The following is a 66297-nucleotide window of genomic DNA, read 5'->3' as shown; positions in this document are numbered from 1 at the left end:
GGGAGAGTACCTGCATTTACAGTAGATATAGCATTTTCCTTCAGCTCAGCCATATATTCCTAATAAAAATCTGTTTGAATGTCCGCTGCGATTGAACTTTTAACAGTTAAGGGGTTTCCCGTGCCCCGACACGCTAGTCATTTGCATCTTGGTTATTCCGTGTTCACTACTGACAGACTGTCTCATAAAGACAGTCTTTGCCGCCATCTAATGGCGAAATAATGTAAATATAGTTTTGCCTACCTTTGATGTCGCGCGATGCAGCAGATTCACTTTTCTACACTGCTTTCACTCATCGAACTCATGTGTGCTTATGACGTCACAACGGCGCCGTCACAGCGCCAGAATTCCTGACGATGGAAATAGTTATCTATCTATAAATTACAGAAACGTCTGTCTTTTATTCGCATATCTCTCGAACCGTTAGTCCGATGGATTTCAAACTTGACAGGTGTCTCGCTACGGGCACGAGTAAGTGCAGTGCCAAGTTTGACATTGTTTGGATGAGAAATGCAAAAGATATCGTTAAAAATACCAGTAAAAGAAGCCCCAAGAAGGTTGTGGTTTAAAAATAAACATTCTGATAATATACACTGTTTATTATATTTTATTCACAGCCATCACGGGCACCAAATCAACAATTACTAAAAAAACACACACAAAAACTGATTTTGCACGGGCATTTTGCACTAGTTTATTTAAAGTCGCGAATTTATGTTCTAGTTGTTGCTTCAAACAATTAGATTAACCTTTTTTTTTAATCAGGTGTGAATGTTTTAAATTACTTTTATATAGAGATTTTGATTTACCCTGCCAGCTCTAGACTTTCAATCTAAAACTATGAAAATTCATTGTAAAACTATGATAAACTGAAAATAAATAAACATATAATATTTGAATAGCCTATTTATCAAGTGAAAATGATTTCTTCAAAAGTTTTTGTTTCCAGTTACCAAAGAGCCAAAAAAATGAAATGAGGTGAACAAAAAAAGCAGGTCAATTTCACATATACAATATTTTTATTCTGCTGTTTTTTATCTATGATGCAATTTTTGTCAAATTATGCACAAATAAAAAGATAATTTGTTAGTAGTTAATATAAAATATTATTTGTTTGTATTCATTCATCATTGTCAATTCCAACACTGAATATATTCTCAAAAATAATACATAGCCTATTTCATCTTAACTCCGCCATTGCCGGTCCCAAGCCCGGATGAAAAAGGAGGAGGGTTGGGCGTGGGGTTAGCAACCCCACCCCGGAAAAACTCCAACTGCTACAGAAACGCCAAATAGAAAAACAGAGTAGGGCTGTCACTTTTGTGAAAAAATCCTGTTCGATTTTTGAGACATAAGTGTTCATTGAATTGATTGTAAAATCGATTTTCCATGTCTAAAGACGTTTCCATTTTAAACGCCAAATATGGGCAAATCCACCAACAACTAACAGGCATTAGGACGAACCTTAAGAGGGCGCTTGAGACGCGCACAAGTCAGCAATATTCCTGATGATTTATTGGCGTGAAGTTTCGTGCACAATGACAAACAGGAGTGCAACATTCTCGAAAAACAATAAGCAGAGTGGACTGCCATAACATCAATGAAAAATATTACTGCAGGCTTCAACATAGCTGTGTTTACGATTAGAAATGTCAAACAAATTTCGCCTACATAGGCGATTGTAGACTGTAGCCCGAATCTGTATCTGTATGCATGAGACTGTCTGCATACCGGCAGAATTCACAGTTTTGTTGTAAAAAGAGACACATTATGCAGAAGTATAATTTGCTGTTATGCGTGTTTGTCAGAGCCTGCAGTTGCTGTGTGACGCACGTTCGCTGCGGGCGTATCGTGACGAGCTGGACGCGCTCCGAGAAAAGACCGTTAAAATCGATTCCCTATTTTCATTTTCGAAACTTGCGTTGGTTGGTCCGATCGACTGTGCAATCAATTTTCGAACGTAAAGTGACAGCCCTAAAACAGAGACTAATTTCCTGGAAGCGGGAAGATCTCCGACAATCCGGGGATGCTTGACGCTAGGTGGTGAAAGCCATAAGGATTCTTCTTTCGACCAGAAGACCCCACATCGGCACATGGAATGTCAGGACCATGTACGAGACAGGCAAAACAAAGCAGGTAGCTGCCGAAATGAAGAACAACGGTTTGATCTTACTGGGCATCAGTGAAACCAGATGGACGCAAGCTGGACAAAGGAGACTGATGACAGGAGAGCTATTGCTGTACTCCGGGCATGGAGAGAGTGACGCACCTCACACGAAAGGAGTAGGCTTTATGCTATCCAGGCAAGCACAGAGGGCACTGATAGGATGGAAAGCGCATGGCCCCAGAATCATCACAGCATCGTTCATAACCAAACAGAAGAAGGTCAACCTCAATGTCATCCAGTGTTACGCTCCAACCAACGACTCCTATGAAAAAGACAAGGATGAGTTTTATCACAGACTGCAGAAAGTCGTGGAAACATTCCGAGCCAGAGACATCGTCATTCTTATGGGAGATTTCAACGCCAAGGTTGGACCTAACAACACAGGATATGAACAGGTTATGGGGATACACGGGCTGGGGGTGATGAACGATAATGGAGAGAGATTTGCAGAGCTGTGTGCGCTCAACAACCTGGTCATCGGAGGTAGCGTCTTTCCTCATAAGCGGATCCACAAATGCACCTGGGCATCACCGGACGGTATGACAGAGAACCAGATTGACCACATCTACATTAGCAAGAAGTTCAGAAGATCCCTTCAGGACGTTAGAGTTAGAAGAGGAGCAGATGTGGGGTCCGACCACCACCTAGTAGTAGCCAGCATGCAGCTGAAGTTAAAAAAGAACTGGATGGAAACAACACCGTCTAGAGTGAAGTATGATGTCAGCCGCCTAAAGATCACCAGTGTCAGGGACGAGTTTGAACTTTAGTTAAAGAATAAGTTTGAGGTGCTACATGAGCTGCACGAGGGAGTGGAAAGGAGCAGTGTACAGGCCAACTGGCAAATTATAAAAGAGGCACTGAGAACAGTCTGTCAAGAAGTGGTCGGAACACAAAAACATCATCACAAAGAGTGGATCACAGCCGAGACCTTGGGCAAGATAGAAGAGAGAAAACAGAAAAAGGTGTCAATAAACAACAGCAGGACTAGGACAGCAAAGGCCAAGGCCCAAGTTGAATACACAGAAGCCCACAGAGCAGTTAAGAAAAGCATTAGGAAGGACAAGAAAGATTACATAGATGGACTGGCAGCTGAAGCGGAGCAGGCAGCATACAGTGGCAACATGAAACAGCTGTACGATACGACAAAGAAACTGTCTGGGAAGTATAGCAAGCCAGAACAGGAAGGCCATCACCTTGCTGAAGAACGGGAAGGCAGCTGGACCTGATGATATACCAGCAGAGGCCCTGAAAGCAGACCTGAACTCGTCAGTGGAGATGCTGTACCCACTCTTTGAAAAGATCTGGGAGAACGAAGAGATACTGGATGACTGGAAGGAGGGTTATCTAATCAAGCTTCCAAAGAAAGGCGACCTCAGCAATTGTAACAACTACAGAGGTATCACACTCCTGTCAGTGCCAGGCAAGGTCTTCAATCGGATCCTCCTAGAGCGAATGAAAGACTCTGTCGATCCTCAACTACGAGATGAGCAAGCTGGTTTCCGTCAGAACCGATCATGTATAGACCAGATCGCAACGTTACGCATCATAGTGGAGCAGTCTTTGGAGTGGAAATCACCACTGTATATCAACTTCGTCGACTACGAGAAGGCTTTTGACAGTGTGGATCGAGAGGTCCTATGGAAGCTCCTCCGGTACTGCGGCATACCATCCAAGTTGGTAAACCTGATAAAGAGCTCATACGAAGGTATGACCTGTCAAGTGATCCACGCAGGACAGCTCACCAACAGCTTCCGGGTGAACACTGGAGTTCAACAAGGATGCTTGTTATCCCCGTTCCTTTTCCTCATCGCCATCGACTGGATCATGAAGACTTCTACCAGCGAATGCAGAAATGGGATTCAGTGGACCTTATGGAATCAACTCGATGACTTAGACTTCGCCGACGACCTCGCACTTCTCTCCCACAGCCAGCAACAGATGCAAGAGAAGACCAGTGTGTTGGCAGCCACATCAGCACAAGTTGGACTCATTATCCACAAAGAGAAGACCAAGATCTTTAAAATCAACCCCAGCAACATCAACCCAATCACACTGAGCGGAAGTCCTCTGGAGGAAGTGCAGTCATTCACCTACCTGGGCAGCATCATCGACCAGCATGGTGGAACAGAAGCAGATGTCAAGCTCAAGAACATCTGGGCTTCCAGAGAGCTGACCTTGACCACCAAGATCCGACTGTTCAACTCCAACGTGAAATCAGTACTGCGGCGCCGAAACCTGGAGGACAACCAAGGCCACCAACAGTAAAATCCAAACCTTCATCAACACCTGTCTCAGAAGGATTCTCCATATTCGTTGGCCTGACACTATCAGTAACACCAATCTATGGGAAAGGACCTGCCAACTTCCAGTGGAGGTAGAAATCTGGAAGAGAAGATGGGGTTGGATAGGGCACACCCTTCGCAAACCGCCAACAAACATCACCAGGCAGGCTCTCAGGTGGAACCCTCAAGGCAAGCGGAAGCGAGGCCGCCCAAGAAGCACATGGCGACGCGAACTCGACGCAGACGTCACAAGGATGAGCTTCAACTGGAGTCGACTAGAAAAAATGGCCCAGGACAGAAATCTCTGGAGGTCTACCTTTGGCTGCCCATACCCCGGGAGGGGTGGAGGGCATAAGTAAGTAAGTAAGTATTACTTTTTAGTTGGCCCATTGACATTGAATATGTTTGCTCAACTAGTTTCATTGTTCATTCAACCGAGATGTTTTATTTAGTCCAACATTTAGAAATCTAGTGTGACAAATTACAAATTACAAAAAAAGGTTATTGTTTATTATTTTATTTGTTATATGATAATAGGAATAGTTGTGGAATTAGTTACTAAGCAATTTTATACTGACGCTGCTAACATAAAATACTTAACTGCCAAAAGATACATACAATTATTTGCATTTAAAAGCAGTCAATGAATGAGACATTTTTTCAACATTTACATCTCTTAAACCATCCAGAGCAAAGGATATATTTGGTATGAATGTAGTAATGCTTAAAGAGCTCAGTGAGTCACTAGTTAAAACGATCACCAAAATGATCAACTTTTCACTTTCTCAGGGGATGTTCTCATGTGCTTGGAAGTCATCATCTGCTGTAGTGCCTATATCTAAAAGTGGAGATTCACATGCTGTTAGTAATTACAGACCTATTAGTTTTTTACCAATAGTCTCAAAGGTTGCAGAGAAATTGATGGCTGTGCAAATCACTGATTATCTAAATACTAGTTCATTTCATACTAGTTCATCCAATGCAATTTGGAGTGCAATTTTTGAATGCAATGCTTCAGAGTAAACTATTCAACTGAGATGGCAAATTGTTATTTCACTGAAAAAGTGAAGTCTCTCTTAGACAAAGGTGGGGTTTTCGGGCAGTGTTTCTTGACCTCACGAAGGCTTTTGACACTGTAAACCACAGAAGTCTTATGTCTAAATTATTAGTATTTCTCTCCAAAGACTTTGAGGTGGATAGAATCATATTTGTCCGGTCGCACACAGTATGTCCGAGTTCAGAATTATAAATCAGCCAGTATGTATATCCACAGGTGTTCCCCAAGGATCTGTTCTGGGTCCATTGCCATTTACGTTGTATATCAATGATCTTCCATCCGTTTGTCCCGACACTAACATCCAAATGAATGCGGATGACACCATTATTTATATACATGGGAACAGAGTGTCACGAGTCCACAAGTAGCAAATGAAAAAAAATCCCTGGTTAATGTCACAGCTTGGTTAGAACAAAGCGGTTTACAGTTAAATATCTGTAAAACAGTGTGCATGTTTTTGTTTGTTTTTATAGCAAAACAAATAGTTCAAGTCAAGTCAGTTAATTTTCATTCTTGCTCAATACAAAAAAAAATCAATTTGCTAAATTGAGATAATCTGATGTATTGTTTGTCTTGCGTTTAAGACTATAGCCTGTCTTCCCCGTTAAAACTGTCCGTTAAAGCTAGAACAACTGCCCGTCGGTCCACAAGGGCTGGAGAAAGAGGGGACTGTATTATTCCTCTCAGAAAAAGTCAATTTAGTGAGTCTGTATTTTCAGTCAAAGCCACAAGGGAATATGGAACTCCATCCCATCAATAATTAGAAGACTGGATATACATATGGTTCTTTTAAGTTTCATCTAAAAAAAAAAAAGGTTACTTACTACTCAGCACTGTCAACATTAGTATCTTAATATTCTGATTTTAACTTCTTTGTAATAATTGCTATTAGTTATTTGCTTTCTCCTGTCACTATTTTTTTTTTAACTCTTATGTAGCACAATATATGTTTAGGCACAATTTTCTGTTAGTGTATTTTAGCATGATTTCCACGTGGAATCATGTACTTGTATTTTTTATTTGATAATGTGACACACACTTTTGTGTGTATATATGTCATTGGTCTCTTACTTTGTATACGCAGATGTCTTGTTAATAATAAAAGGTACAGAAATACAATAAAATAAAAGCAAATGTTTTTTTTTTAAAGTTAAGACAATCATGTCATACAGATTGTTTCAAAGCAGCTTTACAGTTATAAACTGGAAAATGATCAATGATGAAAAGATTCAGCTCTAAGACAGTAGTGTCATTATTCAGCTGCAGTCAGTTCATAGTTGATTCAGTTCAGTAATTGTGTAAAGTTCATCAATTATGTAATGAGTTCATTTCAGCTGTAAAGCAGCTCTGCAGAAAACAGTGATGTCATCATTCAGCTAAAAAAAATCTTGGCAAACATTTTAAGTGGATCTTAGTGAGATTATAAAAAAGTATGACATGATCCCTTTAAATAAATGCTTTCAAAGTATAGAAAAATGAGGTGCATGACAAGTTTATAAAAAAAATGTCAGCCTCTGTTTTCATTTCATCCAGTTTGACGTGAAAAGACAAAGGCCTATTTTTGTGCTTCCTGAAATAAAACTCTTTAAAGGGGAACTGAAACAAACAAAATATAATTCGAAAACATGTTGGTTATTAAAATTGTAAACAAATTAATTCAAAAATAATATTAAAAACAAAACATATACGAAGTTTTTCCCAATACTGAAATTTACATTTGTTGTTATCAGAGCGCACTGGCATGGTACCACTGTAGGCTAACGTTATGTCAGGCTACTCTACTGCTACTCTGACTGAACTGACTGATTTTGACTGTACACATTTTTTTTAACTGTACAAGTTAACACTAAAAACAGCATTTAAGTAAAAAATTAAATCATCAAATGAAATAATAAAACCGCATATTCTTCACTGTATGAATGAAACGTATACTGATTCTTATATAGACTGCTGTCACTTTAAGAACTAGGGATCTAGAATATACAGATACACATAGAACCATGTGTTTTTGACAATATATGATTTGTGTATTATCTTGAATCTAAGAAAAGTAAAAGGACAGGCATAATTGTACAGAATCAAAACAAATGATTAATGAATAAGATATTGTTGAATTTCACACATAGGGGAGAAGAGTGAAGGGGTTTGAAACTGAGAAACATGAATATAAAGAGTAGACTCGATCCATATAGCATATCAACATTTCAGTTAATACAATAGTGCTAAATAAATAAATAAATAAATAAATAAAAATCAACAAAAATGTCTGCACACTTCTGAAGCAAGTGATGAAGTTCGAAACGTGGATTATGATACCAATGTTGTATGTAACTTTAGAGACGGTCCCTAAATGTGCGAATGTGCGAATGTCCAACGTCAAGCCAACTTTATGGAAACGCTTAGCGTGAAAGTTTGCGCAATAAGTTCATATTCTACTGAGTGAGTCCATCTACTTGCCTGTAGCCATATAGCCTTCTCAATAAGGTGCGAGTTTGGTCTTTTATATCACTGTATTCGTTCATTAAGCTACGTTAAGCATTTTATATGTCCAGCAATCCTGAAGTATTGAGGGAAACCCCCAGTAGCCTACTGCAGCACATCGCCACAATATAAAGTTAAGGCAACTAAACAACCAAGATAAATATATGTCTACCTCAAATGAAATATTTGATCTGTACAGCATCGGGGGAATAACATTATAATCTCGCTCACGGTAGAGAAAGATGCATGTAGGCTACACAGGGACCGTGAAGACACTGAATTAAACAAAAACAGCCCTCATAATAATCACAAATACACTTACATTTCTATAAATCAGTTTTTATGAATGAATGGCTTGCTCTAACTGTTGCTCTGGTCTTCGTCGACAACACGTGCTAGCACCACATGCTGGTGAGGTCAACTAACATCAGATGGTAATTATGCTCGGTAATCTACTGCTTTTCCTGCAATTCCTGGATGTGATGTGGAATTTACTGTCGAATTTGAACCACTGAATTTGTGGAAGCGAATTTGTAAAGCGAAATAAAATGGACCAAAAATTGCCTGTTGAATATTATAGGTTGTATTTTTAAACAGTTTGAATATTTTTGAAGTGAAATATTAAAGGTGAATATGGATTATTGAATTTCTATTAATGAAAATGTGTTTGAAATGTTTTGAATTGAAATATTCACAGCTTAAATATTTAACCATGTTGAATTTCAGCCTATAAAAATGCAAGCCCTAAAAATATAATGCATTAAAATACAAGCATGGTTAATGCAATTCATATTTTTTTCCCAAGTAGTGCAATTCAACAGGCTTTTTTGTTTCAAAAACATTTGCCATTATTTTACTTCCATACTTAAACACAAAGATGTTGTGCAGTGATTACATAAAAACACAATGTGAGTCGGGATAATATGAAATAGAAATGCCTGTTTTTTTTTGTTGTTTTTTTAATAGGAGTGATGAATTTCAGCATGAGTAAGAAGCTGAGTGAAATCACTTCAAGAAACTTGCTTGTAATTTTGAAGTCTTCTAGAAAAAAATATATCTGTATAATCTGCATATTATCTTCAAATGTACAGTATCTTGTCTCTTCATGTAAGTGTAAGTCATATAATCCCATATACTTGTGAATGATTACCTGCCCTGTCCTTGAGAATCCAATTAATTAATATGAGTGTTATCAGTGTGTGGTATATGACTGATAATGCAGAGACTCAGGAAAGAGTGACCGTTGCCATAGGGAACAGGAAACATAAGGTGTTACGTGATAAATATGAGAATCTCTTATGAAAGGGGTTATGCTTATTTTACAGGGCTTGTATAAATTGAACTAATCTTTCGGTTGATGAAAAAATTAACATACATCAGGTAACTTATAACTATTTTTAGAGGCACCTTTTAACACTTTATACAATCCAGATTAGCTTCACAGTGATAAGTGATCAATGATGCAAACTTCATCAACTATTAAAATCAAATGTTGCTGTAAAGCAGCTCTAAAATTCAGTTCAGTTAAAAACGATGTTAAGTTGATCAATTATCAAATGTTTAATTCAACTAAGCAGCTCTACAGAAAACAAGTGTCGTTATTTACTTTGAGTCAGTTCAGTGTTGATTCAGTTCAGATTAGAGATGAATTTCTCACGACTTTATGAATGTCAAACCACCAACATTTTCATGAACTATGTTAATATCACAACCAGTAAAAATCCTAATTATGTCAAACTTGAGATTTATTAGTTTGATCAAACTATTTAAAGAAATGAGGAAATATTACATTTGAATGGTAAAAATCTTGCAAATGCTGAATAATAACAGGGGTTTACCAAGCAAAAGGGGATCTGAGTAAGTTAAAGTGAATTTGAATCACATTTCAGTTCAGTCATCCCAGTTAAATGCAACCACTGAGAGGGGTTTTCCATTTGTTCTGCTAAAGGTGAGTGTACCTTTAACACTTGTTTCGATCTTCAAACGCATGATGCATCCTGCCATCAGAGAGCGAGTTCTTCAGCAAACACCTGGCTGGACATTGAAGACTAGGCACAACAACTTTATTATTTTAGGTGTGGTGCCACACAATGATTATAGTTTCTTGAAGGGTGTGTGAGAATGTTTTTTTCTTTAGTGTCATTGTTTGTTCTTGAGTCTGAGAGTCTTGTATTGTGTTTTTACTGTATAAGCTGTAAAACGGTTGTAAAAACACCATAAAAAGCAGTTTTGGTTTATGCACTATACTAATAATGGTAACACTTTATTTTGATAGTCCACTTTAGACATTCTACTAACTATAAGTAACTTTGCAACTACATGTCAACTAGCAGTATTATTAGACTGTTTGTTTAATATCTGCTAACACTTTATTGTGATACTCCACAACAGACATTCTACTAAGTAACTTTGCAAGTACATGTCATCTTATTACCCTAACAGTTTGTTAATAGTCTAATAAGAGTTAGTTGACATGTAGTTGCAAGTCATCGAAATAAAGTGTAACCCTAATGACTTGAAACTTTCAGGAAAACAAGTAATGCATCTGCATGCAAATATTTAATAATATACTCAGATTTAGTTTAAGTGAACTGGTTTAATGCATTTTAGTTTATCTTAGCTCAAGCTTAATTAGAAAAAAGCACCCTCTTCCAGCATGCATTGGGGCATAGATAATTAATATATGTACATTGTTTGACTGTTTATTTTACATTGTTGTTAATTACATTGTTACATTGCTCTTGTCACAGTAACTTGTCTTGTGATGTAGGAGTAATTTTGGAATAAATGTAGTAAGTTAAAGAAAATATTTAAAAGTAAAATGCCATGCAAACTTTTAAGTTTTGAGTCTTGTGTATTTCATGCAAGGGGTCAGTTTAAGTAAATGTGCATGGATGAAGATTTGCACAGATTACACGCTGTACACTTATTTAAACGCACATATAGACATGGTTATGCACACACAAATTAACTTCTGAACATATAGGGCCCTATCTTGCACCCAGCGCAATTGACTTTGTACACTGACGCATGTATCATTCCTATTTTGCACCCGCGCAAAGCGCGCTTTTCCCTCCACAGAAGCACGTCGCTAAACTAGGGAATGAACTTGCGCTCCCTGGGCGGTTCAGCGCAAAAAAGGAGGCGTGTTCCGGCGCAAACGTTCCTTCATGCTATTTTGCAGGTTTAGAAAACAATTGCGCCACTAACCAGGAAAAAATAGTTTAAAGTCAGTGGCGCGTTGCGCATGTTATTCATATGCTATTTTAAGGGCGCATGCTTGGCCATAATCAATGTAGCGTGTGCACAACGCGCATACACTTTGATTCTCTCATCTACACAGAAGCAGCAGTTTTCATTTTTGCAAATCATACATTATTATGATAGATAGATAGATAGATAGATAGATAGATAGATAGATAGATAGATAGATAGATAGATAGACAATTTATTATAAAAGCATACATCTAGCTTACACATTTACCCAAATTATCATACGCCTTTTTAACCGAAGTTAATTTGGGTGGGTTTCTCCATCCCCAACGTCCCTGACGAGAGCGTTGCTCTCCTTGGCTGTGAACCGCTCCTGGCGCGCGTCTGGCAAATCCGCCGTTATAATAGGAATCCGCTTTAGAACAAAGCGCGTCTGCTCTTAAAGGGAATGTGAGATGACGCTCTGATTGGTTTATTTCACGTTACGCCCAAACCACACCTATGAATAATGAAGCTACTTCAGACCAACCCATTTTAGATTTGCGCCTGGCGCAAGAGTCATTTATCCCGCTGGGAAAATAGCAACAGCGCCAAGACCCGCCCACAAAGTTACTTGCGCTTTGCGCTTTGACACTTGCGTTTCAGATCGTTAAAATAGGGCCCATAGTTTCTTTATGGTGAGACAGTATGCTGAACTTTACCCAGGATGTTCTGGCAGGTGATAAACTATCAGGTAACTACATCTTTTCCCTGCTTATAATCTTTTATCCTTTTATAAATGTTATCTTCTTGGTTAAAATGGTGTCCAAATACCTTTACATTTGATTAACTAAAAATGATAAATTTCTTGATTGCAGGGATGTCTTGAAAGGTTTAGCATTTCTGCTTTTTGTGTGGGTGGCAATATTTCACTGATATTGACTTCTAGAATATTTTTGCATTACTTGTTTGACGTATAATACTGTATAATCTTAAATATGTCATCTTCATTTTACATTATAAAGTTTCTTTCTTTTACATTTTTCAAAACTCTCAATTATTTCCAAGTTTGAATTATATTTCAAAGCCTACTGTACACAAATGCACACGCATGACTATGTGTAATTTGATGGTTTGGGTACATGGAAACTTCAAAACTTTCCGATGTGCTCATGTTCATTGTCATCACACCTACGTAATCAACACACGTCATGAACGAAGCAAAAGGATCTTGCAGTTGTCACCTAGAGCAGGCCTGTGCCGGGGTGGGACGGCCCGCCACTGTCATGGTTAACCACTGAGTGGGCTAACTTACTGTGACGATGTACTTTGACATCAAGACTCTGATCTAGAGGAAGTAGCCTGCCTGAACCCTCTTGCCTGCATCTGACATAACCTTGATGTTTTGAAACATTGAGAGTTCTCGATTTTAACTAAAATGAGAAGTTAGGACTGTCAAATTAAAAAGAGTTAGGAGTATTGGAAAAAAAAGTGGTAAAACTTTATTTTGATGGTCCACTTTAGACACAACTACATTTCAACTAACTCTCATTAGTAGACTTTATATCTGCTAAGTGCTAACACTTTATTTTGATGCTCATCCAACACACTCTACTGACTAGAAGTAACTTTGCAAGCATTTATTACCCTTTGTTAATGTTAGTTAATAAACATGTTTATGTTCGTGTTAGTTCACACTTCACAGTGCATTCATTAATCTTAATAAAACTTTTGATTTTAAACAATTCATTAGTAAATGCTGAGATTAATATTAAGGTTAATTAATTCTGTAGAAGTATTGTTAATTGTTAGTTTATGCTAACTAATGCAGTCATTGTAACAAATTAAACGTGATTGTAAAATGTCAATTTGAATTTTTTTCAACAAAATTGTATAGCTACTAATTCAAAGGCAAAATCAAATGTGCTTTCGTGCATTGGCTGATGCTGAGCCAGAGAAAGAAGCGCTCAGCGCTTTCACATATGACAAGTTCACAACTATTCAGTGTTTTCAACTATACATAATGTTTAGTTTAGGCTTCAGACATTTAAATACACATACTAGCAAAATAATACATTTATAGTTTGTAAAATACACACTCATATATATGGAAGCTCATATCTATTTTAACAATCCTTTCAATTATAAATTTAAGTGGTGTTTTATTCATATTAGATACACATTGTGTAGGTAACTAAAACGTTTTCTCACACTTCACAGGCCACTTACTTTCATGCATTTCAGGTGAAGTGGATGAATTGATGTGTTGTAAATCCCACAGATCTGATTCTCTGAACTGCGTCGCAAAATAACATGGACACAGACACTTGTTGCATTTCCCTCTATCTCTGTATTAATGAGTGCACAAATTACCATTAAATGCATAACAACTTGCATATAACAATATTGCATTCTCTGTATAGCCTACATAAAGTAACCCATATTGTATTTACTGTCAAAACACAAAAATATGAGCATCAATTGGCATAAAACACTATATTCATCCTGTTACACACAATAAACAAGATAGCTTGCATCTGTATGTGTGACAAAATAAAATATAAAATAAAGAAAATGAATAAAATATAAAATAAAGAAAATGCAAATCATATTACTTATAAATCAGAATGTTACTCTGTACTCTATATGTAGTGCATATTAATTACGTCTCTTTTCACGAATTAAATTTGCAAACATTTTAGTTGTCACAATGTAATACCACTTTACACGTCGTCCATTTTATGTGATAACGTACTCGGTTACTAACGTAACCTCGGTTCTCTCTAGAAGAGGGAACGAGTACTGCGTTCGTAGAACGCTGCGGGAAAAGTCTCTTTTCACGAAATACTGAAGCAAAATTATCCTTAATTTTCATATTTGTAAAACGCATTGCGGCAGTGCACAGCCATGGCGAGACGGCTCGCTCACTCATTGGCTGTTCTGCGGCAACTGCATGAGCCTATCGAGCGAGGGCTGATGCAACATCAGACCAATGAGAGTGCTTCGCGCGCTCCTCGTCACATCCCGCCGAAACGGGTGTGGCCATCCCCTATAAAAGGAGCTCGAGTAGGCTGATTCAACTGGTTTTCATCGCCGAAGCGAACCAGAGCGAACCGCGCGCACGGCAGGGAACGCAGTACTCGTTCCCTCTTCTAGAGAGAACCGAGGTTACGTTAGTAACCGAGTACGTTCTCTTACGAGAGTTCTCTCGTACTGCGTTCGTAGAACGCTGCGGGAACCACTTGTAAGACGCCGTGCGTGCTGGGATGAGAAAACACCGACCACTGGAAGCTAGTCCAGGTATACAGTGCATAATCACCCGGTAGACTTCGGAGAGTCTGGAGGGGGGGGGGGACAACCACCCTCAGATAGCTGCGTCCTAAGACGCGATATAACATCACATAGGCAGGGGGAGGCCTGGCTAATGTGGGAAATGTGGGTCTTACGTAATTTCGCCCAAATGGATGCGCCCTTAAGCGCGATACAACGTCACATAGGCAGGGAGAGCCTGGCTGATGTGGGAAATGTGGGACTTACACACTTTCGCCCAAATAGGTGCGTTCTAGACGCGATATAACATCACATAGGCAGGAGGGAGCCTGGCTAATGTGGGAAAAACATGGGTCTTACACAATTCTGCCCAGAAAACTTCGGCGGCGCTGTGCGTCTACGATATCAGTGCCGTGTTTAGACAGCTGACTCGAATACACCGAAAATACTTGGCTTGCAAGTGCGGTGAAGTCTTCGGTGGCGCTGTGCGCCTGCGAAATCAGTGTCCTGGTTAGACAGCTGATTCGGCTAAACCGAAAACAACCTGGCCTGCAAGGCGGGAACTTCTAGGTTGTAGAACCTTATGAATGTAGACGGCGAGGCCCAGCCCGCCGCCGTACATATTTCCTGTAAGGAAATCCCGCTAGACCAAGCCCACGATGAGGCAACGCCTCTCGTGGAATGCGCTCTAATGCCCAAGGGGCACTGAAGGCCCTTGGTGGTATAAGCCATTGTTATGGCGTCAACCACCCACCTGGACAGGCTCTGTTTCGAAACAGCCGTTCCCTTGGAACGTCCACTGAACGAGACAAAGAGCTGCTCCGTCTGTCTGAAGGCAGCGGAGCGGGACACATAAGCTCTTAAAGCCCTAACGGGGCAAAGACAGCTCGAGTCCCCTTCCTCGTTTGATCCCGGCAGGGCAGACAGGGAAATAACCTGAGCCCTAAACGGAGTGTTGAGGGATTTCGGCACGTAGCCGTGCCTAGGTTTGAGTATGACTTTGGAGTCATTGGGCCCAAACTCCAAGCACGTTGGACTCACAGAGAGCGCGTGCAGATCGCCTATGCGCTTCACCGAAGCGAGGGCCATCAAAAACACCGTTTTGAAAGACAGATGTTTGAGGCTGACAGATTGGATAGGCTCAAAGGGGGGACCTTTCATGGCTGCCAAGACCGTAGAAAGGTCCCACACCGGGACTGAGGGAGGTCTGGGGGGATTCAGCCTCCTAGCTCCCCTGAGGAAGCGGATGACTAAATCGTTCCTTCCCAGTGACTGGCCTGGCGTTGCTGTCGAGCACGCTGCGATAGCCGCCACATAGACTTTGAGCGTGGAAGGGGATCTGCCCTTGTCCAACAGCTCTTGTAGGAAGGAGAGAACCTCCGTCACCTCACAATCGAGGGGTGACAGGCCCCGAGCTGTACACCAGCTGGAGAAAACCGACCACTTCGAGGCATAAAGCCGCCTGGTGGAAGGCGCTCTAGCCTGAGTGATGGTGTTCAGCACTCCATCCGTGAGACTAACGGGTAACCGTTGAGCGTCCACGCATGAAGGGACCACAGCTCTGGGTGTGGGTGCCAAATCGAGCCCCTGGCCTGCGAGAGGAGATCTCTCCTCAATGGCACTGGCCATGGAGCGGAGTCTGCTAACTGCATCAGGACTGGAAACCAGGCTTGGTTGTCCCAGAACGGTGCTATAAGCAGTACTGGGCATTTCACTTCCCTGACTCGCTCCAGCACCTGAGGTAGGAGGGAGACTGGGGGAAACGCGTATAGCGGGCAGTGCGGCCACTTGTGGGACAGCGCGCTGTCGTTCTTCGAAAAGAACACGGGGCAATGAGCGTTTTCTGGGGACGCGAATAGGTCCACCTCCGCCCTGCCGAATCTCTGCCACAACAGCCGGACTGTTTGTGGGTGTAGAGACCATTCGCCCGTGGGAACGTTGTTCCTGGACAGCCTGTCTGGACCCAGGTTGAGTGTCCCGGGCACATGCACCGCTCTCAGCGAGCGCAGGTTGCGCTGAGCCCATATTAGGAGGCGCTCGGCCAGCCTGAAAAGGGAACTGGATCCGAGACCGCCCTGGCGATTTATGTAGGACACCACGGCCGTGTTGTCCGAGCGGACTACGACGTGTTGGTCCTTGATGTGGGGACAAAAGCGCGTCAGCGCGTTGTGAACTGCTAGCATTTCCAGGCAGTTGATATGATGGAGCTTTTCTCGTTCTGACCAAAGGCCAAAGAACGGCCTGCCCTCGAGCAGCGCTCCCCATCCCGAGGTGGATGCGTCCGTAGACACCACTTTCACTCTCGAGGAAGTCCCCAGGCTTACACCTGAACGGTACCAATCGCCCGCCGCCCATGGTCTCAGGGCTGCTGCGCAGTCTTGATCGACTTTGAGGCGCAATCGGCTGAGTGCCCACGCTCCGCGTGGCACTCGCGCTTTCAACCAGAACTGCAGAGGGCGCATGCGAAGCAGGCCCAGCTGGAGAACTGATGATGCTGAGGCCATGAGGCCCAGCATCCTCTGAAACCGTTTGAGCGGGATAATCGCACCGCAGCGGAAGGACCTCGCTGCGTGCTGTATGCGCAGCGCGCGCTGTTGCGACAGCTGCGCCGTCATAGAACGAGAGTCCAGAACGATGCCCAGAAACGATATAGTTTGGCTGGGGTTCAGGGAGCTCTTCGTCCAATTGATCGTGATACCAAGATTCTCGAGGTGATCGAGTAACATGGTTCTGTGCTCCACGAGCTGAGATCGTGATTGAGCTATGATCAGCCAGTCGTCCAAATAGTTCAGCACTCGCATGCCCCTGAGTCTGAGGGGAGCGAGCGCTGCGTCCATGCACTTCGTAAATGTACGGGGTGCCAGGGACAAGCCGAATGGCAGGACTGTATACTGGTATGCCCGACCCTCGAAGGCGAATCTCAAGAATCGCCTGTGGCGTGACGCTATCTGTATTTGGAAATACGCGTCCTTTAGATCTATCGACATAAACCAGTCTTCTCGGCGAATGTGCGCGAGGATTTTGCTGGTCGTGAGCATTTTGAAACTGCGTTTCACTAAAGCTCTGTTTAGTCGTCTTAGATCTAGTATGGGTCTGATACCACCGTCCTTTTTGGGGACTAGGAAGTATCTGCTGTATAGCCCCCCTTCGCTTTGAGCTTGGGATACATGTTGTATCGCCCCTTTGCTCAACAGTTTTGATATTTCGGCGCGAAGTAGGTGTGCTACTTCTGAATTCACCGTAGTTTCGACGCGCGCTGTGAAGCGTGGAGGGCGTCGACAAAACTGTAGCGAGAAGCCTCTCTTTATAATGTCTAGCACCCAGTCCGAAACCCCTGGAAGCGCGGCCCATGCGTCTGCATGGCCGGCTAGGGGTTGGATGCGAAGCGCGCTCTGTTCGCTGTGCGACGGCGGCGCTTCGGGGTGCGCTAGCATAGGCGTTACGCCTGAGACATTTGAGGCGGGGAGCGCGCGTAATACAGCGGGCAAAACGCTCATCCTCGACCGCGCTACAGTGTTTATCTGAGCGGGGGAGGTCTGAGAAGGTCTCATGGGACTCATGCAGCCTACAAGTGAACGTGGGCGGGGACCGGGCACGTTTACTGCTTTGGCCGCGCTGTCTGCTTGAACAGAGCGGGCGCGCACAGGTCCCGTTTTTACAGGGAGCCTGTGGCTTGCCAGACATAGCGTTTGTGGGCACTGGGAAGTGGGCACTTTGACTATGTTTGGGGCGCGATCGAACTGCGTCGATCTTATGAGTACGGGCCCTGTGTGCAGGGCTGTGCTTGTGTGTAGGGATGGGCACAGAGAAGTGGGCATCAACACTACATTTATAGCACCATCGGCCTTGGCCGGGACACCAGAAAATACACTCTTTTCGGGATTTATCTGGGTAGCCGTAAAAACGGCTTTTGTGTGCAGGCAAGCGGGCAGCTGTGCGGGCTTGTGCTCTGCTGAGAACGCTGAAGCAGTCGCAATTCCTGGGACTGAGACAGCGGTGCGCTTTGGTGAGGGCCCGGTCGCAACGGGGCTTACACACCTGCGCTTTCCTAGGCGTGCTAGGATTTCTTTGGGGCTTCCGGCTTCAACACAACCCTTGGTCGCGGCCCGCGGTGAGTGGGGCGGCGGCTAGTAGAGCGAGAGCGAGGGCGTGAGCTGCGCTGCTGTCGCTGTGAGGGGGCGGCCGAAGGCGGGGGCTGAGGCTGTGAGCTCCGAGGGGCCTGTTTCTCACGGCCCGCTGCAGAACTGGGGCGCTTCGGCAGGAAGTGCTTGAACGCCTGTGACGCTTTTTGGGCTTCGGAAAATCTCTCCACGAGCTCGGAGAGAGAAGATCCAAAAAGGCCAGCGGAGGATAGCGGGGCGTCGAGGAACGCGTTGCGCTCTGCATCAGCCATCTCCGTGAGCGTCAGCCACAAATGCCTCTCGGCTACGGTAGCGGAAGCCATACAGCGTCCCATGGCTTGTGCTGCAGCCTTGGTAGCGCGGAGGGAAAGATCCGACGCGCTTCTCAGGTCCGCGATGCAGATAGCTTCAGGTCCTATCTCGTCCAGTTTGCGGAGGAGATCGCCTTGGAAAACCTGAAGCGTGGCCATGGTGTGCAGAGCCGATGCCGCCTGCCCAGCGGCGGAGAAGATCCGCGCGAGCATCGACGACGTCATGCGGCAGGCTTTTGACGGCAGCGCTGGCTTAGTCCGCCGTCCAGCAGAGGGCGGGCAAAGGTGGGCTGCTATCGCCTGTTCCACCGGCGGCAGAGTGAGGTAGCCTCGGTCCTGAGCATTATCCAGGGAGGAAAATGCTGGGGATACAGACGAACGTGTTCGTGCAGAAAAGGGAGCGTTCCAGGCCTTCGCCACTTCTTCATGAAGCTCAGGAAGAAACGGAGCGGGCTTAGACACAGGAGAAGTGCGCTCACCAGGGAGGAAGCTACCATCAAGCCGGGTGCGCGAGGGGAGTTCCGGTGCAGACCACTCGAGGCCGAGGCTCGCCGCGGCCAACGCGAGTACTCGCATGAGCTCCCTCTCGATGCTAGCTCTAGCCGACGGCTTTCGGGCAGGAGGCGTGAGATCCGCAGAGCTCGCCCAGTCTTCACTGCCTGAAGCTAGCAGAGAGCAGGAATCCTTTTCGACCGACTCGACTTCAGAAACAACTTCCTCAGATGAAGCGGCGGCAGACTGCGGGCGCTGAGCATCAGGAAGTGCTTCGGGGGAAGCCGGTGAAGCTGGCGGGCGAGCCGGCGAGCTTTGTCGGGAAGAGGTGGGTTCCGGGGCCCGCTGCGAGCGGCGCTTCTTACGGCGCGGCACCGCGGCGGGGGGCGCAGGCTCGGAGAACTGTGCCAGGCGAGTCCGCAGAGTCACCATCGGCAAAAGCTCGCAGTGAGGGCAGCCGCCGTCAGCGAGCGCGAGCGCTGCGTGATCTTCGCCCAGACAGGAGACGCAAATAACATGGCGGTCTCCCTAGGTGAGCGGGGCTCGGCACGAGCCACAGGATGGCATCTTGAAAAAGACGCGGCTCTTTTAGGGGTGAGTGTTCGGGGAACACTGCACACACACACACAGAACAGAGCAGATAAAGGATATGAAGCGCCGGAAAGCGCAGCAGGTACGGCAGTAGAAGGCGGCGAAGGCCAGCGGCTTCAAGGGCTCGTCCTACTGAAAAGCTTGCCTCGACGACGCTTGCTTCTCCGTGATCCAGCGATGCGTGAGCTTCGCTGAAGAGATGAAAAATCAGTTGAATCAGCCTACTCGAGCTCCTTTTATAGGGGATGGCCACACCCGTTTCGGCGGGATGTGACGAGGAGCGCGCGAAGCACTCTCATTGGTCTGATGTTGCATCAGCCCTCGCTCGATAGGCTCATGCAGTTGCCGCAGAACAGCCAATGAGTGAGCGAGCCGTCTCGCCATGGCTGTGCACTGCCGCAATGCGTTTTACAAATATGAAAATTAAGGATAATTTTGCTTCAGTATTTCGTGAAAAGAGACTTTTCCCGCAGCGTTCTACGAACGCAGTACGAGAGAACTCTCGTAAGAGAACTGCAGGTCTTCACACTTGAACATGGACGGTTCAGCACGTGAGCCATTAACACTCAAGTCATGTACGATACAAACTCAAATAAACATAAAACTGTGTTAGACGATAATAATATTACAGCCAACTCATCTTAACAGCATAATAACACTGTATTTTCTTTATACGAATTGTTAGAAACCCATAAAACTTCATGTAGCCTACTAACAGTGCATTGAGACTTGCTGATGGTAGCATAGCATCGGAAACTATTCACGTTCGCCATGTGCGACAATCTCATCTCTTTTTCCACAATACGGGAATACAAACTCATATTAACATCAAATATATAAACAATCATAACAATAATATTCTCTTCTCAATACCTGCTACACTTACACATATTTGAGAATCGGAATATCAGGTAGTTGATGACAAATCCAATAAGTTTGTGTGAATATTTTGAATAAAAAGATGAAAAAAAAAAAAAAAACGCAATAAAAGTGATACATCTGTGGATGCGGTGTGTCACGTGACCGATACGTTCTAAAATAACGGTCGCCTAAATCTCACGCTAAACATACGTGTGAAAGGGTTAAATAATGCCAAAGATTCACGCTTTATATTTTCCAAAATGGCATTTGCGTTTCTTTTTGGCTGTTTTTTTATTCTGGGTTCATGCCCCAGTGTAAGGTCCTGTCTGCAGTGTGACCCGGTGGTTCGTTATGTGCACGAAGATTTCCTGTCCTCAGTTAAAGGAATCACTGTCCGTGATCAGATTGAACTGAAGCAAATCATTGAGCAAGCTTACATCAACTATCGGGAGACCAGCACATCATTTCGGGGTGTCATAGGTAACGTTAGAGTTAGCTGTTATAGACCATTTCAAGGACGTTAACAATAACAATAACAAACGCGTTGGAATGCTACTGCGCATGTCTGGTCCTGAAGCATTTCCGGTGGCGCCATTTTTAAATCTCAGATCTGTGAAAACAAGCCAAAAAAGTCCAGCGAAAAGGCAACAGTTACGGTATTTCCAAACTCTGAAAATAAACGATGATTGGAATTACCGGACTCTTTCAATAAGAGTTTGATGAGTAAACTTTTTACACAGAACATTAAACGTTTACCTGAATAGTCTGACGGCGCATTGTCTGATTGTGTTGCGGCTGCTTGCGTGTAACGTTACACGAAGAGATGCGGTAAAAGCATATTGCAGTCTGGATGCTTAATTTCTTAGCGGAAAGGTTGGGAACATTTATTTCCTACAATGTGGATGGCATTTATCTTGTGCTTGGTACAGATGAAGCAAGTCAAACAGCGTCATAAACGTAGATACGTGCAGGTTAATAATTGGGCAATTAAGAAAAAAACCTACCGAATACACTTGTTAGGTCCTTGAAGGTAAAATGTTATTTTATGGTGTTCAAGTATAGTCACATACAGATTTGCTAGCTGTGTGTGTGTGTGTGTGTGTGTGTGTATAGTCAACATTTGAAGTGGATAAAAAAGTTCATCAAACTTGTCCTAAGACAAGAACGGGTATTGTTCAAAATTCATGTATAACTTTGATGAAAGGTTTTGATCCACTTACACTTTCTAATGTTGAAATGGTCTATATAGGCTAATCAGGAGTAGCGAAGAGATGCTGCTATTCTTGTCTCTGATTTTTTGTTGAAAATTGTTGTTGAGAGTAGTTGAAATAACCCATTTAGATGAACAATAACTTCTTCTAATAACTGTGTAGCCTTTATGCTGAATAATTATTTTATTAGGTTTTATTGTTACTTCACATTTATATCTACAGAAGTCTAAATAAACGTATACTATATATATATATATATATATATATATATATATATATATATATATTACTTTTAATTACATTTTACTTTAACTAATACTAAAATAAGATTGTTCCCAGGATGCATGAGATCATAGAAGCTCAAATATAAAATAGTTTTGATTGCTATTATTCTAGAATTTGGAAAAGGGTGCAAAAATTATTAAGCTTGTCCAAACTTTTGACTGATGTGAGATTTGCCAAATTTCTTCTTGCCTATGTCTTCACATTATATTTATAAATGATGATGCTGAATCTGATTTGCTTTAGATCCTACAACACTCTATCGTGCACGGACTGAATATCAGAGTGAATTCAAGAGGCACTGGAAAGAAGACAGGACAGGTGAGAACTTCTGGATGCAGATTATGTGCTTCCAAAAGAGCAGTAGTTAATTTTTTTTTAAGGAGAAAAGATAAACATTTTCATGTTAGAGTAAAAACATGAAAAATGAAGATGATTTACATCTGAAACCATGAAGAAAAGCACTGTTATTCTCGTGTAGGTTCTATTCAGTGGGATATGATTACTATAGTGGAGAAAGGAAAAAGAATCCTTCAGAAACATTTGGAGATTTTTGTTACCCAAGGTAAGGATGTATAGGCAATGGGCATACTGTAAATGTTTTTAAATAGCAATGATGTTCCAGAACTCCTAATTCTTACTAATTATGTTTTATCATTATTATTTTCCAAAGGTCTATGTCCAAATAAATGCGGTAAGTACCAATTTGAGATTTCTATCCGCCTTATTTTTCAGTGCGGAAGTAAACTATTTTCTGTGAATGTGCGAGACTTCAGGTTCATTATAATTCCGGGTATTTATAATTAAGCCACTACATTAAAATAATAGGGTAAGAAATACCAGTTTGCAATATCAAGCAGCATAGGGAGCTTTTTTGTACAGCTAAAAATAACTGGAAGCGGATGACACCGGAAGCCAGACACATTCAATTTACAAATGGCTGCACCCACCCTTAAGTGAAAAATAAGGTGGATATTTCCTATATTTTAACACAATCGGTCAAAATTTTGTGCACACACATTCTTTATTATAACTATTACACATTTCACATTTTATAATAATAATAAAAAATAATAAATGTGAAATGAATTACAGAAATGAAAGCATGGGAATTATATGGCAACCAAAAACAAAGCCACCCTCCGCCTGGATTACAGGTCTTCACACTGAAAACAGCTCTTCATGTATTTAAGCTTAAAGTGGACCTATTATGATTTTTTTTTTCCCATACATTTTCAACTTTCTTTAGTGTGTAATCTTGCTGTTTGAGCTTGAAAAATGAGGGAGTTATTCTCTATATTAGTGCGCACTGTTTGTCCCTGAAACGCCTGGATTGTAGTCTTGAGTTTTCTTCCGGGAATGTACACGTCACAACGTTTAAATAAGTCCCGCCCCAGGCATAAGTAAAAAAGGGGTCGAGGTCTGGTTGCATTAGTAGTGTGTTGAAACGGTTATGAAGCGGGGCGTGACATTTCCAAAATTTCTCGAAACGGTTGACCAATCACAACACACTTGTCCAGCCGACCAATCTGAGCACATTGCACTTTTCAGAAGGAGGGGCTTCATAGAGACCAGAACTAAACAAAGCGTTTCTGACAGACAGGGAAGAGAGGTGCTACAACAATGTAAAATATGTGAAAATAATGTGTTTTTGAACATTCAACCATGAAAACCTATTCTAGTACACCCCAAAAACAAAATCAAGACTTTGTAAAATGGCATAATAGAATGGCATAATAGATCCTCTTTAAGCTTTTAGATCAAAATGATTTTCCTGAGAGACATAAATTCAGTCAAGTGTGTTCGAATCTTTGACTGGTTGTGTACTGTATGTGTTACAGGACACTGAGTATAATGGAGTGTGATGATACATGTATATTATATTGCTCACTGGGTGTGTGTGTGGGTGCGGATGATTGTTTCTTACAGGGCTGTTGTATCAGAGAGTGATGAACTGCACTTCCTGTCAGTATAGGCTCTTTACATGTCTGTCAGCCACTCCACCTCTAGACTGTGGAGGTGAGACAAACACCCACGGATATACACACCTGAGTGGCTTTAACAGACTATATCAACACATCTCTTTTGTCTTTCTCTCCTTCTGTTTCTGTCAGAGAATCATCTTAAGGCAGATGAAGGAGAGGAGGTGGTGCTGGACTGTTTCCTGCCTTGGCACGCTCTTGTCATTGGACAGACCGAGTACCATTACTCTTGGCATCCTGATGAAAAGAATGTACATGCACACAGACACACACACACACATTTGAATGCATTTGCAGGTTTCAAATCATCTTGAAGCCATTTTGAATAATGTTGCAGACAAGTGCTCTTTAACATACTTTTTATAAAGACTTATTACGGAAATAATAATTTAAAAGATTATGCTTAAGTGCAAACTGATTATGTTTTTAGACACTCAAATTGCATGTTATTTGCAATTAAATGGAAATGTATTGTAGTTTATATTTATAATAAATGCAATTAGTTGTACTTCTTTGACCCACTTAATTAGGACTTAAGTATATCTTTAAATGTAAGTTCATAATTAGTTCTATTGTCTTTGAAATATGGTTAAAGATGAACGCCAAATTTACTGACAAACATTTATGGCAAATAAAATATACTATTTATATTGAAATATGCAATTTCTATTGAAAATTTCAGGTCAGTTGTACACAATGTAATGCCGGATTCAAAATACGGGTAAAACACCTGCGAAAAATCAATATGAAAAATTCCTTTCATTTTAATAGAGTACTTTGTGAGTGTAATGATTAAGTTGCAATTTAGTACGTTGCAAATATATTAACAAAATGAACAACTGACTACAGTTAAAATTATAATCAAGTACTTTACATGTGCTTTAGTATGTTAGTGAACATATCAAAATAAGTGTACTTTATTAAAACACAACAAAATATTTTTAAAACAATGATTTAAAATATAGACCTACTTTTAATGTCGATGAAGTACACTTAAGTGGCCTTTTATGTTAATAATGTTATAAGCAAGTACGGTTTAAAAAGTACTTTTACAATTAAGTGTACTTCTTTTTTCATAAGTGAATGTTGGGGAGTAACTACCAAAAAAAGTGATGCTAACTTGACTAAATTTAAGCACAACAGCATCTCAGCTTTCCAGTTAAAAACGACTCTTTCTAACAGGTACTAGTTATACCATGTAATTACATATAACGTTACAGTAATGTTTAAGAAGGTAATGCCCCCTTAAGTAGCTTCATTAGAGGTCTAGCAACTAGCTTACTTTAAAGGGGAACTATGCAGGGTTTTTTTTAGCTTAATTTACCTTAACTGAATAGCTTTGCAGTCATTGGAATGGTTATATTGCTTTTTTCGGGTTGAATGGTGGCCGTCTCGCTTCCCCCTAGCGCCTGTGAGCGGAAAAACCACCCTTGCAACTTTGGCCCGGCGGGCCGCCGGCCTCAGCGTCAGGGAGTATCACGTGATATCAGGTCTCGCAATGTAACGAATTGCTTTACGGCACTGCACAAATACATTTATATACGAGCCTTCTGTGTGTCATACATAGCTCAGTGGACATGGCTCTGTGCGTTCGTCCGGCTTCTTTGAAAACAAATGCACATGACCAGAGGGAGAAGATGGGAGGGAGGAGAGTTGCCAACGTTTTTACGACATTGTTGTCAAATATCTATTCCGAAGCTGTAGGGGGAGCTCTATAGAGAAACCCACGAGCAAAAAGCGAAGAAATTGAAATTGCCAAAACTGCATAGTGCCGCTTTAAATGTTTATCTTTTAGGTTGATATGTTACAGTTTTAGTATTAATCTTTCCAGAGATCCACAAACCAGATACCAATTGTGATTTGAAATTGAATTATTAATTAAAATGTACTAAAATGAGTTTGTTCATTATTCATTGAAAGCTGTCACGTGATGGGGAGTATGAAGTGCTGGTGGTGACAGGGGAGTCTAAAATTGTACTCAATCAGCTGACAACCAGTGAGGAAGGCATGTACCGCTGCCTCCTACAGGATCAAAAGGGTACTGTGCTGTCCCGCATTTATTTTAAACTGAAAGGTAGGCCGGGTTTATAATGCTTTGTGTTGAATGTGGCAACTCATTGTGGTCTAGTTAGTAAACAGTTTTTTTTTGTCTTCCTCCTATCTCCTTCCCTCAGTCAACCCACTGCCGTCTACAACCCCTAGACTGATTGCGATGTTGCCGTCCCTGCCCTCGGGTTATGACGCCACACCTCGCCCTCATAGGAGCAGTTTCCTCATTATATTGATTTTACTCACTGTACTCAGCATCACAGGCAGCCTTGTCATCATAGTGTACCTCAGGTCTGTCATAATAACAACAGGATTAGGTTTGATGCACAGCAGTTTGGGCATATTAAACAGGGGCTATGTAATACACTTTAAGACAGTGAGAAAGAATGAGTAATTAAATGATTAAGCAATTATTGATCAGAGCAACACTTCTGAGAGACATTTCATAGAAAAACGTTTGCTTCACAAAACACATTTGGATGACCTCACAGATGTTTGTTAAATATGTGTCTTGCTTAGCATATATATATATATATATATATATATATATATATATGCAAATGTTGCCATTACTGTATATATAGTAGTAGTATTAAGCAGTATTTGACTACAGTAGCTGTCAAATTTCATTTCATTAAGTGACATTATGTTCGCATTAAACTTTCATATTTTGGTTAGATATAATCAGGCCCACATGGAATCTGCACCCACGGAAATCAGCAGATTCCCACAGAATTGGAACGGAAGGCCTGCTATTGTTTGTTTATAAAATATTGTAGCCAGTGTTGTTACTGTTAACTAAAGCTAGTTAACTAGTATAAAGATAGACATATTAGGGGAAAAACTAATGAAAATGTTGCCTTAGCAACTAGCTAAAATAAAATTAGTTGAAGTATAGGCTACTAAAATTACAAAACCTAAAACTGAAATATAAATAAAAGATAGAAATAAAAACAATATACAAATGACAAAAGCACTTAACAAAATTATTAATACTAAAACTGAAAATATAAAATTAAATGCTAATAGATGCATTTGCGATGACATCACGGTTTTCTCCAGAGCGGCTATGTATATTTTTTTACAAAAAAACTGTAACATCACTGAACTTACTTAAGCTGTACTATGATGCTATTTTCTTCTAGAAACAAACTTTGTTGCATTATTTTCCTGTTATCATGTAAAGCTGCTTTGCAACAATCTGTATTGTAAAAAGTGCTATATAAAGAAAGGTGACTTGACTTGACCTGACTAAATTCAATATATATATATATATTTTTTTTTTTACTAAAATATCAGTAATATTGTTATTATGTACTTATTTTAACGTTTAACATAAAACATTTTCATCAAATTCCTACAAAATTACTGTAAAAGCTCTTTTTACTATTTCCTCTTTTAAAATTCATGTTTTAGTGTATATGACATCCAAGCTGTGCTCAAGTTTACATACACTTGTAGAATCTGTAAGATATTGCAGTAAATACAGTACCAGTCAAAAGTTTGGAAACGTTACTATTTTTAATGTTTTTGAAAGAAGTCTCTTATGCTCATCAAGCCTGCAGTAAAAAAAAAAAAAAACAGTAATATTATGAAATATTATTACAATTTAAAATAATGGTTCTCTTTTTTTAATATACTTTAAAATTTAATTTATTTTTGTGATGCAAAGCTGAATTTTCATCAGCAAGTACTCCAGTCTTTGGTGTCTTATGATCCTTCAGAAATCATTCTAATTTGCTGATTTATGATCAATGTTGGAAACAGTTGTGCTGCTTAATATTTTTTTTATAACCTGAGATACTTTTTTCAGGATTATTTGATGAATAAAAAGTTAAAAAGAACTGTATTTATTTAGAATAGAAATCTTTTGTAACAATATACACTACCGTTCAAAAGTTTGGGAACAATAACTATTTAAAAAAAAAAAGAAATTAGTACTTTAATTCAACAAGGATGCGTTAAATTGATAAAAGGTGATGGTAACGATTTATATTGTTAGAAATGTTTTTTATTTTGAATAAATGCTGTTTTTATGAATAAATGCTGTTAACGTTTTACTCATCAATGAATCCTGAAAAAAGTATTCCAAAAAAATATATTAAACGGCACAACTGTTTCCATCATTGATAATAACTGAGTATCAAATCATCATATTAGAATGATTTCTGAAGGATCATAAGACACCAAAGACTGGAGTACTTGCTGATGAAATTTCCGCTTTGCATCACAAAAATAAATTACATTTTAAAATATATAAAAAAAGAGAACCATTATTTTAAATAGTAATAATATTTCATAATATTACTGTTTTTTTTGTTTTGTTTTGTTTTTTTAACTGCAGGCTTGATGAGCATAAGAGACTTCTTTCAAAAACATTAAAAATAGTAATGTTTCCAAACTTTTGACTGGTACTGTATATATATATATATATATATATATATATATATATATATATATATATATATATATATATTTAAATATAAGAGATATAAAATATATACACTGCCATTCAAAATGTTTTTGATTAAAGTCTCTCACGCTCTCCAAGACTGCATATAGATAGATAGATAGATAGATAGATAGATAGATAGATAGATAGATAGATTGATTTTTTTGGAATATACAAAGGGTACAGCAATATTAATAAATGTATACATTCCTTTTTTCTTTTTTTACTAAGACTGCATTAATGTGATCAAAAATACAGAAAAAAATAATATTGCGAAATATTATTACAATTTATTATAACTGTTTTCTATTGTAATACATTTTAAAATGTCATTTATTCCTGTTGTAAATGTCTTAAAGCAGGGATAGGCAACTCCGGTCCTGGAGGGCCACTGTCCTGCAGAGTTTAGCTTCAGCCCTGATAAAAACTCACCTGCCTGTATCTATCTAGTAACCCTGAAAACACTGATTGCCTTGTTCAGGTGTGTTTAATTAGGGTTGGAGCTAAACTCTGCTGGACAGTGGCCCTCCAGGACCGGAGTTGCCTATCCCTGTCTTAAAGGGTTAGTTCACCCAAAAATGAAAATTCTGTCAGTAATTACTCACCCTCATGTTGTTCCAACCATGTAAGTCTTTCGTTCATCTTCGGATCACAAATTAAGATATTTTTGATGAAATCTGACAGCTTTCTCACTCCTCCATAGGCTTTCAGAGGGACCCAAACTCGCCGGCCCAGAATAGTTATTAAAAACATCGTTAAAATAGTCCAAGTGACTACAGTGGCTCTACATTAAGTTTATAATGCGACGACAATACTTTTTAGGCAGAAAAACAACAAAAATAATGACTTTATCCAACTATTAGTGTTCTTCAATGTGGGCCTCTGACAAGAGTTCACGGGAGCGCCAGGACGCATGCGCGAGAACTGAGATTACGGGGTTCTTCTTCTACTACTACTTGTTACTGGCTGCTCACTCCTTGGGAGTATTATTACCGCCATCTACTGTACAAGATGACGTCCCGACATCATCGAGACCTAAATCACAATAAGTGTCGAATTCAATAGCTTACATACAGCGCGCGTCTTCCTCTGCTTATAAACAGACCGTTTTGCGCTTCCGGCAATGTCGGGACGTCATCTTGTACAGTAGATGGCGGTAATACTCCCAAGGAGTGAGCAGCCAGTAACAAGTAGTAGTAGAAGAAGAACCCCGTAATCTCAGTTCTCGCGCATGCGTCCTGGCGCTCCCGTGAACTCTCGTCAGAGGCCCACATTGAAGAACACTAATAGTTGGATAAAGTCGTTATTTTTGTTGTTTTTTCCGCACAAAAAGTATTTTCGTCGCATGATAAACTTAATGTAGAGCCACTGTAGTCACTTGGACTATTTTAACGATGTTTTTAATAACTATTCTGGGCCGGCGAGTTTGGGTCCCTCTGAAAGCCTATGGAGGAGTGAGAAAGCTGTCAGATTTCATCAAAAATATCTTAATTTGTGATCCGAAGATGAACGAAAGACTTACATGGTTGGAACAACGTGAGGGTGAGTAATTACTGACAGAATTTTCATTTTTGGGTGAACTAACCCTTTATCTGTCACTTTTGATCAATTTAATGCATCCTTGCTGAATAAATTTTTTTTTAAACAAACAACAACAACAAAAAACTACTGACCAAACTTTTGAATGGTAGTATATATAAAAAAACAACAACTGATAAACGTCTTGCAGATTCTACAAGGGACATAAACTGAACTGCATTAGGGTTGGCACATGCAGGAAGAGAGAACGGGGAGGAAAAAAGAATGACAGTGGGTGATCTGTCATGGCATCCTGCTGATTTTGTTCAGAGAGACAAGATTAGGAAGGAAGCACACTATGTTTTCATCCATTCTGTCATGTTGCTTTGTGTCCCTCTGACAGAGTGACCATGAAGCGCCAGAAGGAGGAGAGAGACAGCAGGAGAAGAGGAGAGGGGGAGGATGGAGAGAACATTGAGCTGGTGTCTGTGACAGAATGAGGGATGTGATCCAAAGAGATAAATGAATATATGACTATACATTCCCAAAAGAGTATGGGTGTGGAGTCATTTAGATTTTTTCAAAGAAATTAATACTTTTATTCAGCAAGGATTCATTAAATTGATCAAAAGTAATAGTAAAGGCATTTGTAATGTTACAAAGTTTTCTATTTCAAATAAATTTAAAAGAACTTTCTATTCATCAAAGAGTTCTGAAAATAAATGTATCACAGTTTTCACAAAAGTTATCTGAATTGTATTACTATTTATAATAATAATAACAAGTGGTTATTTTTAGCAGCAAATTAGCATCTTAGAATGATTTCTGAGGGATCATGTGACACTGAAGACTGAATAATGATTTCTTTGTCATCACAGGAATACATTTGCCACAAATATTGTCACCCTTGGTAAATATGAACATAAACATTTGTTTTTGCCAAAACTTTATTCAACTTCATTAGTCTTTCATTCAAAATATTCAAAAAAATCTAACCTTTAAAGTCAAATTGTTTTAAATTTTCAAAAAGTCAAAAATGTTATAAAACATCTCAGATTACGACTGTTAACACTGTTTCCTAAAAAGGGAATGAGGCGCTGCATTGGAAGTAACGACGCTATGGGAACGCTTATAACGCACCTGGACCAAACAATGTCAGCTTCTGATTGGCCAAAGCAAGTCGGCATGCAGGAAGTATGGCAGGGCGATGCAGCGTCTTGTTCCCTTGTCAGGGAACCTAGTTACAGTCACAACCTGAGACATTCTTTTTCAAGGGAACTGAACTGTGTCTGAAGTTACAATGCTATGGGAACACCCACTCCGTCATACTGACAAGTGCCTGTCTAGTGTGAATTCTAGTGTGCACAATCTAGGAAGTGAGCACCCGGGATCCCAGTGTGGAGTCCAAGTCTAGGTCGTAGAACCTCACAAAAGTGAAAGGAGAGGACCAGCTCGCCACATCACGAACTTCTTGTAGGGATACCCCTGACAACAAGGCTTTTGGAGCTGCCATACTTCAAGATGAATGAGCTCTTACAGCCATAGATGAAGGCTGACCACACACCTTATATGCAAGAGAAATAGCATTGACTATCCACTTGCTAATCCTTTGCTTGGTTGGTGGGGACCCTCGTCTACGCGACCCGAAGCACATGAAAAATGTATCAAACTTTCGCCAGAGGGCAGCTCTTTGGACATAAGCATCCAATGCCCTGACTTGGCATAGCAAGTCTAACTTATCCTGGTCCGAAGTCCAAAAGGGAGGAGAGCAAAAGGCCTACAACACTATAGAATGCGCCACATAAGTGGGGACCTTAGGTACATACCCTGGTCTAGGGTGTAGTAAAGTCGTATAGATGCAGCCGCGGCCATGTCTGCACCATGGCATTCTATGGGGCTGGATGTGTGAGGGAGAACCAGAGCAGACAGTGAATCATTTCTTGATACAACAGGTCCACTTCTGCCTAGCCAAACTCCCTACTAATCGACTCCATTCCCTGGGCCTCAGCCCCTGTCTGCTCTCTGATTCAGGCACCCAGGGATGAACACTGCCCTTAGTAAGAGCAGCTTGCCTTGGGGTCCATAGGAGGATCTGGTGCGCCAATTTGCAAAGGGGGCGCGACTGCAGACCCCGCTGATTATTTATGTAGGTGACCTCCGATGTGTTGTCTTTACGAACAAGCACATGATGGCCCCTGAGGTCTGGAGGGAAATGTTTCAGAGCCAGAAAAACAGACAATCGACTCATCATCTCCAGGCAATTTATGTGCCATGAGAGATGATGACCCCCCACAGACCTTGCGTCAAGCGACCCTCTAGGACCTCTCCCCAGCCTGTGAGGAAAGTGTCTTTTGTAAGCATCTTGCGATGACAAGGCACTCCCAACATGGGTCCCTGGGAGAAGATCTCAGGCTTCTTTCACATCACCAAGGTGCGAAAGGCAATTGGGAAAAATCTTGATCATGCAAAATGGGTTGCCCCATGGGGAAAACCTCTTGGTCTTGAGCCACCACTGCAAAGGTCTCATGTACAGCAGGCCAAATGGTATCACGTTGGATGCAGCTGCCATCAAACTAGATATTTTATAAGGCTGAAAGGATTGATTCGATACGAGTAGGTGACAGACGGGCCTGCATCGTCATTGAGTCACATACCACTCTTTGAAAAGTGGTCCTCTATAATGGAGAAAGCACTCTTTTCTTGGCGCTCAGCCTTAACCCTAACTCCCTCATTTTGGAAAGACGATATCTCAATGCCGAATCCCCATTTGCGCCGATTGAGCTAGAATCAACGATATCGTTCAGTATGCGAATGCCGAATGCTAGGTCGAAAGGAAGAACCTAAATTCTGGTTAAAACCTAAACCTAAAGCGAACCTGAGGAACTTCCTGTGTTCAGGAAGGATGTGTAAGTATGCGTCCTTGAGATCTATTGTGACAAAACAGTCCTCAGATCTGATTTGAGTCATGATTTGTTTTAATGCTAACATCTTGAACTTGAATGTTTATAATGTTCGATTCAGTCTGTGCAGATCTAGATTTAGACGTTCCATTTTTGGAACGATAAAGTATCGGCTGTAGAACCTGAACTTTCTCTCAGGAAGAGGAACACGTTATATGGCCTTCTTCCCCAACAGAGCTATGACTTCTTGTTCCATTATCAGAGCCTGCTTGGGACCTACCACTGTGGGCAGGATCCCATTGAACATAGGCGGATGAGAATCGAACTGAATTCTGTAGCCTCTTTCTATAATTTGCGGGACCCACTGAGACACATTTGCCAGAAGTTTCCACGCTGCCAGATGGTCTACAATGAGAACCAGCCTCTCAAGACTGGTCTCTGGTGTATTTCGAGTAGTCAGCTTGACACCCTGAAGCTAATGACCAGCAGGGAACAACCGAACTAGCTTCTCTAAAGCCATCCTCTGAACAAACCACAAGACTTCTGGAACAATGTCCTTTGGACATGAGACCAAAGTGGAGATGTTTGGCCATAATGCATGATTTGGGTTTGTTTTGCAGCCACAGGACCGGGGCACCTTGCATTCATTGAGTTTAATATTTTGAACTATGAACTCCTCTGTATACCAAAGTGTTCTAGAGTTAAATGTAAGGCCATCTGTCTGACAGCTAAAGCTTTGCCTCAATTAGGTCATGCAAAAGGACAATGATCCCAAGCACACCAGCAAATCTACAACAGAATGGCTGAAAAAGAAAATAATCAAGGTGTTGCAGTGACCTAGTCAAAGTTCAGACCTCAACCCGATTTAAATGCTGTGGCAGGACCTTAAGAGAGCTGTGCATAAACAGATGCCCACAAACCTCAATGAACTGAAGCAACACTGTAAAGAAAAGGGGCCCAAAGTGCTTCCACAACGATGTGAGAGACTGATAGTCATATAGAAAATGATAACTTAAAGTTATTGCTGCTAAAGGTGGTTACAAGCTATTGAATCATGGGGTGTATTTAGTTTTTCACACATGGCTTCTCCATTTTGGCCTAGTTTTTGTTAAATAATGAAATGACACGGTGCAACTGCCAACTCAGCACGAGTTCCCTTGAAAGGGAACACAATTATTGGCACCCCTACACATTCTAATGCATAAAAATCTGACATAATAGTAGATAATAGATAATAGTTTAATTGTTGGAATACTCATTTCCACTATCTGGGCAATAATTAAGAAGTTTAAATCAACTGAAAATAATCACAATCTACCTGGAAGAGGACGTGTCTATATTTGCCCCACATGCACTGAGGAGGATAGTCTCCAAACAAACTGTAAGGATCAAAGTTGTAGGAGAATGACCTCACCTATGTGACCACAACTTGTTTGGCAAGGTTTTAATAAAAAAGACTTTGGTGACTTCAATCTCAGTTATGCTTGACGTTAATGGAACTGGGACTTGTTTTATAAAACTTTTTGGAAAAACACCAAGGGTGGTTTTGGCATGTACAGAAACATAGCAATGTAGAAAAGTACCTCATCCCCACTGTGAAGTATGGTGGTAGATCTTTAATGCTGTGGGGCTAATTTTCTTCTGAAGACCCTGGACAACTTGTTAGGACACACAGTATCATAAACTCGTGGTTAAATCTTCCAGCATGACAATGATCCAAAGCACATCTCAAAATAAATGACAGAACAGTTCACTGACCACAAAATGAAGGTTTTGCCATGTACAGTGAGGAAAATAAGTATTTGAACACCCTGCTATTTTGCAAATTCTCCCACTTAGAAATCATGGAGGGGTCTGAAATTGTCATCGTAGGTGCATGTTCACTGTGAGAGACATAATCAAATCAAATCAAATCAAGTATATTTGTATAGCGCTTTTCACAATACAGATTGTATCAAAGCAGCTTCACAGTATTAAATTAAAATAAAATAATACAACAAGGTTTGTTTCTAGTGGAATTTATTGATTGATAGAATAAAATTAAATATCCCCAAAATATCCCCAACTGAGCAAGCCAAAGTGGACATAATCCAAAAAAAAAAAAAAAAAAAATCCATAAATCAATCAATGTTAATATTTGGTACAGTAGCCTTTGTTTGCAATTACAGAGGTCAAACGTTTCCTGTAGTTTTTCACCAGGTTTGCACACACTGCAGGAGGGATTTTGGCCCACTCCTCCACGCAGATCTTCTCTAGATCAGTCAGGTTTCTGGGCTGTCGCTGAGAAACACGGAGTTTGAGCTCCCTCCAAAGATTCTCTATTGGGTTTAGGTCTGGAGACTGGCTAGGCCACGCCAGAACCTTGATATGCTTCTTACAGAGCCACTCCTTGGTTATCCTGGCTGTGTGCTTCGGGTCATTGTCATGTTGGAAGACCCAGCCTCAACCCATCTTCAATGCTCTAACTGAGGGAAGGAGGTTGTTCCCCAAAATCTCGCAATACATGGCCCCGGTCATCCTCTCCTTATTACAGTGCAGTCGCCCTGTCCCATGTGCAGAAAAACACCCCCAAAGCATGATGCTACCACCTCCATGCTTCACAGTAGGGATGGTGTTCTTGGGATGGTACTCATCATTCTTCTTCCTCCAAACACGTTTAGTGGAATTATGACCAAAAAGTTCTATTTTGGTCTCATCTGACCACATGACTTTCTCCCATGACTCCTCTGGATCATCCAAATGGTCATTGGCAAACTTAAGACGGGCCTTGACATGTGCTGGTTTAAGCAGGGGAACCTTCCGTGCCATGCATGATTTCAAACCATGACGTCTTAGTGTATTACCAACAGTAACCTTGGAAACGGTGGTCCCAGCTCTTTTCAGGTCATTGACCAGCTCCTCCCGTGTAGTTCTGGGCTGATTTCTCACCTTTCTTAGGATCATTGAAACCCCACGAGGTGAGATCTTGCATGGAGACCCAGTCCGAGGGAGATTGACAGTCATGTTTAGCTTCTTCCATTTTCTAATGATTGCTCCAACAGTGGACCTTTTTTCACCAAGCTGCTTGTCAATTTCCTTGTAGCCCTTTCCAGCCTTGTGGAGGTGTACAATTTTGTCTCTAGTGTCTTTGGACAGCTCTTTGGTCTTGGCCATGTTAGTAGTTGGATTCTTACTGATTGTATGGGGTGGACAGGTGTCTTTATGCAGCTAACGACCTCAAACAGGTGCATCTAATTTAGGATAATAAATGGAGTGGAGGTGGACATTTTAAAGGCAGACTAACAGGTCTTTGAGGGTCAGAATTCTAGCTGATAGACAGGTGTTCAAATACTTATTTGCAGCTGTATCATACAAATAAATAGTTAAAAATCATATATTGTGATTTCTGGATTTTTTTTTTAGATTATGTCTCTCACAGTGGACATGCACCTACGATGACAATTTCAGACCCCTCCATGATTTCCAAGTGGGAGAACTTGCAAAATAGCAGGGTGTTCAAATACTTATTTTCCTCACTGTACATAGCAATCCCCTGACCCAAACCCCATTTAAAAAAGATTAAAAAATAATAATAATTTGTTTTATGATAAGAATATTTCTTCAACTATTTTACTTTAATTAAAGGTTAGATTTTTAATAATATTTTGAATGAAAGGATAAGGGAGAAATGGCAAAATAAATGTTCACAGTCAGTTTTGTAGAGCCCTGTATTTTAAATTGTAAAAATATTTCACATTATTACTGTTTTACTGTATTTTTGATCAAATGTTGTTCACACAATGCTCATTTGGTACTAAAGGGCCCAAAGTGTGCCAAGAAAATATCCTCCACACATTACACCACCACCACCAGTTCTAACCATTAATGTAAGGCAGGATGGATCCATGTTTTCATGTTGTTTACGACAAATATATATATAAATATAACATGAAAAGTTGGCTATTTTAAGGTGCAAAACTTAAAGAAGAAAAAAAGAGAAGTAAGCCTTCAACTTGCCAGATGCTCATCCAGAAAATGGTGACATCATGATTTGACATGAAGTCATGTGACATACTCAGGGACAAGCTCTGAAGGTAGATTTTCATGGGTAATTTATTTTGGGTTTATCTCAGTGGTTAATGCCATTTGCATTATCATCTGTCCACCAGGTGCTGTCATATGTTATTCAGTTACAGACTGAGTTCACATGTACATGTAAATGAAAAGAGATCCATTCACTGGTAGCCTATTTTAAAAAAAGGAAGACACGTTTCAGTTGAATGAATTACACGTTTTGGTCGGGCAGACACGTGGGAGGAATGAAAGATAAAGTGGGAGAGCTAAATCTCTTGGATTACAATGTTTTCTAGAATTAATATTCCCCTGCCAACTGGTTAATCCCGGGGATTATCCCCTCATCTGACCAGAGGAGTGTACACTGAAAACTCTGAAATGATTGTTTTCATATGAAGTTCCCCTTTGGTAACCGAGAGACTTTCAGACTTCCTGTTTAGAATGCCTTCTTTACATATGATTGATAATGGGACTATTTTTCAGTTCTTTTAGTTACAATATTATGTTGTTCGAAATGAATTGGTTGATGGAATTCTCCTATTATGTACTTTAGAAAATAACATTGGTCATATCAAGTCAATTTTATTTGTACAGTTTAACACTTCACACAATACACATTGTTACAAAGTGGCTCTACAGAAAATCATGATGTTAATGTTTATAATATCTTATTATTATCATGTCACTGGGGATTCTGGGGAAAGTCCTTAAGTCATAGGAAATTATCTGTTTTGAAAGTTCTGCTCAGTTGTGATTTTATATGACTGGCTTTGATGCTTTCAGTTATTGTTTATGTAAGTCTTTCTGCATTTTCCTATTGTTTTACTGAGACAAGTGACATCATGGGAGGCAGGAAGTGCTGCAAAAGTAAACACAAATTGGATAGTTCTTTAAAAACATTTTTTTTTACGCAGCTAGCTTATTTATTCCTCAAGCTTTCTTTCTTGAAGTGGTTGGTTGTTTTCTCTAGGACAAAATGTGCATAGAGTTGAAATTTACATACGAGTAAGTATTGATTTTTACCAGATTACTCATCAACTTCCTGTATAAAACAGACAGCTTGATTAAACGTGGAGGGGGTGTCCCTTAAGACATTTGCAATTTGTGATCAATACATAGTTATTAGTATTATTCTTTTTTCTAGTATTATTCTTTTTTTTCTACATAAGAAATATGTAAGTACATAAGAAATGTGGTCCACAGAATCACTATTTAAATTAATTATTGTTTTTTTTTGTTTTTTTTTACTGTAATATATATATATATATATATATATATATATATATAGGCTATATATATATATAGAGAGAGACAGAGAGAGAGAGAGAGAGAGAGAGAGAGAGAGAGAGAGTGGGGAGAACAAGTATTTGATACACTGCCGATTTTGCAGGTTTTCCCACTTACAAAGCATGTAGAAGTCTATAATTTTTATCATAGGTACTCTTCAACTGTGAGTGATGGAATCTAAAACAAAAATCCAGAAAATGACATTGTATGATTTTTAAGTAATTAATTTGCATTTTATTGCATGACATAAGTATTTGATACATCAGAAAAGCAGAACTTAATATCTGGTACAGAAACCTTTGTTTGCAATTACAGAGATCATACGTTTCCTGTAGTTCTTGACCAGGTTTGCACACACTGCAGCAGGGATTTTGGCCCACTCCTCCATACAGACCTTCTCCAGATCCTTCAGGTTTCGGGGCTGTCGCTGGGCAGTACGGACTTTCAGCTCCCTCCAAAGATTTATTGGGTTCAGGTCTGGAGACTGGCTAGGCCACTCCAGGACCTTGAGATGCTTCTTACGGAGCCACTCCTTAGTTGCTCTGGCTGTGTGTTTCGGGTCGTTGTCATGCTGGAAGACCCAGCCTCGACCCATCTTCAATGCTCTTACTGAGGGAAGGTGGTTGTTGGCCAAGATCTCGCGATACATGGCCCCATCCATCCTCCCCTCAATACGGTGCAGTTGTCCTGTCCCCTTTGCAGAAAAGCATCCCCAAAGAATGATGTTTCCACCTCCATGCTTCACGGTTGGGATGGTGTTCTTGGGGTTGTACTCATCCTTCTTCTTCCTCCAAACACGGCGAGTGGAGTTTAGACCAAAAAGCTCTATTTTTGTCTCATCAGACCACATGACCTTCTCCCATTCCTCCTCTGGATCATCCAGATGGTCATTGGCAAACTTCAGACTTCAGATATATATATATATATATATATATATATACAGTATATGTAAGAGTATATATAAGGGTATATATATATATAAGGGTTAATAATATATACATAAACACCAATTATTAACCTTTAAACGCATACCTTGGGTCTTTAGTGACCCAGGACGTCATTCACTACCCTCCTCCTTATTCATTTTTTAAAGTTAGACATTAACCTTCTTAGTATTCCTCAATCAATTCATTATAAACAATATAACAAGAAAAAAAATATATATATAAGAATGTCTGCTTTCACATTCATTTTTTTTTTTTTTTTTTTTTTTTTTTACAAATTGTATAGGGTTGCTAACAATTGTTTTTCTGCACAACAATAGTTGAATCTTTGATGACTGAATAAGTGCAATTTATTCCACAAAGTGGCAATGTCTGAAACACAATGATGAAGTGACGTTTCACTCACAGTTACCGCAGGCAGAAAACAAAAGAATCATCAGCAAAACTTGAGATGGCTCAGTGATTTACTGCAGAGCAAGTACTGAACACAATCAAATATTAGTGTCACTGTCACTTGATGGTGGTTCTGGTGAAGAAGCTGTCAGTGATCAGAATTCTGATTTAGAAGATGTTGAAAATGATAGTCTTGAGAATATGTTTGAGATCACGAATATGAGCCAGATGTTGAATGTACTGGGAAAAGAGCTCTGATGAGGACAGTGATGATTGTATAAAACATCTGCTCAAACTGAACCCTTTCAAGCTAAGATAACAAAATATGCTTTATTTTATTTTTCTGTAATTGTTACTGTAATATCAGGAGAGTGTTAAATTATCGCGACAGGTAGAGATCCGTGTTAGATATAGATTTGGGTTGCTAAAGACCCCAATATGTAACAGATTATTGGTGAAACATTAATGCAGGGTCAAAGTATTAAATATTTAAATTTAAAAATGTTGTTTTATTTTTTAGTAAATTAAAATTAAAATTTAATTAAATGATAAAAAATTCAACAAAGTTAATAAAGCATAAGCCAGATTATTATTTATGCAATGCTTATAGTCTTAAAAACAGTCGTCACTGGTCTCCATTTTCCACTGTTTTCCACTTGTAGTTTTCGATAGTAAACAGGCTCAATTCTCTTTTTCTATTGCAACGAAGGACAGTTTTATTTTTTTCTCATTTATTTCTTCCTTAGACAGGAAGTTGTGACACTGCATGGCTCGTTAAACTAACCTCAGCCCACAACACCACCCTTGCAACAATAACTGAAGCACAACACCCTCATCCTGACACCCTCACAAAGCCACTGGCACATGAGTAACACACACACACACACACACACACACACACACACACACACACACACACACACACACACACACACACACACACACACACACACACACACACACAATGCAGCAGGTGTCTATACTAGATTCATTGAATGATATATGATGAGAAATAAAAAAGACTGTCATGCAGGAATGAGACAGACAGATAGATAGATAAAATCAAAGGGTGCTTCAACTTAGTCTTATTTCTGGTTGGTGCACACTACTGCAGTTAGGTTATTTTATGTGTGTATTTTTATCTTTTTTTTCTGTGAAATTTGTCACTGTGGTTTTCGGCGGCATTGTAAAGTTTTACATTAAAGGTCAAACGATCTGATATAAGTTATCTATGTTTCATTTTTAACATCACAAAAACCAGTTGTTTCACCAGGGGCATGCAGACTTTTTATATCGTTTATTTTCCATATTATAGGCCACAGCGATTCATTTAGCTTCTGAGTTTATTGAGCCTGATGGAGATTTAGTTGCAGCTCATGAAGGATGTTTTTGAACACCAGAGTGAACGGCTGTTTACTCATTCTGAGCAGAATGAGTTATTGTGGTCTGGCAAGACAGATTGTCTGTAGTAGCAGCAACAACAACATGAACAAAGAACATGACATTTGACTCACTGCAAGAAAATCACTTATATAGTATATTTAGATGCAGGCAAAAAGTCAAGATTGTGTTCATTTTAACACATTTTTTACATAATTAACACACTGAATTTACTGCACTATAGTTACAATCTCATATCAATTGTGACATAAGTCTTCACGAAATTCTTATTTAATGGAATGACGGTTATGTCACAGTCTAATTATTTGACAAGCAAAGACATGCACTGACAGCTAGATTAATATGAGGCAAGCACGAACACAAAACTTCAAATTCTTAAACTTAACAGGAAGAGGAGTGTGGGATGGAAGAGTGGCCACGGTTGTGGGAGAAATTGTAGGGGAAAAAGACGGGGGAGAAACAGAGTGAATGAAGGGGAATTCAAGACTGAGGGAGTGAATGAGAAAGGAGAGCTAAACTCAGCTGCTCTTTACACACTCAGTGCATGGGAGGATCCTCCTCCTCTTCCTTTGACAACAGTGCTTTTAGTTTTGCTTTGTGATTTTAGGCTGAGTTGCTTATTTTCAACAGGCAGTGGAATATTATGATATTGTGAAATGCTGTATATTTTGGCAGATAATATTTTAATCAATTCAATGATACTCTTCATTAAAGCATTGATGTCTCTTATGTTCTGTTTGGGTTTAAGAGAGTAATTTTAATAGCTATATATATATATATATATATATATATATATATAGCTATATATATATATATATATATATATATATATATATATATATATATATATATATATATATATATATATATATTATATTTTATATAATTATATATTATATATTATATAATATATTTAATAACCTCTTTCAAACATCACATTAGTTTGGGGTCTCAGGGGGCCTGGATATCAAACAATAGATAATGCAGTTAATAAATTTACTAAACTATGATAAAAATCTCTGACCCACTTTTGCCATTGGTTTATCATTTGTTTTGGTAACACTTTATAATAAGGTTTCATTTGTTAACATTAGTTAACTACATAAATTAACATGAACTGACATGAACTACTTATTTATTAGTCTTAGTGGATGTTAATTTTAACATTTACCAATACATTATTAAATTCAAAAGTTGTATATTATTTAATATAACTGAGTTAACATGAACTAACAATGAACAGTTGTATTTTTATTAACTAACGTCAACAAAAACTTAATGGTATTAAATGCATTAACTATAATGTTAGTTAACTAATGGGACCTTATTGCAAAGTGTTACTGTAGTTTTCACATTGACCCAAAACAGAATAAAATCCTTGTCACATGATAAATCAGGCAGTTAAAGCTTCAATAAAGAAACATAAATAAGAATTGAGTTTCAAAAATAATATAATTAACTCACATTTAAAAACGGGAAGTCAACCTTAACTGAACATGAGAGTTAAGAATAATACTTCTTGTCAGCATGAGGCATAATGATATCATTTTAAGTCATATTGGTTTGGTTGACCACAGACATTTTTGGTTATCATATGGGGGTGTTATTGAGCAATAACATAAGACTGCATTCTTATGATGCATCACATTTGATAGGCCATATTGATTAAGAAGCATCATTTCCATTCTCAGTGTGATTCACAGTCACACACACCCTCCCTCAGTAGTGCAATATGTTTGTTGTTGTCATTTAAAATAAATAAAATGTGAGCTCAGACTTGTGGGAGATGTGAATTTACACTTTATTCCTGGCTACTAGTTTCCGTACTTTCATTTGAATTTACATTTTATTCCTGGCGACTTGTTGCCGTACTTTCACAGTACTTTTTTACAGTAGTGGTTCTACAATTGATTACAGGAAATGACAACAGTATCAATGACTGCAGTGTGAACAGAAGCAGAAAATGACTGTGATGTAGAATGATTCTCTGCATCTGTGTTACAGTAATGTCATGTATATTTTTACACACAATGATCTAATGCTGTGATGTTGCATTTACATTCCAAGCATGAATAAATGAATGAATTACATTATATTTTTGGTAACACTTTATTCGACAGTTTACATGTAGTTGTAAAGTTACTTATTATAGTAGAATGTCTTGTGGACCATTGAAATAAAGTAATACATCGCCAATATACACCGAATAATACACCAAAGCAATACATCGCCTTCAAATGGTACAAAACTCTGCTGCTCGAGCACTTACATATAGCCTAATAAAAAATCTGCACATATTACCCCTATCCTTCATCAACTTCACTGGCTTCCTGTGGTCAATCGCATCCAGTTTAAACTATTAGTCTTAGTTTATAAAGCCTGTCACGGTCCCGCACCTCAATACCTCACTGAGTTAGTGCAACCATACCTTCCTGCCCGGACTCTTAGATCTAGCAACGAAAATTTGCTTGTCGTCCCCAGGTTTAAACTATTTACTGTGGGTGGTAGGGCTTTTAGTGTTGTAGGCCCTAAGCTTTGGAATAAACTGCCCCCTAATCTTCGTGCCATCGACAACCTCCAGATCTTCAAATCAAAACTTTAAACTCATATATTTACCATGCTCAATAAATAATCTTCAATTCCATATCTCTGTCTACCACTCTCTCACCTTTATTTTATTTCACATACTTTGCCGAAATTTATATGTTGCTAAAAAGGCTTATATGTTTGTTATCTTTGACTTATGTTCATTGTTTGTAGTGTTTGCTTGTTTCCATCTGCTTTTCTGTTTGTTTGCTTGATATAGCCTAATAAGCTGATTGCTTGTTTCTTTTGTCTGTCTACTATTTGTATTATTTTGTGAAGTGACCTTGGGTTCTTGAAAGGTGCTATAAAAAATAAACATATTATTATTATTATTATTAAAGTGTAAGTTTCACTCCAGGTTGAGTCATTCTAATAATTTCCCAGACTTAGCTCACCAAAACAACATTAAAACTTCCCCAACCTCCCTTAATGGTTTTTAAAGGGTTAGTTCACCCAAAAATGAAAATTCTGTCAGTAATTACTCACCCTCATGTTGTTCCAACCGCGTAAGACCTTCGTTCATCTTCGGAACACAAATTAAGATATTTTTGATGAAATCTGAGTGCTGGATCACTTCTCCATAGGCTGCTAGGTGACCGAAACTTGCTGGCCCAGAAAAGTTATTAAAGAGATCGTTAATATAGTCCAAGTGACTACAGTGGCTCAATCTTAAGTATATCAAGCGACGAGAATACTTTTTGTGCGCAAAAACAAACAAAAATAACGACTTTATTCCACTATTCATTTCCTTCTCTCTGGGCCTCTAGTTGGTTCACATAGTGTTTTTGCGCAGCGCGTCTGTGTTGCACGTCACCACGTAGGCTCACTATTGGCCGACGCTGGTCATGTGTGTGATGCGTGTTGACGTGCAACACAGACGCGCAGCGCAAAAACACTACGAGGCCCAGAGAGAAGGAAATGAATAATAAAGTCGTTATTTTTGTTTGTTTTTGCGCACAAAAAGTATTCTCGTCGCTTGATATAGCCTACTTAAGATTAAGCCATTGTAGTCACTTGGACTATATTAACGATCTCTTTAATAACTTTTCTGGGCCAGCAAGTTTCGGTCACCTAGCAGCCTATGGAGAAGTGATCCAGCACTCAGATTTCATCAAAAATATCTTCATTTATGTTCCGAAGATGAACGAAGGTCTTACGCGGTTGGAACAACATGAGGGTGAGTAATTACTGACAGAATTTTCATTTTTGGGTGAACTAACCCTTTAACACTATCTGTACTGTATAGCGTTCAATATTGCCACATAGTGTAGATTTCAAGTTATGATCAGTCTTAGTCAATAACTAATCAGCATTACTTCACTATTATTCCACAATGCAGCACAATATGACTATTATTTGTTTTATGTGCAGCAGTTTCTTGTGTAATGGCATAAAATTACATAGTCTGAAGTCATTTCACTGTAAAAAACATTTTACAATGTGAAATCACTGCTAAATCCTAAAGAGTGTGGGGAGGTTTAGAACAACTGCTCCAAATACATTGCATTAAAAAATAATGATTTGAGTCTTTAAAGCTGCAGAGAACGAGCGGGTGCAGAGCCAATAAATAAATAAAATTAAATAAAAAGTGCTGAGAAAGACAAATAACATGTGATATAGGGATAGAGAAACTCTGAATGCAGTGTTTGTGAATGTGACCTCAGATTACAGATTGCTGTTAAAGATTATCCAGACCCTTGGTCTGTTTAATTCCAAACTTAATCCTGCATTCAGAGTTCTTGTTGTTTTTCCACTTTGTACCACATGGCCTATTTCTCCACTGCACATCATTTCATTCACAAGTACAAGCCGCTTTTGTGTGGACGTGCATTGAGAACGTGCTGGTAGACACTGAGTCCTGGACAACCACAATAAGTATAGGATGCGTGGGAGGCCGTGCTGTTAAGAGTCATTCAAGCATCAAGAGAACACCCTGCTCCTTAATGTCTGCCACGGTGTTGTTTGTTCTTAGGGGTAATAAAAGAGTCGTACATTTGGAATTGATCTGTTTATCTCTGTGTTTGTCCAGTCACATAATTGATTTTAGGGTGGCTATTTTTTACAAAGGACCTAAATACATTGCCGCTATATGCTTACTGAATACAATCCTAATAAACCTCTGGTTTTAGTTTTGCTTTGTGATTTTAGGTTGAGTTAAATGCGGAGAAAATTATTACAATGTTGTGAAATACTGTATATTTTGTGAGGCAAAACATTCAATCAATTTAAAAACTTTTTAAAAAATGCAGTCAATACAATGATACTTGCTAATGAAACGTCAAACTATTTTTTATGCTTTTAACCCTCATGTTCTGTTTGGAGTTTCAGTCATTTTCATAGCTCAAAAAATTATACTTGATATAATTCATATGTTGCTGTGATACATTTTCTAATGCTATGAAATTTGATTAAAATCAACAATTCTATTTGATAACCTGTTTTAAATATCACATTACTTGTTTGGAGTCTAAGAGACACTGTAGATACACATAACTAAATAAAATTGCTAAAATTATGATAAAATTATCTGACTAATGTACAAACTGTAGAGATACACTCCTGTTTATTTTAATTTCTTTGTCATACATAATGAAAATATATCTGATACCTGTTTACCTCTGACTAAACTTTACTGCAATGTACTTTGGAATGCATTATGTTATTTCAAATAAAACAATAAAATAATTATATATTATGTTAATATGACCTTTTATTTATTGGCCTAATTTTCTTTTTATATTGTTTATACATTACATTCTTAAATACATTCTTAAACATTCTTATTTTTTTTATTTTTTTATTTCAATGTTTCTTTATTCTACTTATGTAAAGCACTTTGTGTGTAAAGTGTGTGTGTGTTCTTGGCATCTTTTGTGTCTGTTCTTCTCTCCTGACAGCTTGCATCACCCACTTAAACTGTACACCTGTGTGGAAAGTTGTAGCGCAGTGTATTTTACCCACACAAAATTACGCGGTACGGTCAACCATGAAAAATAACATCATCGCCTTCAGCGTGGTTTGATGTTACTTCCTGATTTAACGACCTAACTCTTGTGACCTTGCCCAAAGCCCTCAAGCCAACCGCACAGGTGTCATAACTAATAATAGGCTGTGTGCCAGTGTGTGTGTGTGTGTGTTGCCGCTGTGTTGTACGGCTCTATGGTAGCCTCACGAAATAAAAAACACGGGTAACCCCAACGACCACGTGCCGGTGGGAAAAGAAGAGAGCGCGTGAACACCCATATTTGGAATGTCGGTCTAAGTAAACGGGCCATATATGGTGTTTCCGTACGTGACGTCTGTTCCTTATGTGGAAAACGAAGGCGTGGCTGTGGCGGAGGAGACGCGATACAAATACTGTTTCCAACCCCTCCTGTTCTGTAGAAGCACATCTGCTGACAAATAAAGGTCTTTAAAACTAAGCTTTGACGAAATTCAGACGAAGATTATATGAAATTTAGAGTTAAAGACAAAGTAATAGGCTAATACTGTGAAAACACACCAGGCCTCCACGGACATTATTGTTTTGTGTCATCTTATTTTTTGTTATTGTTTATAGCACTTCATTTCCAGTGGACAAAATACGTTCCCATATATTGAACGCGCTTGATGCTGTGAAGAATATCCGTTTTCCACTCACGGCTGTTTGTTTGTCTGGAGAGGTCATGGGTATCGGCGACCCTCTCGAGATCTCAGGTAGTGAGTTAGTTCATATTTTGCGGACTCCCTCTGAGCTCTTCGCGTCTGGGGGATGCATCGTGTTGGACTGTCGGCCTTTCCTCGGCTTCTCCCGAGCGCACATCATCGAGTCCCGCAACGTCAACTGGAATTCCATGCTGAGACGGAGGTCCAAGAGCTCCGTGGTGTCTCTGGAATGGCTGGTGGCCGATAAGTCTCTCCTGGCCCAGCTGCGGAACGGGGACTTCTCTCCGGTGGTGGTCCTGGATGAAAACAGTCGGTCGGTCAGGGATTTGAAGAGCGAGAGTTTGGCCAGTCTCCTCCTCAGTGCCCTTCAGTTAGAGGTCCAGTCTGCCTCGACGCACATATGCTTCTTACAAGGTAGAGTTCTCAAAACTAGAAATGTTGTCATTGTTTTTGAGGGATAGAACTTAAATTCAGTTAAATTGCTATACGTGTTATTTCTTTTATAGCCTACACTAAAAACTTGGAATAAAGATTTAATGATTCATCATGACTACATGTCATTCTTTTTAGGAATATTTTAATTTAGTTCTAAGTTGCTATGTTTTATATTTCTATAGGCCTATATTTATTTAAATTGTAAATAAATTTACATTGTTTGGATGGTGACCTAAAAAGTTCAAATATGGTAACGTTTGAATTAACTGGAATAATATGATTTAATATAACTCAGCCTGATATTAAGTTGTATCAATGAAAGTAATTATATTTAATAAACATAAATAGCTCTTGTAAATATATATTTGGAAACGAAAATGTTTTGTCAGGAATATAAAAATGAATAACATCTGAATGAACAGTTTTATTCAAGTAAAAATAATAATAATAATAATATTAAAATATAGAAATTTACCTTATTTTAAAGTGTTTCACAGTTTAATCAAAGGTTATTTCTAATCCAAAATGGAATTTATGTATTTTTTGCTGAAATTTGGAAGCCAATAAATAATTGTGGAGATGTTTGCTTGCTCTACAATGTAAAAAATGATATGATCAATAAGTTATGATTGCACTTTATTTTTACATTGCTTTAACTCATCAAAAAATAAGTTAAGCAAACTTTTTTTTTTCAATCAGTTTAATGTAATTTCAGTTGAAATGACTTAAACATCCAAGTTGACTGTACTTAAAAATTGAAGTCAGCAACTTTTTTTTACAGTGTATTTTGCCAAACCCAGAAAATGAAAATTAACAAAATGTTTTCTCCGACCATTTCTAGGTGGATTTGACGGGTTCTCTGCACTTTATCCAGAGCTCTGCTTTAACACTCCTGTGATGTTCTCAAACAATCCTGCTCTCAGTGAACCAGAGTCCATCGTGTCCGGAAGAAAGACTCCTCTCTATGATCAGGTTGGTGATTAGAAATCTCAAAATCATAATAAATTATACAATGACTTGTTAATATCACACGATATCTTTTGAATATACTCATTGATTTTTATCCTTTTGGATTACCAGGGTGGTCCAGTTGAAATCCTCCCCTTCCTCTTTCTGGGCAGTGCGCATCACTCGTCCAGACGGGAGACTCTGGAACGCTGTGGGATCACGGCTGTGCTCAACGTATCCTCTTCCTGTCCGAACCTGTTTGAGGAGGAACTTCAGTACAAAACTCTGAAGGTGGAGGACAGTCTGGCCGCAGACATACGCGTGCTCTTTCCAGAGGCCATCCACTTTATTGGTAAGTCCTAACGGTAAAAACAGTTTTCAGAATCCTTCAGAAAAATAACAACGAGCTAAAAACTAACGCTCACCTTCATTGCATCTGCAGATTCGATAAAAGAGAGTGGCGGGCGAGTGCTGGTCCACTGTCACGCAGGAATCTCCCGGTCGGCCACCATCTGCCTGGCGTACCTCATCCACGCTCGACGTGTCCGTCTGGACGAGGCCTTTGACTTTGTAAAACGCCGCAGACAAGTCATCTCACCCAATCTAGCTTTCATGGGACAACTTCTGCAGTTCGAGACGGACGTTTTGTGCCCTTATTCTGTACTAGACAGAGAAAACAGTGGCACGTTTTAGTATCAGTCAAGAAATCTTGAACTGGCCCCACTAACTTTCAGATCTACTAGTCGCAGCTTTGACCTCAAAGACTGTGACGAATCTACAAAGGTGCTTAAAGGAAGTTTTTGCTTGATGCTATGGGTGTACAAACTGACACGTGGGACCAATTGTGGCATCTCACCCTTTAAAACTAACACCATGGCATAACTCAACTTGTTGTAGACGGCATCAACTGACTACCTGTTCTTGATTGTTTATGGCAATACAAACTATAAATAGGCCTAGTTGTCGTTTCCGAACGACCGCTACACTCAATAGCCCTCATGGAAAATGTCATAGTCACATGTCATTGTGACATTGTGTACTCGACTACTACTGTGATCTTATAACATCAACTTGTATTTGAGATATTGATGAAACAGACAAATAACTTCTGTCCTGCCAAACGTCTAAGATTATCTCCTAAAGCGTTTTCATTTAGCCTTCAACAATAGTATATGTTCAGGATGTATGTCTGCAGATCATCATTGATGTTGCATCAGTCAATGTTCCATTGAGTGATGCTGTGACCATATATGGCTGCGACTTGTGGTTAGTCTTCTGTGTGGTAAATGTCAAGTTTTTCCATGAAGTTAGTCTAATTGACAGTCTCAAAACAAGTTTTAAAGGGCAAAGACCTGACAAACTGTGATCCTAGGTCATTTTAAAATTAAGTTAAGATTGTGTTGCGATAGATAAAGGCACTAAAGCCATTTTGCTAATGTGTTTTATTTTTTTATAAAGTGTTATTTCCTTCGTTTTTGTGAATATTTATTTATCTATTTTCATTCACGCGATGCACTTTAAATTAGATTTGTTTTGATAAGATCTTTTGTAAGCTATGTGGTTTACTTATTTCAATATGTAAATAAAATGATGGATTCATTTGTTTAATGCAGTACTGAATGTAGTTTTCTTTTTAATCAAATCAATCATATATATTTTTTGAATTCTTACACACTGACAGATTCTCAAACTTCTTTTGAAGCCATCCTCCTTATGCCCAAATAACCAGAATACATTTGAAAAATGTTCTATTTTAATATATTTTTAAATGTAATTTATTCCTCTGATAGCAAAGCTGAATTTTCAGCATCATCACTCTAGTCTTCAGTGTCACACGATCCTTCAGAAATCATTCTGATTTGCTGCTCAAGAAACATTTATTATTCTTTTTAATACATTTTTAATCCAGTTACTTAATATTTTTGTAGAAACCATAATACATTTTATAGGATCCTTTGATGAATAGAAAGTTTGGTAACACTTTACAATAAGGTTCATTACAACCTTAGTTAACATTAACTAAGAATGAACAATACCTCTACAGCATTTATTAATCTTTGTTAATATTAATTTCAACATTTACTAATACATTATTAAAATCAAAGGTTGTATTTGTTAACATTAGTTAATGCTCTGTTGAACTAACATGAACAAACAATGAACAGCTGGATTTTTATTAACTAATATTTACAAAGATTAATAAATACTGTAACAAATGTATTGCTCATTGTTAGTTCATGTTGGTTAATACATTAACTAATGTGAACTAATGAACCTTATTGTAAAGTGTTACCCTTATTTTTATACATTTTGAAACCATTGCTTAATATTTTTGTAGACACCGTAATAATATTTTTTAAGGATTCTTTGATTAATAGAAAGTTCAAAAGAACAGCAGTTATTTGAAATATAAATCTTCTATTTTTTATCAGTTTTAATGTCTCCTTTCTAAAACAAGTTTCAGTTTCTTAGAAACAAATCTTCCTGGCCCCAAATGTTTGATAACATTGCATATTTTATATTTTATTTTACATGGTCGCACACTACTCATTGGCATACATTCAAGATCCGTCCTTTCTCACTGCTGTGGTAATCTTATAAAAGTATTAATATGGGAAAATACCACTTTTTGGATTGTTGCAACAGGATACAAGCAGTGGAAATCTTTTACCACAGCGCCATCTGCTGGTTATTCGAAGTCAATTTTCTGAATAGCTAAAACACTAAACCCCATTCTCTGAACCAAATTCTCAATATCCTAAAACAATTTGTCGAATAAATCACTCTTTCTGTAAAACTTTAAACAAGTTCAGGCAGTTAGACACCATTTGCAAATCTTATGCATTCTTTCTGCAAAACATTCTCATTCACTAAACACATTTCGCACTGTGATGCACTTGTGTCGCACAACTAAAACACAGCTGTCAACGTTACACACAAAGACTCTTATTTCCAATGATGTGATCAAACCAAGACAAAATAAGCCAGCTCAGAGTGCACAGGTGGCACAGGTGCAGTGCATGTTGATACGAACAATAGATGAAAACAATCTGAGAAGGAGAGGAGGAAGAGTATGTGAAAGAGGAGGAAGAGCAAGGTGAGGACAGTGTTATCAAGGCTGGACGGTTTTCCCCTTTGCCTGGCAAGAGACGCCAAACTTATTTGCTTACTTTGCAGTTTTAAATCGAAATTTTAATTGGATCCAGCCTTAACTGTTAAACTTTGATCCAGTGCCATTGAGGGGCTCATATTTCTGAATCACATATTACCCAGTAAATATTTAGGCTGTTAGAGCCATTACACAGCGACTGAAATCATATTCTCACTTTTCATTTGACCTGACAGCAGCATCTAAACAAATAATTTAAATAGTGCTTACCACAGGCTATGGGGATATTGGCAGTCTTGCCAGCTCCAATGCGCTTTGTCAGCTAAGTGAATTGGAAAATCTGCATGTTGTCCGGGGTTAATTCTTTTTGTGAACGCGCAACCCATCAGCTTGCTCATAACAGCAGGAACATGATATAAAGTCAGTTTGCTTTTGTTGTTGGGAATCGAGGTTGTTTCAAACAGCCTAACTAATGTTGCTCTGCATGATATACTGTTTTCATTGCCATCAGAAACTGCAGAATTAACAGTAGAAGCGTGACATTCATAACCTCCCTCTTTCTCTCTCATAAACGAACTTCCAAAACATGTCTGACATAAAATGGTCTGTAATATACATTTAAGTCATTGGCTAATAAATAAAAAGGATCTTATTAAAATACTTTTTTGTACATTATTTAGTTATACTCAAATTAAAATGTCCATTACAAGGCTGTCTGTAGGGTTTGAATTGATACAAGAGGATCAGCCAAGCAGACATGGTTATCGGCGGATGAGGATAATCTCAAAATAGCCAAAAACTATAAAAAGAGTACTTATTACAGAAATAATATACTTAAAATATACTAAAAAATGCTGGGTTGCTTCAAACCATGTTTTGGTCAAAACCATATATATATATTTTTTACATTGCTTTAACAAACCAAAATAAGTTATACAAGATTCAACTTATTTTTTTAAAGTCAGTTTAATGCAATTTAAGTTGAAATGACTTTAACATTCAAGTTGATTGTACTTAAAAATTTAAGGCAGCAATTTTTTTATTTTTTATTACAGTGGTAGGACTTAAGTACATCTTTATATGTAATTTCATAATTGTATAATTGAAATAGCCCATGTATTGTCGAATGTGACAATATGGGTGAACTCAAATTTAATGTAATTTCTATTGAAACTTGTGTCATGTATTTAAATATATTTGTAATTACACATTTGTAATGATGAAGTTGCTATTTAGTACATTTCAAAAATATCTTTACTGTAAATTTAATAATGAATAAAACTACAGATTAAAATCAAGTACTTTGCATGTGTTTTAGTAGTCATCACATTCGCATCAAAATAAGTGTACTTCTTTTAAGCATGACAAAAGATTGTTAAAACATTATGATTCAAAATGTAATTTAAGGTACAACTTTTAATGTTTTAAAAGTGTACCACTAAGTAGGCTACACTTAAGTGGCATTTTATTTCATCAAAATATTATATTGTCAAGTACAGTTTTTTTTTTTTTTTTTTTTTTTTTTTTGAAGTATATACTACAAGTGCACGTTCATTACAATTAAGCGCACTTTTTTTCCACAAGGGTCAAATTAAACGGCCTCTCTGATATATCAGTCTATCAAGAAGAAAATGACTTCTCCCCAGAAGGAACATCCTGAACTTCTTGAAAGCTATTGGGGAAAAATAAATTACAGTAAATGAAATGCAGCTTCCAAAGAGAACTTCATCTTCAGGAGTGTCAAGGTTTTAGATGGCCTGCAGACATTAATGGAAAAATAACCTGACATGCAGTGGAAATTTTAACACCGGTTAAGATTTAGATAGCCAAGCAATTTAGTCCATAAGAACAGGCTTTAGAAGAACTTCATCCTGTAACAACATTGAAATAACTTCAAGGACTTTTGTATGAATAAAATATCGATCAAAATACATTTTTTTTGCTGGATCAATGAAGAAATAATTACTTATTAAATAATCAGACACCTGCAAAATGATGTTGAAATATTCTTCTGAAGAAATGCCTGTTTGTATTTTGTTGTCCATAAGGGGGCAGCGCTTACCACAGGTTTGTTAATGAACAAAGTATCTATCTATCTATCTATCTATCTATCTATCTATCTATCTATCTATCTATCTATCTATCTATCTATCTATCTATCTATCTATCTATCTATCTATCTATATGTCTGTCATCTATCAAAACAGACTATATTAATCTCTAAAACATAGTTCTCTACTGAAGAACTCTCTGTGCGAAATGCTGCTTCGTGCAAATATTTATTTAATATATTGTTTTGCATGCTGGAAATACAGCAACTCATTCGACCCTTATGACACAACGTCCTGTGTTCTTTGCTAAAAATCACGACGGTAATACAGGCGATTCAGAAAAAAAAAGAAAAAAAAAAAAGAAAAAAAAAATCACCGATCCTAATGGATCCTACGCTCGAAGGGCTTCTAAATTGCGATTGGGTATATATGTTGCACTTTATCATCTGAAGAGAGCATTAAACCACTTGATCTTTATGAAATGAAGCGCGAATACGGTGCGGAGGAAGCGCTCGATTGTCACGAGTCCTTTTACGCACGAGAGCGCAGTCTGTGATTAAAGTTTTAAACGTTTCAGACAAGTCTCTGTCGCTTTTACAGTCAACTTACTTTTTAATTTGTTGCTTTTTTTGTTGGATGTAGTCAACAACATGATGTGTTTCTACAGTTTACGCAACTGCAAAACAACCTACATGATCTATAGCCTGTTTGCGGTGGTCGAGTTAGTGTTAACTTCTCAAATGAATATATAGCAACATTAATCCTGTATACTCTTCATTATGTAAATATCATTAATCAAAATCATTACCTTTATCCATTTTGTATAGCCTAATACAAGCTGTTTGGATTGTTGACCTCTCCAAAATGTATTATTTTAATTGCACCCACTACACGGCTGTATTTGTTTTATGCTCTACAATAGAGTTTTATGATAGGTCAGGCTTTTATGTGGGAGGGAAGAGTTGCCTCATGACGCCCGTCCTGACATCACTTATACTGGGGTCCTGAGGAGAACCGCTGCGTAGATATGAAGCCAGTGCGGCTCGCGCGATACTTAAAACTGTCACTGAGGTAATGCGCGAGGCACGTAGGAGGCATTTAACTTGCTGAATGAGATACTGTGACTAAAACGGGAGAAACACGGAGGGAGACGGACGACAAGCTGTTTTCAGGCATACTTCTTTTTAGTGCTTTGGACATACCCGACACATTTTGGCGTGCCTCCGATTCTTTATAAGCCTATGCCGACTTTCTACACTCAGGAATGTAACAACGACACAACTACATCAGACTCCATAATTTATCATGGTAGTTGTTGCGCTTACATTCTTTTTGCAAACTTGTGAAAACTGTGAGGGGAAACTGGCACATCGCCGCGCGCTGCTGCTCGCTCTCTGGAGATTTATATTTAAAGCCTCGCGCTCCGTGGAGGGTTGTGCATCTGGGTAACCTACATTTAAGCATTCCAATATATTTGTTTTGTAAGAACTTATGAATTTATACCATTTTTTAAAATTCTTAACTTGAATATTTGTGTTTAATTACTGTTTTTCCAAATAATTTACAGGAGCACAATATTGCGCATCTTTTTTTACATTGCCAATTAATCTGTCTTGTGCCACTCGTATTTTTGCATTGGTTCCAGGCGGGTTTTATTTAGTTTTTTCCCCTCACATTTCCTTTGTAAATTATAGTTAATTACAACCGCAAATTATAACTCATTAGATTTAATCTGACATTTTATTTATTTGATGGTTATCCTTTAAATCAATTCGCATGTTTCCATAACTGTTCCAAAACTCAGAAGACGTTTATTCCATTTTTTAATGTGACGCTAAATAATAAAATACCAACACTCGATGAGATGTGACATAACAATGGCTGCCATATATTTACTGCAGTTAGAGATGTATTCATTCGTTTATACGTAAGGGGGTTTATACGTTAAGAGTTTATTTAATTTAATATTTAACAAAATATCTTTCACTAAGTTCTTAAAAAAAAAAAACAGCTGAACGAAATTTTTCAAATTATTCTACCTACATTTGGATTAGAGAGAGAACATTAGTCCACATACACATCTAGTGGCAGGGCATTGGCAGTCATGGAGAGCGCGTGCTTTGCAGGCACAGGTCTGCCTGGCCACAACATCAACATCACCGGAGGCACGTCTTCACCCACTTGTAACCAGAGTATGATAAAGCTTGCCCCATACTCTCCAGAAGCCACAGCAATCTTTGCAACAGCCATCACATTGATGATTCTTTTTACAATTGTGGGCAATATTTTTGTCATCATCGCTGTTTTAACCAGCCGCTCACTTAGAGGACCCCAGAATCTCTTCTTGGTCTCACTTGCGGCTGCAGACATCTTGGTAGCCACCCTCATCATCCCATTTTCGCTGGCCAATGAACTGATGGGATACTGGTATTTCCGTACCGTATGGTGTGAGATTTACCTGGCGTTGGATGTGTTGTTCTGCACTTCCTCTATAGTACACCTGTGCGCCATCAGTCTAGACCGCTACTTGTCTATCTCACGCGCCGTCACGTACGGCGCAAAGCGGACGCACAAACGCATCAAATGTGCAATTTTGGTGGTGTGGCTGATATCAGCAGTCATCTCCTTTCCACCGTTACTCTCCATGAACAAGAATAAAGGAGGTGCTGATTCAGATGGGCTGCCACAGTGTCAGCTCAATGATGAGCGTTGGTACATCCTGTACTCTACTATCGGTTCCTTCTTTGCTCCTTGTCTGATTATGATCTTAGTCTACATAAGGATCTACCAGATTGCCAAGCAGCGCACGCGGTGTCCACCAGGGGAGCCCCGCAAAGAGGTCCCAGCCAATGCCGCAACGTCTCAGCACAAGGAGGGTCTGCAAAACGGAAGAGGAGATGAAACGCCTGCTACCCTGCATAAAAACCCTAGGCCTCCAACTCTGGCTGTGTCCCAAGTGGAGTCCGTCCAGCAGGCGGCGAGCACCCCGATTGCCAACAACCTTTTGAAAGCCCCTTCGACAGCCCTGACGCCAACCACACCGTGTCCCTCCCCGTCTCCTTCAAATTCATCTGAAATGGCTCCTAAGAAACCTAAACAGGGGAAAAAAGCGAAGAAGACCAAGAAACCGCCTGACAACAATAACGTAGAGAGCATGAGCTCTGACTCGGACACAGAGCAAGGTGGGAGGGGGTTAGAGGTCCCTTGCACTCCGAGCGTGACGCCTAGTGGCATCCATTCCCCCGCCACTATCCAGAAATACAGAGACATGATCGCCACCGCCAAAGGCGCCAAGCTGGTGACCCGGAAGACAAAGCAGGAAGGAACGCCCAGCTCAGCACGGCGCAAAGCAATGGTGAACCGAGAGAAACGCTTCACCTTTGTGTTGGCGGTGGTCATTGGCGTCTTTGTCATCTGCTGGTTCCCCTTCTTCTTCTCGTACAGCCTACAGGCCGTGTGCCCAGAGACATGTGCCCTGCCAGACCCACTCTTTAAATTCTTCTTCTGGATCGGCTACTGCAACAGCTGCCTCAACCCGGTCATCTACACCATCTTCAACAAAGATTTCCGCAGAGCCTTCAAAAAGATTCTCTGCAAGAACACCAAAGGCACATTCTTCTGAAGCTCCTGAGGTGGATTGCCTCCTCAGACAACAAATATCCAGCTATTCAGAACATGGACTAAAAGAAGCACAATAACGGTGCTGTTGCGATGTAAACGAAGGGCTTTTTGTGCTGCACGGGACACCATGCGACTCAAATGACTCTATTTTGTCCAGGTGACCGCCCCAGGCTTTGAATTCCTGGATTCGTGCTATAAATGAGGCTAATCCAAAAATATTCACAGACATTGACAAATCAAGGCTTAAAACAAAAGAATTTATGTAGACCATCAAACACCTGCGAGGATAGGCCACAGCACATGGTGTTCAATACGAAGGTTATTGCATTCTCTCCCCGTTATCTTTCCTTTCTAAGAACATATGGCCTTGGGGGTACTGCAAACGCGGATTTCTCTAAGGATTTCAAAGGTGCACCATTCATAATCTTTACGTACAGCTTTTCCATCCTGATTGGTCTACCTGATGCCTACACAGCTATACTTCTGCAGAACAAAGCTGAAAGACACAAAATACTCTTGTGGAAATCCTTGCCAGGGGCAATGTGTATGAAATGAGCTGACGCAAGTTTCTCTGATTGAACATTACGGCTTCTAGTTCCACAGATCCCCCCAGTGCAGGGCCATTGGGGAGATTTCCAGCTATGCTTTGATACAGAAAAGCTCTGTGAATACAGAACACCTGTCATGGATGTGGGAAAGCTCTCAATTTTCCCATCTTGGACTGGTTGCCAATAGGCTTTAAGATAGCAAAATGTTTATTACAGGAACTTTTGATATGTATTAGGACAAATGGTCTTTTTCTAATATGATAAGACTCTTTGCGTCATCAAAAAAAAAATAAAAAAAAATACTTTGGACTTCAGTGACTGTGTCAGATGACACAAACCTCCTGATTTCACTGGAGGTGCTCTTTCTGACTTGGTTCAGCACTTTTCTTTGTATAAAAGAACAAATGATTATTTGTTGGTGTACACTGATCTACTGCACCCTAAATGTCTGAACATTCAGCAGGGTGATACTTTGGGACTAAGGGCTGATAGCAGTGATGCTTTATATTTCTTTGGTCATTGTCTTTTTTGCTAATGATCCCCATGTGTGTGTGTGTGTGTGTGTGTCTGTGTGTGTGTGTGTGTGTGTGTGCAGAGCAAATATTATGAATAGGTATGCGTTGTGTCTGACTGCTGTGTATGTTTGGAAATGTATGCTGTGTGTGAGAGGGTGTGCGAATGCTGTTGTGTGGAGGTTTCTTTGCATACGTGATGGTGTGTGAGTTCACATTCCTCCCCTGATTCCACTGGCACCATTTCAACTATATATGTATGTGCTTGATAAATGTGGCTGGTTTGCCATATCTGCCATTGCTATGATTCAGCTACTTCTCATGCCAATGCTTTTACATGTTTTGCTGCTAAATTTCATATCTTCTTAAACCAGAGTTTATTTCAAAAGAATATTTTTCATTGCAGTTCATTTTGAACAAATAACTTTGAGACAAATGAGGCAAATCTAAGCTGAGAGCTGTAAATTATTATGTGAATTATTTTGTATTTATTTATCCTATTTCCTATGTTTTCCCCTATATATATTTCCTTTTTTTTTTTTGCTTTGTTTTGCCCTAAGGGGAAAACAGACGTTAAGAGTTCAGTTTGAGCTACAATACAATTGAAAATTCTGCTGTATGCTACTTTTTTTGTTTTTTTTGTTTTTTGGTATGACTTTTTTCGTATGTGTCAGGACATTGCATTCGGGCTGCAAATTAAAAAGCTTTGCAAATGTCAGGATCATGGTAACTGTATCCCTTTTGCCTCCTTGACTCCTCTTTCTTCAGTGTAATGCTGTTGGTTTTCCACTGCTCTTTAAAAATAAAACCGCTGAGCTGTGTGTGCCAACTGACTCATTGCTGTTAGAGAAAACCGATGGTGCTTTATACAGAAAAACAGATTTTTATCTTGACAGACTTCATTGGGACGCATTGAAAATTATGAAAATTAAATTAGGATTTTCTAATGGAATGGGCTTTATGATAACCAGGCATTTCAAAACGTCTTCTCCAAAACAGAGTTTTGTGTCTGCAAACATGTGGAATTGACTTGTAGGATTTTTACAGATTATAATGCAAATATACAAGAAACTACAGATCATTTATACAGAGGAAATTTGTATTCAAATGCCAAGGCAGATATTTTGATGTACAGTTTAGAATATGAGATTAATTGGCGCTTTGGCAGATGTATGTGGATACGGTTGGATAATCTCCCTTAACAGTCTCCCTTGAGGTCCATTTGACACCCTTCAAATCCTTTTCAATAAATTAATATTCACAGGCATGATTGCATTAGGAATTGTGATGCTTCTGAACACAATACAATGGGATTGAGGATTAATACTGGACTGAGTTTAATACTGTTACTGCAGGTTCAGCTTCTTTGATGTTAATTGCCTTTTTTTTTATCAAGACAACATTTTATAAATGGTGGAATAGAAAATGGGGGGGAAAACATTCTTAATATTATGTGTATTTTACAAGATAAGAGGCAGACTCTGAACTCAAACAGAGATGGAGATTAATTTATGTTAATTGCAGGAAGATGCTGCATTTAATAATTGATGTGGTCTCCAAATGAAGTGTGTAAATAATTTTGTATGGATTAATAGCCTTCACTTTTCCTTAAGAATCTACACGCAAGGTCATGCTCTGGCAGAGCCTCAAACTCTTGATTGCATTGCTTTGACTTGCAGAGAAATTGAAATCATTCATCTACAAATATGGAAATGTTATTCCAGGGGAATTAACATATTTCCCAAAGCGTTGGGCTGTCTAAGAACACCTTTCATTTAAATAAATAAAAAAGTAGCCCTGGTGAAATTCAGAAAAACACTTCAGACACATAGTATGGTTAATGCAGGAAATGGAAAGTTTGGGAAATTTAAGACCTACTTTTTAAACAACAAAATCTAATTAGTAGTTGTGTAAGAGTCTGGCAGCATGGGCTAGCTGTAAGAAGACAAGCAAACATGTCTTTGCAGAGCCCACACTCAGTTTGCAAAATAAAATAAATGAGCTGAATTTAGTCTCTGAATCCAAATATGTATTTGGGACAGTGAAGCAGATCTTCAAGGCCATGCTACATAATCTTACGCCTGAAAGAAAACTTCACAAAGTTTTTAGTGTTGTTTTTGATATGCATAATAAAAAACACTCAGTCTTCACCATTAAAAGTTTATACAGTATGTAAGGGATACTTATGCATCCAGCCGGTGATCAGGACAGGGTAATCAGGACTTAGACATAAAGCAGGCCTTAATTTACGGTATTCCACGCTCTACGGTATTTTCTTCAAATCAAATTTGTAATCTTGTGATTCACCTCATTTAGCTGGTAGTTTGGTTCATGGCTTATTACTCTTTATTTAAACTTTTTTTTAAATCCCTAGGGGAAAAAATGTATATGAAAAAATGCTTCCACCAATGCCACAGAAAAAAAGAAAGAAAGAAGGAATTAAAAAAAAACTAAAAACACGGACAGGCACTGTTGCACTTTACAAATAAGCAATATCACCCGAGCATACCCGAGTTATCAGCACAACAGCAGGACATTTCAGACACCATATTATCATTTAGCCTAATTTGTCTATTTTTGCTCAGCCAACTAAAATAGTTCCACATGCAGTCACAGCAGAACCGTTTCACATCTATAAACAATGCACACTGCAGTGGCTTTTGGTTTCTTTAAAGAATCAGTGTTCTTGAACAAATCGGTTGATCAAATGATTTATTATAAACACACTAATAAAGGCAATATCTGAATTTGAAATAGCAGACTCATTATACTATTCTAGTCATATATATAGCAGTCAATATGATATAGTCAATATTGCAGATTTGTACACCCAACACTTCATAACAGTGTTGGGTGTAATGCATTACTAAGTAATTCATTACTGTAATTTATTTAGTTTTACCTCCTGTACAGTTATTTCTGATGTAATTACATAAAATACTGTATAGACTACACAACAATTCTATATAACACAATATTTAACATAAAAAATTAACATCTAATGTTAAAATGTTTGTTTTAAATGTAACCTCCCTTTAAATACTAAAATATTTAAATACAGTTCAAGAATAATTGATGTAATTCTGTATTTATTTGAAAACATTAACCCTTAAATGCATGAATGTTTTGCCAATCATTATTACATATTCAGGTCTTTAGCGACCCAGATATAGCTAACACGGATGGTTCTCTACCTGTCACGATAATATAGAACTCTCCTGATATTAGAGTAATAATTACAGAAGAATAAAATAAAGCATATTTTGTTGCCTTTTGGAGCTTGGAAAGGTTCAGTTTGAGCAGATGTTTGATACAATCATCACTGTCCTCAGACAGAGCTCATTTCAGCACGTTCAACATCTGGCTCATATTCGTGATCTCAAACATATTCTCAAAACTATAATTTTCAAAATCTTTAAAATCAATATTTTGATCGCTGACAGCTTCTTCACCAGATCCACCATCAAGTGACAGTGACACTAATATTTGATTGCGTTCAGTACTTGCTCTGCACTAAATCACTGAGCCAATTCAAGTTCCTATTCTTTTGTATTCTGCCTGCGGTAACTATGAGTGAAACATCACTTCATCATTGTGTTTCAGACATTGCCACTTTGTGGAATACAGGTGAATTGCACTTATTCAGAAAAAATATACTAACACTGTTACACATCTCGGGTCGTTAGCGACCCTAACAAAAAATGAATGGGAAAACAGGCATTCTTTTATATATTTTTTTTTCTTTTTTATATTGTTTATAATGAATTGATTAAGATTGTCTATCTTTAAAAAAATGAATGATGAGGAGGGTAGTGAATGACCAGGTTATTAAAGACCAAGGTTACCAAGGTATGCATTTAAGGGTTAAAAGAGTGGCTTCCTGTTCCGATTTTTCAACTGGTCAAGGTTCATGTTGGATTTAGAAAGTAATTAGAAATAAGTAATGCAATACTTTTAGAGAGAGTAAACAGTAATCTAATTACACAGTTAAAGATGTAATTAGTAGCTAGTAATTTATTACTTTTTTTACAGCAGAAATAACAATAGGATGTTAGTATGCTATTCAGAATTGCTAATTCGTATCATTATAGGGTGGTTGTGTGAAAAGAAAGGCATGTCTTTTCTCAAACATAAAACAAACACAACATAACTTTATAAAGGCTATTCACACAAACACGTTTAAACTAAAGGATTTATACTTTCTCTAATTTGATATGCTAGGCAACTCCACATAGGAAGAACTTGCAAACAAGTTACTGACCTGATGGAGACTAATATACAGATAGCTGAAGCGGATTGATATCATCTTGGTCTGGAGCGAAGTTTATGTAAGGTAACGTGAAATTAAGCATGCCAGTCTGAAATCTGCCCCAATGGCTTAGAGTGCTGTAGTTCCATTTTTCACCATAGATTTACATTAGAAATTTGTGGGGCGCTGTAGAGCTGTGGAGGGCTGCCCCACTTAGAATCATGATAGACGCTTGCTGAAGCCATACGTAATTTTTTTTTATATGTCCATGCTTTCTTTACGACTTAAAATAGTCTTGAAAATCCAAAAAGTATTTGTCGCAGAATTCTGAACGCATTAACAATTTATCATTTATTCGGTTTATATAGAGTCTATGTTTTGGATGAATATTTTGGTGGGGCACTACCCCACCTACCCTTACAGATGAGCCACAGCTGAGGGTGGGACTTAATTTTGTCCATCAGGAACTGATTGGATGCATGTGATGGATTTGCTGTGATGTCATGTGAGTGACAGGTTTTCCCGCCCTCACATCAGTAAACACGTCATCAGAGAAGAGATGACATTACAAGAGGGAGGGAAAGTTATTTTGATTAAAGATTAAGATGACAAATGATTTTTTTTTTTTTAATGATCATTATAATAAAAAACTGCAATATTCCATAAAAACAAGTAAAATTTTTGTCAATTTGATAGTGTTTTCATGGTGATTTTAATGAAGCAAATTTATTTCTGTTAAGCAGCAACATTGTTCAAATTATACATTCATGTCTTTCACATGATAAGACTGACCAAGCTGAGAAGACAAGTTCAAGAAGTTCAAGTTAAACTTCCTCTTAGGAAGTCCCTTATTACCCTCTCTGTAACCTACTTTCCACTGTACTAATCTTAAATCATGCCATTCAAAAAACAACATTAAATGCACCCACACACACATAAATCATAAAACCCATAGGGACGTCTTTTGAAAGACTGTGTGATTCTGTAAAGAATAGATAATCCATTTAGCATTTCACAGTTTGACCATTTTGTAAAAAAAAAAAAAAAAAAAAAAAATGTCTTCATTCTGAACTGACAGCAGTGCAGTATGTCCTTTCTCCTCCAGTCTTACCCCTGACCCAAATTTTCATCTATGGAAATTCTATGTGACTATTACATTTGAAAACGGATTAGCAGGACCATGGCTGGGAATGGATGGGAGGAGGGAGGTTTGTTTTTTTGGCATTGACAATCAAACAGGAAATACAAAGTGTGTTCAGTCACAGCCTCATCACGTACCACATATCATCATGTCTAACAACTGTATCATAATCAACTGAGAATAGCTCTTTTAGGACAGCATTCAGCCTCAGTAGTGTCTTTGCTGTCAGAGAGAAAAGCTACAAGGACAAGGGTTACTAGTGATTCTATTGTCATGTATCAAAATGGGAAAAGAATAAAGAAAAGATGGTATGAATAATTCTGTAAGGCCAAGGAGCTCCTGTATTGACTGAATGTCAAAAACGTTTAGTATAAATAATCATAACATAAGCATCAATTAATTGTCAAGGAGATCAAGCACAAGGGCATATTTTTTTCTGGTTTTATTAATTTATTAAAAAAATACATTAAAATGCAGTTCATACATACAAAAACTCTTCTATGATGAGCATGTTGTAGATTTTGGAATTAAAATTCATTTTAATATATTTTTTTTTCTGGCTGCATAAAATACAAAATACCAGGGTGAACTGTCCTGATATGATAATAAAGAAAAAAGCTAATTTTTATCAAAATTTTGTGGTTTAACATTATCATTTATTTATTATTTCTAAGGGGAAAAAAACAATATTTTAACATAATTGCTTTGCTGTTTATTAATATTTCATGTGGTGAGACCAATATGCAGAAAGAAACTTAAAAAAAAAAAAAAAAAAAAAAAAAACAGAGAATGATATCATAGAGAAGACCTCTACAGACCCTCATGACTGTGTTTCAAGGCCAATAATAAGTCTCATAAAATATCAGATAACATTTTTATGATAATGAAAGGTTAGTTCAGATTGTAAAATGTCATATGGAACAACCCCCACCCCAAAAAAGAAAAATGATATTTATGAATTAATAAATCATGATAATAAAAACAAACACAAATAAACAATCAAAAACATTGAACAGAAGGTTAAAGTTCAAATACGCTTAACCTTATTAGCTTAAAGATTATATAGGCAAAGGAACTCGTGAAATATATAATACGTTTATATAAACAGCATATGCAATGTATGCTATAAGATTCTCTTATTAATTCATATTCATTTTGAAACAGCTTGAATTTTGAGCAAGTCGACATTTCATAACTTATATCCAATTTCAAAACTATCACAATTTTCTGTAAAGACATTTTAGATTTTGTTTTTCATTTTGCATGCGAATGACCTGCCCCTAAACCTACCCATCACTGGGGTTTAGACAAATCATACGAATTCATATGAGTGAGGTCGTATGAATTCGTATGAATTAGCCACCTTTAACTCGCTCGTACGAATTCGTACAAATTGGTCATGAGATAGCGTTGGGATGTCACAAAGCTCAATCATCTCACACTGGTTTTGAACATGACATTGAGTTCACTACACTCCTACTCATCCACAGTCACCAGATCTCAATCCGATAGAGTGCCTTTGGGATGTGGTGGAACTGAAGACAAAACAACCAGGGAAGTGGAAAAATTGCAGTAATTGACGATATTTGCAACACAGCTTAGAGTGGTGTGACTGATAGTCAAATTTGAATTCTTTGGAAGTAAACTGCTGGCTGTTACAAGCAAAAACTGTTGGAAAAACATCAACATTTTCAGCATTTCCATGTTTACATTTTTAGCAGTCAGTGTGGAAAGCTAGAACAGTAGCTTGGAGGGCCTGAACTAGAGCCAAAGCAGCACAGATTGCTCTGAACATCATTTACCAGAAGCCTGATTCTCCCATGCACTCGCACAAAAAGAGTCACCCATGAATATTTATGCTGTAGATGTGCCATATCTTTATTTAATTTAAAAAACGTCTGTCGCTGTTGTGGACAACAAGAGCAGGGAGGGTGGATCTGGAAAATGTGTGTCTTAATCAGAAAGTTTGGATAAGGACATTTTGTACAAGCATGTGAGATAGGACTAAAGAGACATCTGGAGAGATGAGAGGATCGACAGAGAGAGATGAGAACAAAACGGAATGAAGTATAAGAGACAGACAGGAAGCTGGAAGCTGAGAAAGCTCAGAGCAGAGGGGAAATGAAATGCAGCGGGAGTGAGAAGGATTAGGAAA

At 38.7% G+C, this 66297-nt stretch overlaps 3 protein-coding genes across 4 annotated transcripts; all 3 read left to right on the top strand.

The window, feature by feature from the left end:
• Positions 1 to 11001: 11001 nt before the first annotated feature.
• On the top strand, positions 11002 to 31214 carry izumo1 (izumo sperm-oocyte fusion 1). 2 transcript variants are annotated; one of them, XM_084086533.1, is made up of 9 exons: positions 11002 to 11933; positions 22565 to 22639; positions 22800 to 22883; positions 22992 to 23012; positions 24248 to 24337; positions 24433 to 24551; positions 26221 to 26374; positions 26475 to 26640; positions 30723 to 31214. In XM_084086533.1, exons 1-9 carry the CDS (start codon positions 11888 to 11890, stop codon positions 30817 to 30819), a joined length of 852 nt encoding a protein of 283 aa, XP_083942659.1. In that variant the 5' UTR covers positions 11002 to 11887; the 3' UTR covers positions 30820 to 31214. The 2 variants fall into 2 exon arrangements, with proteins under 2 accessions (XP_083942659.1, XP_083942658.1); XM_084086532.1 differs by lacking the exon at positions 30723 to 31214 and having other exon boundaries at positions 26475 to 27698.
• Positions 31215 to 47263: 16049 nt separating this feature from the next.
• On the top strand, positions 47264 to 50519 carry dusp2 (dual specificity phosphatase 2). Its single transcript, XM_084138353.1, has 4 exons — positions 47264 to 47942; positions 48805 to 48935; positions 49044 to 49263; positions 49354 to 50519. The coding sequence occupies exons 1-4, from the start codon at positions 47549 to 47551 to the stop codon at positions 49602 to 49604; spliced, it is 996 nt and encodes a 331-aa protein (XP_083994479.1). The 5' UTR covers positions 47264 to 47548; the 3' UTR covers positions 49605 to 50519.
• A 4573-nt stretch (positions 50520 to 55092) lies between these two features.
• adra2b (adrenoceptor alpha 2B) lies at positions 55093 to 59573 on the top strand. The gene has a single exon (XM_084087278.1). It carries the CDS (start codon positions 56176 to 56178, stop codon positions 57691 to 57693), a length of 1518 nt encoding a protein of 505 aa, XP_083943404.1. The 5' UTR covers positions 55093 to 56175; the 3' UTR covers positions 57694 to 59573.
• Positions 59574 to 66297: the final 6724 nt, after the last annotated feature.

The sequence above is a fragment of the Abramis brama genome (genome assembly GCF_963993115.1).
Source record: "Abramis brama genome assembly, chromosome: 16".
Taxonomy (NCBI): domain Eukaryota; kingdom Metazoa; phylum Chordata; class Actinopteri; order Cypriniformes; family Leuciscidae; genus Abramis; species Abramis brama.
This window is presented reverse-complemented; position numbering and strand designations above follow the sequence as displayed.

What these genes read in the sequence shown, in the direction of transcription:
- adra2b (XM_084087278.1), top strand. Translation starts at nt 56,176, where the DNA reads ATGGAGAGCGCGTGCTTTGCAGGCACAGGTCTGCCTGGCCACAACATC.
- izumo1 (XM_084086532.1), top strand. Translation starts at nt 11,888, where the DNA reads ATGCTGAACTTTACCCAGGATGTTCTGGCAGGTGATAAACTATCAG. An exon ending in TCTATGTCCAAATAAATGCG is followed by an intron (nt 23,013 to 24,247) that starts GTAAGTACCAAT and finishes TGTTTCTTACAG; the next exon opens with GGCTGTTGTATCAGAGAGTG. An exon ending in CATTTATTTTAAACTGAAAG is followed by an intron (nt 26,375 to 26,474) that starts GTAGGCCGGGTT and finishes TCCTTCCCTCAG; the next exon opens with TCAACCCACTGCCGTCTACA.
- dusp2 (XM_084138353.1), top strand. Translation starts at nt 47,549, where the DNA reads ATGGGTATCGGCGACCCTCTCGAGATCTCAGGTAGTGAGTTAGTTCAT. An exon ending in GCACATATGCTTCTTACAAG is followed by an intron (nt 47,943 to 48,804) that starts GTAGAGTTCTCA and finishes GACCATTTCTAG; the next exon opens with GTGGATTTGACGGGTTCTCT. An exon ending in AGAGGCCATCCACTTTATTG is followed by an intron (nt 49,264 to 49,353) that starts GTAAGTCCTAAC and finishes TTGCATCTGCAG; the next exon opens with ATTCGATAAAAGAGAGTGGC.